This window comes from Hyla sarda, chromosome 4 (assembly GCF_029499605.1).
Source record: "Hyla sarda isolate aHylSar1 chromosome 4, aHylSar1.hap1, whole genome shotgun sequence".
Taxonomy (NCBI): domain Eukaryota; kingdom Metazoa; phylum Chordata; class Amphibia; order Anura; family Hylidae; genus Hyla; species Hyla sarda.
Window position 1 is genome coordinate 188,198,739 of NC_079192.1, and position 72,089 is coordinate 188,270,827.

The window sequence follows — 72,089 nt, forward strand, 5'->3', positions numbered from 1 at the left end:
CGCCGTTTTGTAACTTTTGGGGGCTTCCGTTTCTACGTAGTACATTTTTCGGTAAAAATGACACCTTATCTTTATTCTGTAGGTCCATACGATTAAAATGATACCCTTCTTATATAGGTTTGATTTTGTCGTACTTCTGGAAAAAATCACAACTACATGCAGGAAAATTAATACGTTTAAAATTGTCATCTTCTGACCCCTATAACTTTTTTATTTTTCTGTGTATGGGGTGGTATGAGGGCTAATTTTTTGCACGGTGATCTGAAGTTTTGCATTGATAGGACTTATTGATCGCTTTTTATTCATTTTTAAATGATATAAAAAGTGACCAAAAATGCACTATTTTGGACTTTGGAATTTTTTTGCGCGCACGCCATTGACGGAGCGGTTAAATTAATGATATATTTTTATAATTCGGACATTTCCGCACGCGGTGATACCATATATGTTTATTTTTATTTTTATTTACACTGTGTTTTTTTTTTTTATGGGAAAAGGGGGGGTGATTCAAACGTTTAATAGGGGAGGGGTTAAATGATATTCATTCACTTTTTTTTTGCAGTGTTATAGGTCCCATAGGGACCTATAACACTGCACACACTGATCTTTATCATTGATCACTGGTTTCTCATAGGAAACCAGTGATCGATAATTCTGCCGCATGACTGCTCATGCCTGGATCTCAGGCACTGAGCAGTCATTCGGCGATCGGACAGCGAGGAGGCAGGTAGGGGCCCTCCCACTGTCCTGTAAGCTGTTCGGGATGCCGCGATTTCGCCGCGGCTATCCCGAACAGCCCACTGAGTTAACCGGCATGGTTTCACTTTCACTTAAGGACCAAGGACGTACGTGTACGTCCTTGGTCCTGCTCCCGTGATATAACGCGGGGTTACACCGTAACCCCGCATCATATCACGGCGGACCCGGCGTCATAGTGAAACCGGGACCCGCTGCTAATAGCGCTAAGAGCTGAACCGCGCGGCTAAAGGGTTAATAGTGCGCGGCGCCGCGATCGGCGCTGTGCGCTATTAGCGGCGGGTCCCGGTTTCACTATGACGCCGGGTCCGCCGTGATATGATGCGGGGCTACCGTGTAACCCCGCATTATATCACGGAAGCAGGACCAAGGACGTACAGGTACGTCCTTGGTCCTTAACGGGTTAAAGGCAGAGCCCCTCCACAGACGAGAGGCCCTGCCAGCACCCAGCCTCTCGTACTCCAGAGAACGCACCTTCACCAGGTCACCGAGAATGTTCCTAACCACCTCACCCACAGGGAGGATTTTACGCTGCGTCGACATTAAACACCGTGCATTCCACGTGTAGTACCTGATCACTGAGCTGACTAGGAATAAAGTGCACCGGTCCCAGCCTCCAAGGTTTCTGAATGCCCCATAGACCCATTCCGCATAGGAGAGACTGGCCAGCCTAGGACAACCAACGGAAGCGCCCACCCTGGTGTAAACCTCTGTGTTAAAGGGACAATGAAGAAGAAAATGCTCCATGCTTTCCAGCATGCCCCCACACTCTTCGTGGGGACATCCCCGGTCCTCAGAGCTCCTGCACTTCAGATTGTCCCTCACACACAGTTTCCCATGGAAGCAGTGCCAAGTCCAGTCCCAAAACTTCAAGGGGATCCTGATAGAATTCAAAAGCTCTAAACCCACCTCCAGATCCCGACTTGGGCAGTCCTTGAGCGCCAATGGCCTCTGGAAATGAGAAGACAGGACCCTCTTGTCAAGGAATTTCCTCAACAGAGTCCCAATCTCCCACATCCCCAGACCCCACCGACGAATAACCAGGGTAGCATAAGCCAGGAGATGTCCGTGCGGTGTGTGAAGATCCTTCACTTGCCCTCCTGTCTCCCATTCCTGGAAGAAAGGTCGAAACCATCCCCTACAGGAGGATACCCATGGAGGCGCCCTCTCTGACCAAAGGTTTGCTATATTGGTCTTAAGAAAGGTATTCACTAAGAACACCACAGGGTTGACCATACACAACCCCCCTAGTCTCCTCGTATGGTAAGTAACCTCCCTCTTCACTAGGTTCAGTCTATTCCCCCATAACATTTGGAAGAACACACTGTAGACCAGGGTCCAAAGAGGTTCTGGCAACATGCATACACTGCCGAGATATATCAACAAAGGGAGCAGGAATGTTTTGATCAGGTTAACCCTTTCCCGGAGGGTCAAAAACCAACCCTACCACTGATCCACCCTCTGAGCGGCGGTCTTAAGCCTGCTGTCCCAGTTTTGTTTGGGTTATCCCCTTGACCAAATTTGATGCAGAGGACTTTTGCGGATTCCTGGGGCTCTGGAAGGGCGTCCGGGAGATCAAAATCAGGATCTCCCCCTCCCAGCCAGAGACTCTCACACTTATCCTGATTAATCTTGGACCCGGATGCCTCTGAGTAGCGGTCCACCTCTGACATGACCCATCTGCCCTCCTCTTGTGAGGAGACAAACACGGTAACATCATCAGCGTACGCTACCGCCCTCAGAGCCGAATCCGGCACCGCCAGGTCCATTCTCACCCCCGCCAACGGTCCACAATCAATCCTCCTAAGGAAAGGATCGATTGCAAACACGTACAGCAAAGGGCTCAAAGGACAACCCTGACGGACACCAGACACAACCTCAAAAGAGCGGCCAATCCAACCATTCACAAGCGGGAAACTCTCTGCCCCTACATACAAGGTCTTAAGCCAATCAACAAACCCCCCTGGCAGGCCATATCTCAGAAGGACAGACCAGAGGTACTCATGATTAACCCGATCAAACGCTTTTGCCTGATCCAAGGACAGCAAGTACCCCTTCCAGTGGCCAGCCCTACTCTGCTCCACAGCCTCCCGGACACTGAGCACATCACCAAATGTACAGCGGCACGGAACAGAGCAATGCTGAGCCCCCGAGAGGAGCCGGGGTGCAAACTCCACTAGCTGGTTAAACAGCACTTTTGCCAGAATCTTTCTGTCTGCAATGAGAAGCGATATGGGACGCCAATTCTCAAAGCGGGACAGGTCTTTACCCTTTGACAGGATGATCAGCGCTGACCTCCTCATTGACTCTGGCAGAGAGCCCGAGGATAGACACTCATTAAAAACCTGACTTCCTCTTCCCGGATCATCTCTGTCAAAACATCAAGAGAGGGGTCTACTCCTGGTTCAGGGACGGTTTCAGCCAAGAAAGCTGACACCTTATCTCGATCTAGATCCTTCCTTCCCAAGAGGTGCGAGTAAAAGGATCTGATGACCTCCAGGATCCCTGATCTGGACCTTTTCAAGGATCCCGTACTATCAATCAGTCCTGGGACTATTTTACTATTCACTGACATCTTGCAGTTTCTGTAAGGGTCGGGCGAGCGGTACTTCCCGTAATCCCTCTCAAAAACCAAAGATGCGTGTCTGTCGTACTGGCACTTCATCAGTAAGGACTTCACTCTGGAGATATCGTCACGACTACCTCCAGTCGAGACAAGGTTCTCAAGTTTCTTCCTCAGGCCCTGGTACAAGCGGTACCTGTTTAGGCTTCTGAGGCCCGAGAGCTGGCGGAAGAATCTCGCAACCCTTTTCTTGAAGATCTCCCACCACTCTGACTTACTGCTACAAAGGCCCAGCAATGGTACCTGGCTCTGAAGAAAATCCTCAAAGGACTGTTTATCTCCGCTTCTTCCAAGAGAGACTAATTCAGCTTCCAATAGCCTCTGCCCATCCGGGGGGTCTCTGTGACATTCAGAGAAAACAAAATTAAACAGTGGTCGGAGAACTCCACCTCAACAACAGACACTGCTGAAGAGACGGCCTCCTCCTTTAAATAAAACCTGTCTATCCTAGACCTACAACTACCCCTATGATAGGTGAATCCCGCTTGGCCTGGGATGTGCTGGATGTGGACCTTCTCCAGGCGAGCCTCACTCGCTATGCTATTAAGGGCGATGCTATCATAAGTCAGCTTGTCTCTGGAACCTCCCCTGTCTTGGGGCCTCGTGACAGCATTGAAGTCCCCTCCAAAGACCACCTGCCGACTTAAAGAGACACTTCCGGTCCCACTTAGACTGTGGGCCGTAGATGTTAATAAGGCAAAGTTCTTGTCCCTTCATGAGGACATCTAAGATCCGGCACCTCCCCATTTCTAACTCGATAACCCGTCGGCATTCTACCGCTGCGGTAAAAAGGACCGCCCCTCCGCTATACGGCTCGGCCCCAAGAGACCAGTAGGAGGGCCCATTCCTCCACTCTCTTTTAGCCTTGTAGATAGATGACATATCTGTAAGCCTGGTCTTCAGCAAAAATAAAATATCAGCATTAATGTCACGACTCGACTTACAGGTTGTGGATCCACTGTGTTAGCGAGGGATTGGCGTGGACCGTGCCGGTGGAACGGTTCTAAGTGGCTACTGGTGTTCACCAGAGCCCGCCGCAAAGCGGGATGGTCTTGCTGCGGCGGTAGCAACCAGGTCGTATCCACTAGCAACGGCTCAACCTCGCTGACTGCTGAGAAGGCGTGGGACAGAAGGACTAGGCAGAGGCAAGGTCAGACATAGCAGAAGGTCGGGGCAGGCGGCAAGGTTCGTAGTCAATAAGGATAGCAGGAGATCAGGTAACACAGGCTTGGACAACACTAAACGCTTTCACTGGCACAAGGCAACAAGATCTGGCCAGGGAGTGCAGGGGAAGTGATGTGATATAGCCAGGGAGCAGGTGGAAGCTAATTAAGCTAATTGGGCCAGGCACCAATCATTGGTGCACTGGCCCTTTAAGTCTCAGAGAGCTGGCGCGCGCGAGCCCTAGAGAGCGGAGCCGCGCGCGCCAGCTTATGACAGCCGGGGACCGGGACGGGTAAGTGACTTGGGATGCGATTCGCGAGCGGGCGCGTCCCGCTATGCGAATCGCATCCCCGCCGGCAATGTCAGTGCAGCGCTCCCGGTCAGCTGCAGGGTGAGAGACGCCGTGAGCGCTCCGGGGAGGAGCAGGGACCCGGAGCGCTCAGCGTAACAGCGCCCCCCCCCCCCTTAGGTCTCCCCCTTTTTTTGTCCGGCAACTGCTTTAATTGGGACGAGGACACCGGGAGTGAATGTAGGGTTTCCTCAAAGGCAGGCAGTACACCAGGAGTGGGAATGGGGAGGGAGGGCAGAGGGTGAAGCTTGGTACGGGGCAGGGTGTCACCAGGACGGGGGCCATGAGGAGGCAAGGCACAGTCCAGATAAGCCTTGGGGGGACTAGGTGTAGGAGGAGGCACTGAGGCTTGCCTGACGGGACTGGGAGGAGGGGAGAGGCATTTCTTGTGGCAAGCAGAGTCCCAGTTCATGATCTCCCCGGTGGTCCAGTCAAGGGTGGGAGAATGAAGCTGGAGCCATGGCAGACCGAGGAGGACCTAAGAGGTGCAGTTGGGAAGGACGAAAAATTCTATCATTTCGTGATGGGGTCGAATGCACATTAAGAGGGGTTTTGTGTGGTAACGCACGGTGCAATCCAATCTAACTCCGTTGACCGCGGAAATGTAGAGTGGCTTAACGAGACTGGTCACCGGGATGCAGAATTTATTCACCAAAGAATCCAGAATAAAATTCCCAGAGGCACCAGAGTCCAAGCAGGCCACGGCTGAGAGGGAGGAGTTGGCAGAAGGAGAAATCCGCACGGGCACCGTGAGACGTGGAGAAGCAGACTTCGAACCAAGAGACCCCACACCCACGTGAGCTGGTTGCGTGCGTGCGTTTCCTAGACGTGGAGGACGAATAGGGCAATCCACCAAGAAATGCTCGGTACTGGCACAGTACAGACAAAGATTTTCTTCCCTACGGCGATTCCTCTCTTCCTGGGTCAGGCGAGACCGATCCACTTGCATGGCCTCCTCGGCGGGAGGCCCAGGCGTAGATTGCAAAGGATACTGTGGGAGAGGTGCCCAGAGATCTAAGTCTTTTTCCTGGCGGAGCTCCTGATGTCTCTCAGAAAAACGCATGTCAATGCGGGTGGCCAAATGGATAAGTTCTTGCAGGTTAGCAGGAATCTCTTGTGCGGCCAGCACATCCTTGATGTTACTGGATAGGCCTTTTTTAAAGGTCGCGCAGAGAGCCTCGTTATTCCAAGATAATTCGGAAGCGAGAGTACGAAATTGGATGGCGTACTCGCCTACTGAAGAATTACCCTGGACCAGGTTCAGCAGGGCAGTCTTGGCAGAAGAAGCTCGGGCTGGTTCCTCGAAGACACTACGGACTTCAGCGAAGAAGGACTGGACTGTGGCTGTGGCAGGATCATTGCGGTCCCAGAGTGGTGTGGCCCAAGACAAGGCCTTTCCTGAAAGAAGGCTCACTACGAACGCCACCTTAGACCGTTCTGTAGGAAACAGGTCCGACAACATCTCCATATGCAGGGAACATTGAGACAAAAATCCACGGCAGAGTCTAGAGTCCCCATCAAATTTGTCCGGCAGGGACAAGCGGAGGCTAGGAGCGGCTACTCGCTGCGGAGGAGGTGCAGGAGCTGGCGGAGGAGATGGTTGCTGCTGTAGCAGAGGCAGAAGTTGCTGTAACGTGGCGGTCAACTGCGACAGCTGCTGTCCTTGTTGGGCAATTTGCTGCGATTGCTGAGCGACCACCGTGGTAAGGTCAGCGAGACTTGGCAGCGGCACCTCAGCGGGATCCATGGCCGGATCTACTGTCACGACTCGACTTACAGGTTGTGGATCCACTGTGTCAGCGAGGGATTGGCGTGGACCATGCCGGTGGACCGGTTCTAAGTGGCTACTGGTGTTCACCAGAGCCCGCCGCAAAGCGGGATGGTCTTGCTGCGGCGGTAGCAACCAGGTCGTATCCACTAGCAACGGCTCAACCTCGCTGACTGCTGAGAAGGCGTGGGACAGAAGGACTAGGCAGAGGCAAGGTCAGACGTAGCAGAAGGTCGGGGCAGGCGGCAAGGTTCGTAGTCAATAAGGATAGCAGGAGATCAGGTAACACAGGCTTGGACAACACTAAACACTTTAACTGGCACAAGGCAACAAGATCCGGCCAGGGAGTGCAGGGGAAGTGATGTGATATAGCCAGGGAGCAGGTGGAAGCTAATTAAGCTAATTGGGCCAGGCACCAATCATTGGTGCACTGGCCCTTTAAGTCTCAGAGAGCTGGCGCGCGCGCGCCCTAGAGAGCGGAGCCGCGTGCGCCAGCACATGACAGCCGGGGACCGGGATGGGTAAGTGACTTGGGATGCGATTCGCGAGCGGGCGCGTCCTGCTATGCGAATCGCACCCCCGCCGGCAATGTCAGTGCAGCGCTCCCGGTCAGCGGGTCTGACCGGGGCGCTGCAGGGAGAGAGACACCGTGAGCGCTCCGGGGAGGAGCAGGGACCCGGAGCGCTTGGCGTAACAATTAATATGGGCAAAAAAATCATAGGCCGCAAATCGAGCCGTATCTGACTTAATGCTGGCGACATTAATGGATGCCAGCGTCAACGGAGAGGGTGCCGCCATCAAGGGTGATTGAGTTAAACAGCTTCCTTTTTCCCACCCCCCTTCTCACCCTCCACATCAGAAGAACTCTTCACCCTCTTTAGAGAAACAGAAGTGTCCATCTCACCAAACGTCGTTTTACTTTCCTCGTCTCCGGACTCTAGGCCAGTCCCTTCCCCCGAAGACATAACCTCCTCAGGAGAAGAGGACTCGGCGTCCCCTGGAAACCCCTCCGCCACCTCCCCCTCATCCTCCCCTTCCGAAGAAGAGGAGGAGATGTCCCGGAGGGGTTGGAATCGATTGGAAAGGCCAAACAGATGGGAGTCAGTTTTGCCTTCCTTTGGCACCTGGACCAGGGTGGGAGAAGATCTTAAATCTCCCTTTTTTCTACTTGTACCCCGCTTTGGTGTCTCCTTCTGCTATCCCCCATCATCCTCCTCCACGCTATCTGAGGAGATGGCAACTTCCTCATTCTGGATCCTCCTGACCTCCTCATTCAACTCGCCATCCCTCGGGGTCTCAGCAGTGTGAGACTGGTGCTCGAATCTTCGCATATGCGGAAATTTGCATATGCAAATTTTCGTATTTGCGAATTTTCGCTTATGCTAATTTTTGCATATGTTAATTTTCGCATTTGCGAATTTCCGCTTATGCTAATTTTCGTATATGCTAATTTTCGCATATACGAATCTTCGCATATGCGAAAATAAAACGTGAATATTACGAATATGCGAATTTAGCGAATATATGACGAATATTCGTCCATATATTCGCGAAATATCGCGAATTCGAATATGGCCTATGCCGCTCAACACTAACAGAATGAGAGGTCGTCCCGGTGACCCGGGCTTTCCCCATCACCCTATCCCTTTGGCGTTTATAAAGACGTCTTAGTTGGGCTAGTGTCTTTCTCTTGCTGTTCCTTACTGACCCCTCAGTTCCTCCACCCCTGCTAGCCCCCTTCCCAGCAGATTCCGGCTCGTGATCTTCACCAGCTGGGGACAAGACTGCATTAGCGAAAGAACGAGGACAACGACTGAATGGGTGACCTAAGTCACCACACAGGTGACACCTAATCTCCGCACAAGATGCGGCCGGATGGCCTACACCCCCACACAAGGCACATTTCTGCACCGTACAGTTTGCACTGAAGTGTGTGGGGTCACCACATCTGTGACAGAGCTTCGGCCGACCCCAGTAGAAAATCTGGATACTTTCCCTACCGAGAAAGGCAGAGGATGGAATATGGGTAACTGTATTTCCTGAACGCTTAAGTTTTACCAAAAACGTCCAGGCTCCTGACCAGATGCCAAACTCGTCCCTGTTCTTCTGCGGGACCCCCATTGCCTCGCCATACCGTCCTAACCAGGTGATGATGTCAACACAAGAGAATGATTCGTTACGGGTCAAAACGGTCACTCTCTTGATTTCGTTTTGACGAGGCAATGCCTGTACGGTAAAGTCTCGCCAGCCGGGCTCATTCTTTACCAATTCATAATTCGACCAGAAAAGCTCAAGCCCCTCTGGCTGAACAAAACTGATATAGAATTCAGGAGTACCGTAGGGATGTATCAAGGCGAAGATATCGACTGCCTTGAAGCCCATCTTTTGCAAGAGCTCAACCACTTTGGTCCTTGAAGGACACATATCTTCGCCCTGCCACCGAAGACAAACCACATTCCTACGGTTACTACCTGCCCCGGCTGTTGGAAGGGACCACACAGTATCGCCCCCTCTTTTCTCTCGGAAGGCAGAGAGACCGTGTCTCTCTATCCAGAAAGACAGATCAAATACTCTACCCTCTACATTAATCGACCTTTCCTCCTTTTTCAGAGCTTCCAGGAGACGTCATTGCAATAAACCATCCCTAGAGTCAGGAGACGAGGAAAGTATTCTACTTCCCCCAGCAGTGACATTGGCATAACTCCTATGGTCTGTCACCACTGGGGGGGGCAACCGGACCAGACCCCACACCACTGCCAATGACAACATCCCCACCACCCCCAATGACAACATTAGCACTTCCCCCAACAACATTGTTTCCAATAACATCATCTGTAGTCCCATCACCACCACCCCCAATTACAGCAATAGCAAAATCACCTTCTCCAATAACATTAACCTCCAACCTTTCCCCAGTCATACACCCCGCACCCCCATTTACCTTCTCATTCACTCTAGCTGGACCAGAAATAGCAAATCCGGGAAACGAGGATGATGATGATAATGATGATGATGTTTTTCCCCATTTTGCCTCAGCATCACGGGGCACTGGGGCTGGGACAACCTCCGCTGGCCCTTTAAGGGACCGGGCAGCATGCTTACCCAGTCTAGAGGAGGCCCCAGCCCTGTTCTTATTAGTGCCCTCCGCCTCATCAGCATCATCTCCAGTCTTTTCATGGCGCCGCTGATCAATGAAATCAGCAGCACCAATGCAAAATAAACATTTTTCTTTACTTTTAGGAGCGTCTGTTATGCCCTTTGTTACCTCCGGCACTGAGTCACCCCCCTCTCCCACAAGGGAGCGAACGACAGCACCGGAGTCTGCCTCTCTGCCCACCGCTGGGCCGCCCTCACTGTACGGCCTTTCGGCCGATGTCTTCTCTGCTCCATCCCTGCTACTGCAAACAGGCATGGAGCTCTGCGCCCTTTTAGTATCTGTACTCTCCCCACACCTTTGCACCGAGTCCACCACAGAACACGGGCTTGGCTGGGTAACGGGGCTTGCACAATGAGCTGACCCTGCGGCTTACTCAGGATTTACAGGGAGGGGGGTGTAGATGTAACTTACCACTTTTTCTGCTTTGGCTTGGTCTTCTTTTTCTTCCTATCCCCAGGTGCCTCATCTGGGAGCTCATCTCCAAACACCAGATTCTGAGGACACACTGGGGATTCTAGCATGCGGATCTGGGCCATTAGCACCCCTCCCTGGTAGCTGCTGTCACTGTCTTCCCCTGAGTCGGCAGGTGATAATGCTGGCTGCTGTGTAGGGGGCCCACTGTACGGGACCTGCTGCTGTTGCCGAAGGCCACCAGGTGGATCTGGCTGTAGTTCTTCCTCCATCTCCTCCACATCATCCACCTGGCTCTCAGGTTGCAGCCCCATCAACCTTTTATTTTTATCTTCTGTCACCCTAAAGCGCTCCTCATTTTCCAATTTTTCTTTAAATGGCCCACTCTTCTCCAGTAATTCTGCTCTCCTCTCCTCCAAAACTTGCATGTCAGCCATAAGTCTTTTTATCTCTGACTGGATCTCTGTTTTTTTCCGTTTAGGAGTAATCTTGGCCTTGGCACGGGCACACCGCAGTTCCTCTTGGAGCCTCCTGATGGCCTTACAGGCGTCTTCATACTCACAGAGGTGACTTTTTACCCGGGAGGTATAGGTGGAAATAGACTCCCGGGTCCTCAGCACTCCCCAGCCTTCCTCACTGAGGTCGGCTTCACCTCCGTGAGTACTCTGCCTTCTTCCGGACTAACCCAGCTTTCCACTGGCAGCACCCAGCTTTCCCAAGGAGGATCCCACCTTTGAGGATTTTCTTCAGAGTCAGGTACCTTTACTGGACCTTTGTAGTAGTAAGTCAGAGTGGTGGGAGATATTCAAGAAGCGGGTTGCGGGGTTCTTCCGCCAGCTCTCGAGCCTCAGGTCCCTGAATAGGTACCGCCTGTATCAGGGTCTGAGGAGGAAACTCAAGCTCCTTGTCTCGACTGGAGGTAGCCGGGAGGATATCTCCAGAGTGAAGTCCTTGCTCTTTGGTTTTTGAGAGAGATTACGGGAGGTACCGCTCGCCCGACCCTTACAGGAACTGTAAGATGTCAGTGAGTAGTAAAGTGGTGTCAGGACTGATTGATAGTACGGGATCTCTGAATCGGTCCAGATCGGGGATCCTGGAGGTTGTCAGATCCTTCTACTCGCACCTCTTGGGGAGGAAGGATCTAGATCGAGACAGGATGTCGGCTTTCCTGGCTGAAACTATTCCTGAGCCAGGGGTAGACACCTCTCTTGATGTTTTGGCAGAAGAAATCGGGGAAGAGGAAGTGAGACTGGCGATCGAGGTGCTCGCCCCCAAGAAGTCGCCAGGTCCGGATGGCTTAACATCCGAGTGGTACAGGACCTTTAAGGAGTCTTTAGCTCCCCTCTTGACTGAGGTATTCAATGAGTGTCTCTCCTCGGGCACTCTGCCAAAGTCAATGAGGAGGTCAGCCCTGATTCTTCTGTCAAAGGGTAAAGATCCTAGCCGGATTGAGAATTGGAGGCCCATAGCTCTTCTCAATACGGACAGGAAGCTTCTGGCTAAGATACTGTTTAATCGGTTGGTGAAGTTTGCACCCCGGCTCCTTTCGGGGGCCCAGCACTGCTCTGTTCCAGGCCGAAGCACCTTAAGTGCTGTCCTCAGTGTCAGGGAGGCAGTGGAGTGGAGTAGTGCGGGTCTCTGGAAGGGGTACATGCTGTCCTTGGATCAGGCCAAAGCATTTGATCGGGTGAACCACGAGTACCTCTGGTCCGTCCTACTGAGATATGGCTTACCGAGTACTTTTGTGAATTGGCTTGTCACCTAATATGCAGGGGCAGAGAGTTTCCCGCTGGTGAACGGGTGGTCTGGCCGCTCTTTTGTGGTGGGATCCGGAGTCCGTCAGGGTTGTCCTTTGAGCCCGCTGTTATACGTGTTCACAATCGATCCCTTTGTCCGGAGGGTAGATTGTTGGCCGTTGACGGGAGTCGGGATGACTCTGGCGGAGCCGGATGTCGCCCAGAGAGTGGTGGCGTACGCTGATGATGTCACTATTTTCGTCTCCTCACGGGAGGAGGTCGATGTGGTGATGTCAGAGGTGGACCGCTACTCGGAGGCATGCGGGTCCAAGATCAACCGGGATAAGTGTGAAAGTCTCTGGCTGGGAGGGGGGATCCCACATTTGATCTCCCGGACACCCTTCCAGGGCTCAAAGAGTCAGCAAAAATTCTGGGCATCACATTCGGCCAGGATGATTATCCCACCAAAAATTGGGATGGTAAGCTCCAGGATGCCACTCAGAAGGTGAACCAGTGGAAGGGTTGGTCTATGACCCTCAGGGAAAGGGTACACCTGATCAAATCGTACCTGCTCCCCTTGTTTATCTATCTGGGCAGTGTATGTATTTTACCAGAGGCTTACTACACTAGGGTCTACAGCCTGTTTTACCAACTGTTATGGGGGAACAGGTTGAACCTAGTCAAGAGGGAGGTTACGTACCGCACAAGGAGACTAGGGGGTTTATCTATGGTAAACCCCGTGGTGTTCTTAACGAACACCTTCTTGAAAGCCAACATTGCAAACCTCTGGAAAGAGAGGGCTCCTCCGTGGGTACTCTCCTGCAGGGAATGGTTTCGGCCTTTCTTCCAGGAATGGGAGACAGGAGGGCAAGTGAAGGACCTCCGTACGCCCCATGGATATCTTCCAGCTTACGCTACCCCGACTCTGAAGGCAATACGTCGGTGGGGTCTGGGAGTGTGGGAGATCAGGACCCAGTCAAGGCGTCTCCTTGACAAACGGGTTCTGTTGACCCAGTTCCAGAAGCCTCTGGCGCTCAGGGACTGCCCAGGTCGGGATCTGAGAGTGGGGTTGTATCTTTTTAACATGAAAAGGATCCCCCAGAAGTTTTGGGACTTGGCCTGGTGCTGCTTTCAGGGAAAGCTATGTGTAAGGGACAATTTGAAGTGCAGGAGATCTGATGGCCGGGGATGTCCCCGAGAAGAGTGCGGGGACACGCTGGAAAGCATGGACCACTTCCTGCTTCATTGTCCCTTTAACATAGGGGTCTACAACAGGGTGGGCTCTTCCATCAGCTGGAGTCAACTTGCCGGCCTTGCCTATCCGGAGTGGGCTTATGGGGCATTCAGGAACCTGGGTGGCCAAGATCGGGGCACTTTATTCTTAGTCAGTTTAGTGGTTAGGTACTACACGTGGAACGCACGGTGCTTAGTGTCGACCCAACAGAAAATCCTCTCCGAGGTGGAGGTCTGACCGGTGACCTCGGGAAGATCAGGTCTTTGGAGTATGGCAGTCTTGGTACCAGTAGGGATTCTCTCCTGTGGAGAGGTTTCTCATTTCATGTGCCCTAGGTACTAAACCTTTTGGGCAGAGTACCTTTTATTTTGGTTAGGGGCAGTGTTATAGGGGTATAGATAGGGTGAGGGCAGGGTCAGATTTATTGTAGGGATAGAATTAGGGAGAAGTGTAGGGGGAGTTAGGGAAAGAGTATAAAATGATTTATGTATCAGGTCTGCCATCCTTCTCCCTGGTGGTGGGCTGATGCATGTGCACATTAGCTTTTTGTTTTGTTTTCAGTTGACATGGTATGAAGGGCTTGCAGGCAACCAAACTTGGGCCTAAAGGGGTTGTGGTTAAGAGTGTATAAGTTTGTATATAAGTTGGTTGGGAGGAGTGTTAGGGGGGGAGGGTGTATTTGTGGGTTGTGTTTTTGTGGTGTTTTGGGGACCTGACATGGGTCAGTTAAGGACTGGACTTTGAGAACTGTATGGACGGTATGGACTCTGACCCATGTACAGGAGGGGTGGTGTGGGTGAGGGGACAGTTTTAGTGTAGGTGGTTTCTGTTGTTTTCTGTAGTGTATTTATTTTATTTTTGAATATTTTCTGTGATTTTTTGTATATATTGTGTTTTGTATTTATATTGTTTTATATTGTATAGTGTATAGTGGCAGTCGGGCCAGTAGTAAAGTGGTGTCATATGTGTTTATGTGTATGTTTATTGTATGTGTATGTACATGTGTATGTGTGTATATATATATATATATATATATATATATATATATATGTATATATATATATATATATATATATATATATGTATATATATATATATATATATATATATATATATATGTGTATGTATATGTGTATGTATATGTATATGTGTATGTGTATGTTTTTGTATATGCATGTATACATGTTTGTGTATTCATTAATTTTATTTTATTTATTTTTCACCTTGAGGGGGCCGCTCCCCTCCGGTGTCTCTGCTCTCCTCGCCTCCGGCTTCGCGGTCTCGTTTTTCGACGGTGTTATCCTTCTCTTCGGTTCTGGCTTGCTCTTTTTGTGTCCAGCCGGATTCTGGGCCGTGCTATGATCCTCTCTGGCCGTCCTCGGCTCCTTGCCGCGCTGGGCGTGCTTTGCGGGCCTTGCAGCAGTGCGGGGGCGGTGCGTGGGGCTGGGTTCTTTTGGCCCTCTCTCCGGCCGCATCTCCGCGCTGCTTTTCTTTGCCCTTCTTTCACCTGTGGATCTCTGGCTGGGAGGCAGAGCTTTATTTTCTAGCGAGTTTTGCTGAGCAATTTTTTATTTATTTATTTATTTATTTATTTTTTTTTTTTTCCCCTGAGTAAGGATCATTTTTATTTTTATAGCCAAGTCGTGCTGAATTTTATGTTTATATATATATATATATATATATATATATATATATATATATATATATTTTTTTTTTTTTTATATAAGCCAAGTTGGGCTATTTTTATGTAAATTTTATTTATTTATTTATTTTTTTTGGTATGCCTGTTTGGTGTGAGTTATTTTGGTATGGGGGAAAAAGTGTATTTTAGTAAATTTGGGCTGGCCGGTTAGGCAGAGTTTGTTTTTGTAATTTTATTTTTGTTATGTTTGTTATAGCTTGTTAAGCTTGTTTTTGTTTTATGTTTTGTATTGGATGTGTTTTGTATTTTTATAATAAAAAGAGTTACAGGATATAACTCAGGATCAGTGCAGGATAAGTAATGTATGTACACAGGGACCTCACCAGCAGAATAGTGAGTACAGCTCTGGAGTATAATACAGGATGTAAATTAGGATCAGTACAGGATAAGTTATGTAATGTATGTACACAGTGATCTTACCAGCAGAATAGTGAGTACAGCTCTGGAGTATAATACAGGATATAACTCAGGATCCGTACAGGATAAGTAATGTAATGTATGCACACAGTGACCCCACCAGCAGAATAGTGAGTACAGGTCTGCAGTATAATACAGGATATAACTCAGGATCAATACAGGATAAGTAATGTAATATGTGTACACAGTGACCTCACCAGCAGAATAGTGAGTACAGCTGTAGGGTATAACACAGGATATAACTCAGGATCAGTACAGGATAAGTAATGTAATGTATGTACACAGTGACCTCATCAGCAGAATAGTGAGTGCAGCTCTGGAGTATAATACAGGATATAACTCAGGTTCAGTACAGGATAAGTAATGTAATGTATGTACACAGTGACCTCACCAGCAGAATAGTGAGTACAGCTCTGGAGTATAATACAGGATATAACTCAGCATCAGTACAGTATATGTATGGGGGGAGGGGATTATCAGATTATACATGTGAGGGGAGGATAATAATGATTATTATAATCCTCCCCTCACATATATGTAACATCTCCCCCTCACATGTATAATCTGATAATCCCCTCCTCACATTGATTATCCCTTCACATATAATCTGATTATGATATTATATATGTGAGGGGATTATCAATGTGAGGAGGGGATTATCAGATTATACATGTGAGGGGGAGATGTTACATATATGTGAGGGGAGGATTATAATAATCATTATTATCCTCCCCTCACATGCATAATTTCCTCCCTTCTTACATTATAAAATAACCCCCCCCCCACCCCCACACTATATAATAAATCCCCCCCCAGCCCCACACACACACTATATAATAAATACCCCCTCACATAATATAATAAATCCCCCCACCCCCACACTATATAATAAATCCCCCCCACCCCCCACACACACACTATATAATAAATACCCCCAACACACACACACACACACTATTCAATAAGTACCCCCAACACACACACACACACTATATAATAAATACCCCCCCCCCCCACACACACACACACACATTATACATACTCACATATCCGGCAGTGGGTCCCCTGCTGCGGCCTGGATCCTGGAAGCGGCCTTGTGGGGACTGAGAGGAGGAGCGGGAGACTCTCTTTGCTCCGCTTCTCTCTATGATGCCGCCCGTGACGTCGCACGTCACATGACCATCTCCCAGACAGCCATTGCGGTACTGGCTGCCTGGGGATGAGTGACGGCGGCAGCGGTGAACATAAAAAGGTAGCGTGCGGCGCAAACCCCCCCCCTCGGGCCCCCTCCCTCCCCCCGGGCTCCCTCCATCTAACATTTTGGACGGGCCCCTGACGCCTGGCCCACCAGCATTTATCAGGGCCCATGGGGCAAAAGGGGCGAGCTGCTTTTGGTGGGCCCCCAGGAATTACAGGGCCTGGGGCAGCTGCCCCTTTTGCCCCGCGTTAAAGACGGGCCAGGGCACACAATTCTTTCCTGGGGCCGGGGTTAAGGGGCCCCAGCCTAGACGGCCCCCCCCCCCCGCACGCGGGGGCTGCGGGGGCACCCGCTACGCCACTGAAGCCAGGAACACCAAGCACTGACACCCCAACGCACGCTTCGCGTATGGGCTTCGTAAGGGGGCGTGTCCTAATCCCCTAAAGAGGTAGGTATAAAAGGGCTGATGTGCCCAATCGGAAACCGCACATCATATTAATGGGCAGAGTCGATTGCAGGTTGAAGGCAGCATCAACATACGATGCTTTTGTATGTCGGGGCCATCACATAGACGGCTATCCGGCAGCGCAGACTGCTTCAGCTGCTGCTGGATAGCCGTTTAATGTGCCCCGTGTGCTCCGGTGAGTGTCACTCACCTGTCCCCAGCATTCCGGACCATCCTCTTCAGGTTCCGCTGCATCGCCGTCGCTCTCCTTCGTCGTCATCACGTCGCTACACACACCGTACTGTCATTGAATAGGAGCTGCGTGCGCAATGACGTGATGACGGCGATGGAGAGCGACGATCTAGGGCAGCGGTGATGGTCCAGAGTGGCGGGGACACGTGAGTGTAACATTCTATATTACTATTGCATGGATCCCTCAACATACGATGGATTCAAGAAACGATGGTTCATTTGGAACAAATTAGTATCGTATGTTGAGGGATCACTGTATAAATATATCACCATATTTGTGGGAGGGGCAACTCATTCATACCACACTCATAGGCAGCAGTCGGGGTCATCCTCAATTATGTCTAATGTGCCACTGGTGTATTAGGCTTCACACCTGTTGTGGGAGGGGCTACTGTCTCTACTTAAAGCACTCAGGTCATCTCCTACACTGACGTCATCACGGCTTGCGTTCCTGTTGGCACGAGCTCTAATTCAGCTACTCGGCAGCATTCAGGAGCAGGTGTAACCGAAAGCATTCAGGAGCAAGCGGAGTCCACGAGAAGGACGGAGCTTGTGAACATCAGCGGGCAGCATGCAGCACCGCTCCGGCAGGTTATATCTTCCAGCTGTAGGGAGTGATGGCAGGGATGCCACATTAACTAGGGGCTTTGGCTGTCATGGTTACATGCAGTGGGCTTTAGGTTATTAGCTAGCTGGGTTGATGGCTGGTATAGCTGTATTCCTTTGGCTTCGGCTGTCCGGGCATGCTGGGAGTTGTGGTTTTGCAACAGCTGGAGGCACACCAGTTGGGAAACATTGGCCTAGGCTTTTAATCAGCTAATAGAGAGCTCCTACAGGCGGGGCGGGGGGTTGGGGGGTCATCTGCTGGCGGAGGTTTGGTCCTACAACACGTGATGGAAATGATGGCTGGTCAGGGCACTGGAGACTTGCCTACATCTCACGCCCACATGGGCCCTGTGGGGGCTGAACTGGAGGAGTAGGAGGAGGGGCACAGTGGAGCAAAGTTTAGGTTTTGCGAAATGGGCAGTTTTTCTAGTTATCTGACAGGAGAGGAGGAGCAGGAGCAGCCAGAGGAGCTAGAGGGTTATGAGGAAGGTGAGACAGAGTACCCAGACACACTGTGGTAGTATGCAGTGGAGATGGAGTCAGGGAGTCCCTCCGAATCTCTTGAACAAATGGAACTATGCATGATCACTTGCTTGCATAGTGACCACCAAATTGTCACCATTTGGCAGTGGGATGACTTCTGGCTCTCCACCTTATTAGACCCTTGCTACAGCCACAACATGGGGAGCCTTTTTTGTTCACCCACTGAGAGGGAGGACAAACTGACCTACTACAGAGACATCCTACGTAGTCATTTGGCCGATGCCTCTCGTCGCCATTGTCCATCCTCTCACAGGTCTGACTCGGGGGGCCCTCTGTGCTCACATTCCACTGCCATTGCTGCTGGGGAGGGGTGGGGTGGCAGGAGCAGTACCAGCTCCATCAGCAGAAGCCTGAGTCTACAGTTGCTGATGAGTACCTTCCTTCACCTGTATAGTGAAGCAACTCATCAGCAGCAGGTAGACCTGGAGCAGAACATGAACCAGCAGGTGGTGGCATACCTTGACATGCCCATGCCAACACACCTTGAAGATCCGCTGGACTTTTGGGCTGCAACTTGAAGAGTTTGCCCTGGAAAAGCTGTCCTGCCCAGCCAATAGTGTGCCATCAGAGCGGTTGTTTAGTGAGGTGGGGGCCATAGTCACCCCAAGGAAAACTCATCTGTCCATGAAAAATGTGGAGAGACTGAGCTTTGTGAAGTTGAATCAGGCATAAATCAGACAGGATTTCCACCCACCAATGCCTGATGCATCAGAGTAGATTGACCATGGTGCCACACCAACACTTCACAAATATGTATAGTGCCAAACAGATTTAAGGCGCTGCTCCCCAGTTACTAACATTCCTCTATATCAGACCTTTTTCACCCACCTTCGTCACAGGGTACTGGTATTGCCACCCACCGCACCACTCTGTCACCTCGTCACTTTCAGGACTCCTGATGCTGCTGCTGCCACCTCCAGGCTGTCTCATTCTGCCACCATATGGTCTCCACACACTTTCGCCAACTCCAGGCTGTGCCATTCAGCCACTATATGTTCTACTCATGATGCCGTCAACTCCAGGCTGTGCCATTCAGCCACTATATGTTCTACTCAGGCTGCCACCAACTCCAGGCTGTGCCATTCAGCCACTATATGTTCCACTCATGCTACCGCCAACTCCAGGCTGTGCCATTCAGCCACTATATGTTCAACTCATGCTGCTGCTAACCCCAGGCTGTGCCATTCAGGGTGGGCCTGGGACATTATCTAAACATTTTTATGGTAGCTCTAGCTACCATAAATCTTCAATTTAAATTTTAAAATTCATCTTTAAATCTTAGGGATTGTGAGGCCCTATGGTCTCCTCATGCTGCCGCTAGCTGCAGGTTGTGTCATTCAGCCACTATATGGTTTACTGATTTTGCTGGGCCTGGGACATTACCTGCAAATTTTTACAGTAGTATTAGCTACCGTAAATCTTCAATTAAAATGTTAAAATTCATCTTTTAATCTTAGGGATTGTGAAGCCCTATGGTCTCCTCATGCTGCCGCGAGCTGCAGGCTGTAATTCAGCCACTATATGGTCTCCTCTCGTTGCTGCCAATTCCAGTCTGTGTCATTCTGCCAGATTTTGGTCTCCTCATGCTGCTGCCACCTTTAGGCTCTTTCATTGTGCCGCCATGTGACTCCTTGTTAGTTTGGGTTTTGTGGTCATACAGTATTAGTTCAAAGTAAACACTGGGACATTAAATTTGGGAATCTAATATAAATCTTAAATTTAAATTAAAAAAAAATTGATATATTCTTTTCAAGACTGAGGCCCTATGGTCATCGCCGTCATATTACCTGTGGAATTATCACAAGAATTCAATGCAACATCTTGGAGCGATAACAACCATAACTGATTAAATGAAACATTCGCACTTTCACAGTCAGGGGGTGCTGAGAGGCAGGGGCTGGAACAGGTGGTATCTCGCCTGGTGGATTTTAAGATACAAGTACGAGCTTTGTCACTGCAGCCACTTCTAGCTTTATACGCTCACTTATCTAATGACACAGAAGCTGCAAGTTGCTGGTACTGCAGTCCCTCCCTTTTCAATTGGACACTCAGAGTATGGGGGTGTGCTGAGAGTCAGGAGCTGGAACAGATGGTAGCTCACCTCGCAGCACACCGCCAGCTCAATGCTCCCCAGATTGAGTAATCAAAAATTTGTAATAAATTCCAATTCAATTAAATTAAAATTACATAAAAAATCTGCCACATCCAGACGCTCTGCGGCAGTGATTCTAATAGCGATGTCTGTACTCTGCATGTCATACTGAATAACAGTATTATTTTACTAACACAGCACACTACCTATGCGTGTTAGGACAAGGCAAAGTGTTCTACACCCCTATTGAGGCTCTCTGTAGGCCAGAATTAGCCATTTTTAATAGTGATTTGCCGCAAATAAATTCGGACCAAACTAAATTTTTTCGGGAAATTCAGCAAATTGGCCGAATCGAATTTTTCAAAAAATTTGCTCATCTCTACTTGATATGCTTGCCAGGAGCTTGCAAAAGTGATCAGGCTTAAAATAATATTTCCTACAGACACAAACATAGACGCAAACTCGATCTCAAGAATCTATATTGCTAGCAAAGTGTACATAAAATACTCTTAGCTAATGCTTCAAAAAGTTTTAATCTAATGTAAAATTATAAAGAAACACAGAATATTGTCGGCAGAAAAAATCTACACGGTTCATTTAGTTTTCCCCTATAGAAATATAGAAGTATACAGTACTGTGCAAAAGGTTTAGGCAGGTATGCAAGAATGTTGCAAAGTAAGAATTCTTTCCAAAACAGAATTGTTAATATGTTATTTTTATCAGTCATTAAAATGTAGTGAATGAACAGAAGATAAATCTAAACCTAACCATCATTAGTTGTGGCCATCCTTTACAAAACTCTATCATGTCCTCTAGGTACACTCGTACAAAGTCAGGGATATTTGTAGGGAATGTTTAGGATCGTAGATGCAGTTGTCAGCCAAAAACCCTAGTGCAGCAGATCAAAAACAATGCTTTTGTTTGTTTGTTTGTTTTTTGTTTAGTTTTTTTTTTTGCAGTGTTTTATATTGGTCTACAAGCCAAGTAATTTTTCTAAACTCACCTTGGCAGGCGCTTTTGGATGCAGTCGTCACTAATTTATCATATACGATTGTTCGCAATTTTACACAGCAAATCATGAAAAAGAACAACAGCTGTAGAAACCTACTTTGCAACATATTCTTCACTAGTACAGCAATAGGTAATGAAATAATAATATCAAAGTTTACATTGTATGGTGCTCAAAAAACTCTTGTCCAAATGTGTCTGCTGTCAATTCATTGCTCTAAATTTTCCCAGTTTTGTTTTACTTTACTGTTTATTGATAGCAACATCTGTCAATCCTTTTGTGTTCCAAACATCCAATAAAAGAATACATATTAAAGAAACAAGAAATGTGAGCTCATGGTGGAAAATGGAAATTTCTAAGGGAGTCTACTGGTCTTTATTGTAGGTATTCGATGAATTGGATGGGGTGCGGGGGGGGGGGGTTATACCATTGTACGGTGAGAATACAAATGATATTAAATGCATTAAGAATACCTCCTTAACTAAAAACTCCATCTCTCTGTCTGTTTAGTTTTGTTTCTTTCATTGTCTGCTTAGGACTGGGACAACATCAACTTATACCTGTGAACTCCAACTTTCCGAACCTACATCCCCTTCTGAGAACGTACCTTTTTCACATAATGTTGCTCCCTATGTACAATATTAGTCAAGCTAGAAAGAGAAGTAGAATGAAGACCATGTCATTAGGATTGCTCAGTTGGGGTTTTGGGGCTATTGGCTTAAAAAATACACGTTAAACTGTGGTTAAAATGTTCTTGGCACTATTAACATAAGCACAACATAGTCTCTGGACACCACAGCCACTTCTAATGTGAAAATGGGGTTCTGAAGTGATTTTGTCCGTTTGTAGTTGTGCATTATTTATCACATATCATGTGACTATATGATCAATTATGTGCACAGCCGCCGAAAAAAAACTGCAACAAGAGTAACTTGAAAAATTACATTTAAAACAACTTCAGTGATAAATCTCCCCCATCATAACTACTCCTCTTCAAAATCAGAAGCTGTTCAGCTGTGCCATCAGCTCAAAACTGGCAGAAGCCAAAGGGACCAAGCTACACCCATTTATTGTTCAGAGGAGTCTGCCCAGAAGTGGTCTTGGAAGAATTATGAATGGAAACAAGGTCAACCTTTGAACTGGTGAACTGGGCAAAATATTGGAACTAGGGTACTGAAAAAATGGCGGCAGGTGCTCTGGACTGACAAGTCAAAATTTTAAATGTTTGGTTGTAACAGTTTGTTCACCTGTGCAGCAAGACCACAACCCAAAACTTACAGACAAAATTAATAAGAACAATCTTCAGTGTAAAGAAGAACAAGGGGTACTGGAAGGATGATATAGTTCCCCCACATTAGGTGCAGTACAGTTCCCCCACATTTGGTGCAGTATAGTTCTATTCAGCAAGTCTGTTAAAAAAAATGCTTTCCTTTTTTTTCAAACAACTCCATCGTCCACCATTTAAGGGACAACAGTAAATAATAGAACTAAGAACATCATTCTAAAGCATTAACCAAATGGAAAAGGAAATTACTAGATGTTGCAACTGCTGAAAAGAAGTGCCCACTCCAAAAACCAATGACCCTAACACACCTGTCTACACTGTCTACATCCATGTCTCTTATCCTCAAACAAGTACAGAAAACCTGAAGCGTTCTGATCCATGGCAGATATAGCTGGCAAACTGCCAATAAGAATATACTGTACACTAGAAATTATTTATTCTTCTGTTGTTATACTTTATTCTTAGGGTCCTTGCACACTGCAGAATTCAGCTTGCAGCAGCCTCCGGCAGGATCGCCATTTGGTAGCCTTGTTGGCATGAATCCCCATCCCATTCACTGTAATGCAGTTCATGTTGGATTCCAACAAAATAATTAACATGTTCATCCTTCCAGCGAAAGTCTTCTGCCTTGGAATTTCCACAAAAATTTCCAAAGTGTGAGCTCAGAGCAGCATAATCCCATTGAAACCAATGAGAGACTGGTGCAAGCAGAATTCTGCTCTGAATGATTCCAGGCAGAATTTCTGCAATGTGTATGGGGCCTTATTGTTTTCTGTTGTCTACCACATTCTTTTGCCAATATTTGCTTTTGTTTGCACACAAAACCTAAGGACTAGCAAGTAAAAAGATTGAAATAATGACAAAATAGGTTACTATAGCCATAGCATATGATAGGCTGTTTACTGTGGCTTACAAAAATAAGTGGTGCCATTTCCTATAAAAACCACTGTCTGCCATTGTCACGATGCCGGCTGGCAGGTAGTGGATCCTCTGTGCCAGAGAGGGATTGGCGAGGACCGCGCTAGTGGACCGGTTCTAAGTCACTACTGGTTTTCACCAGAGCCCGCCGCAAAGCGGGATGGTCTTGCTGCGGCGGTAGTGACCAGGTCGTATCCACTAGCAACGGGTCACCTCTCTGACTGCTGATGATAGGCGAGGTACAAGGGAGTAGACAGAAGCAAGGTCGGACGTAGCAGAAGGTCGGGGGCAGGCGGCAAGGTTCGTAGTCAGGGTGGATAGCAGAAGTTCTGGTACACAGGCTTTAGACACACAAAACGCTTTCACTAGGCACAAGGGCAACAAGATCCGGCAAGGGAGTGCATGGGAGGAGGTTAGATATAGTCAGGGATCAGGTGGAAGCCAATTAAGCTAATTGGGCCAGGCACCAATCATTGGTGCACTGGCCCTTTAAGTCTCAGGGAGCTGGCGCGCGCGCGCCCTAGAGAGCGGAGCCGCGCGCGCCAGCACATGACAGCAGGGGACGGGAACGGGTAAGTGACCTGGGATGCGATTCGCGAGCGGGCGCGTCCCGCTGTGCGAATCGCATCCCCAGCGGCCATGACAGTGCAGCGCTCCCGGTCAGCGGGACCGACCGGGGCGCTGCAGGGAGAAAGACGCCGTGAGCGCTCCGGGGAGGAGCGGGGACCCGGAGCGCTAGGCGTAACAGCCATCCAGCACATATTGTTTTCATGTAAGTCTGTGGTGTTTTGCTTGCCGTATCCCAAATTTACATAACCATTGCTAACTCATCATTATGCCTCAAACATTAACTGTATACTGTTCTCGACCTGCATGTGTATTTAGACCCAGAAATGGGAAACGTCATTTGCCCTTCTATTTAGCATATAGGTTTATAGTGCGAATGAGCAGAAAAAGATCAGTATAGAACCAATCAGAATCTTCATCCTTGTCCAAGATCATTACTTACATACTTGGTTCTATGAAAATGATGAAAATACTCAGTATGTGTGTATATATATATATATATATATATATATATATATATATATATATACCATACAATGCATATATATTTATCATACAATGCATAATTCTAATCCATTCAATCTGAAAACACTGCTTATTTTACTATACCACATGTCTGATGCTGGTGAAAAAAACCTCACAATGTCATTGTTCACATTATCTAGAATTCCAAATGAATTTACTGTTGGGTTCTTCCATTTTCATAACAGTGCAAATCAGAAATTCAATGGCTGGGGGAAAAAAGTGTTCTAAAATGGGGAAATTCCATCTGCACAAATGCCCGATAGAAGCAAGCATCTTGTTCTTTTTGCCTTTATTCCTGACAGCTAGCTGCTAAGCATTTTCTATTTTTAGCTCTATAGCACTGTTCCTATACAGTGATAGACTATGGTCTGGAAAAAGGAAAGGCATTATGCTTTATCTTTACTATGTAGATGCATAGATAGATAGATCTCCTGTTGATAGATAGATAGATAGATAGATAGATAGATAGATAAAAAGGCAGATATAGGATTCGCTTTGTTCTGAGAATAGCCTGCACAGAAAAGATAAAGCAGTTCCTGGCAGGGAAGTGGAAGAAGGGGGCGTTAAAATCAGAGTTTAATGCTGAGCTTCAGATAGATCCTTCACTGGCAGAATTAATGTGCTGCTATATATAGAAGCCTAGTGTTCCTAGGGGGAAACTTAATGATGCAATGACGTCACTGCAGGTCAGCTCCAGACTGGTGGAAGTCAGTTGCATGCATCTGGCTGCAGAATATTAGCAGGATGGGAAGGTACAGGGAGGGAATCACAGCCTGTACACCTAGGAACAAGCAGCTTTGCTATGCCATGCCCTGCAGCAACATCCAGACCAACAGATTCTCCTCAACTATGCATGTATTAGTCATACAGTTTATTATCTATTTGGATGCAAGAGCTAGCAAATGAGGACGAAAGCTTAAGGGGGGTGGGATCCCATTTACAAACACATCAATGACATCCTTGTTTCCTGCACTGGACGGATCTTTTAATATAAGGTATGTGAGATTTGTTACTATTGAATGCATTTGTCACCATCTAGTTAGTATGTATTATGTTGCTGGTCCGTTAGAGGATTCTGTGATCTGGCCCTTCTCAGTTATTTCGGAACTTGACATGTATGTCAACCCTGGCTTTAAAGAAAGCTTGTGCTTATTTCCTAGTCCTATCAGTTTGGTAATCGAATGTTGTTTATCATAAAGAATAGATACAAATCGGAATATATCAGAACTGGTTGAATGTGTTTCAACATGACCTGTTGTTTTTAACACTCCAGTATTCCACCAGTTGCAACAACAACAGCGGCAATATAAAAAAGCAAACATCACAAGGGCTTTTAACCTCCCATCTCCCATGAATTGACACAAAACAGACTTCAGATTGCTTCCAAAGGGATGGTTCTCTTTGATAAATCTGAAGCTTTTCATAAAAGCTCCCATCACATTTTAGAAATCTGCTACCGGCCATAATGAAAAAACATACAGTCAAAATAGCTGCAAGTAAACCTCATATGTTGGTTTTAGATGTGTTCACTAGAAAACCAGCAGAGCGGAAAACAAACTGGTGAATTTTTATTCCTCTTGAATTAAATACGACATAAAAAATAACAATATAATGCAATACTTTTATATTAGGTGCATCACTGGAGCAGTCAGTGTCCTTCTATATACATTTTTTTTTTCTATGAAAGTGACTCCGACATAAAAAATCTGCTTTAGTACCATGCCCATCTGTTTAGGTTCTATGACGAAACTTTAAGTCTCATATTCTGCACATTTAATATATGAAGTTCTGTTTTTCCCAGACAGTACTGTAATGAATGAACAGCTGGGCTTCCCACCTCATGCCTGGCTCTACAGACCCTGGACAGTTCTCTCAGCTATTTATGTGGTGCTAATGGTAAATGATGACATAGTTATTACCCTGATGGAAAATTGTCTTTTTAAGCTTTGCAAAAAAAATAAGTTGAAAACAATCTGTTTGCTGTAAGATGTCTCGTGCAGCAGTTAATGTGCTTCATATCCTACTGGGTACAATTCACATTATATCCGGGATCATATGTTCATATTTTTCTAGCAATTAGACATTGAGTTGTCTTAAGCTTTTACAATAAACCAGTTTTAACAAAGATTTTGCCTACATGTTTGGCACAGTCTCGTCACTCACATTCTTCAACATGGTCTACAATGTGGACTCAGATATTAATCCTGAAATATTTTTATTGATTTTTATTTTGGGATGTTTTGGAAATGTTTTGAAAGTCTTTTTGTTGCCACTATTACTAGATTGTCCCCAAGTGTTCATTAGATCAAACCCTCAATTTTCTTTTTGCCTGTTAATTTATTCTTGTTGTGTTCTCAGAGGTACCAGTGCAGCGTCACCAAACATCTCCAAGTGTGGAGCGGTATGGACTTATAGGAAGGAATCCTTACTAGTCCTTACAAGTCAGGACTAAAACAATACTATAAGATGCAATTATAGTCATTTAGAACATGTCAGTGTTATTTCTTAATACCAGGCCAAAATGAGGTATGGGCCAAAAACATCCATTTTAAATAGTGTTTACCAGGACAGAAAGGTAACAGGAAATGATGGTTGGTGTTCGCATAAGTAGAGAATGAAGCATATTTAAGCCCCCAGTAAAACTTATTATAATAAATGTATTTAAACATTGGACAGTGTCAATACCAAGGAAGAGTTTTCCAATGAAAAGTAGAGGTAAGTTGTTAGACCCCATTGACAAATCTCTTAAAGAGTATTACTGGCTTATCTAAATAAAAATTACAATAGAAACTGTTGGTGACAGGCACAGTTTTGGGTACACAAGAGTTCATAAAACAGTTGAAGGAAAAAGTATTTGAAACCTTCAGAAGTATCTGGACTTCAGTCACAATATTTGACAAACACAATTCAAACTAATAAAACACAAACAGTTCTAACGTTTTTGTCTTTTGTTGAGAACATCAAGTAAACATCCACAGTGCAAGGAGGAAACTGAATGAATCTCTGTATTATTCACTTTTCCAAGAGCTATCTGGTAAAAAGTGTTAGGGTATGTCAGGGCACGTTCAAACTGCGGAATTCCTGCAGAATCACGCGAGCGGAATCCCGCAAGTTGAATTCCGCGCAGTGAACAGTACCATCAGTGTGAATGGGTATTCCACGAGATCTGTTCACACTGCAAAATTTCAGCAGCGCACAATTCCGCCGCTGAAATTGATCCGCGCAAAGAAAGAACATGATCATTCTTTGCGCGGAATTCCGCAAGTACTGCAGTGCCCCACAGTCCTACCACCAAAGTATTTTCGGCCGATGCAATCTGCAGTGTGAACATACCCTGAGGAATTTAAGAGGAATTCACAAGGAATTATTTTGGTCAGGAAATTCTGAATTCTGTTTCAATTCCGCTTGAAATGGATTTCATCAGGAAAACAAAAAATCCCATTGACTTCAATGGGCTTTTACTCGAAGATTCCGCCTGAAGAACGAACATGTTCTATGTTCAGGCGGAACAAAATTCAACGTCAGAATTCTGCAAGCATAAATTCCTCAGTGTGAACAGGGCAGCAGAAAGTCCATTAAAGTAAATGGAACTCTTATTGTAATATGATTTGGAGCAGAATAAGCGAGCAGAATTACTCGAGTAATTTCCTCTCCAATTCCTCAGTGTGAACATACCCTTAGGGTTAAAGATATAGTGGGAGATTTATCAAAACCTGTCCAGAGGAAAAGTTACTGATTTGCCCATAGTAACCAATCGGATCACTTCTTTCATTTTTCAGAGGCCTTTTCAAACATGAAAGAAGCAATCTGATTGGTTGCTATGGGCAACTCAGCAACTTTTTCTCTGGACAGGTTTTGATAAATCTCCCCAATGTGTCATTAGAAAATGACCTATTCTTTAAATCAGGTTTTTATGTTAACCATTTACTTTTTCAAATGTTTCCATTTTACTATCTACTGTCTATATTTTATAATCTTGAAATCTTGCAGTTTACATTCAGTCCACTAAACCTAAAACTAAGCTAAGACTTCATGATCTGTATAGATTACTTCTCACAGGCAAGATTACAGTGAAAGGTGACACCAGTGTATAGATAACAGAGGTACACACAATAGCTGCTCCCTGTAGAATGACCTCTGAAAAGGTCACAGATTATGTCCAGTAATGTCTCCAATTCATCTGAATGGGACAGATCCTGTCCACTGCCACTTATGTTCATGGAACCTGCCATAAAGCATATAATTAAATACTATTAAAAACAGCTCTGGGAAGGTGGCATCCCCTATAATAATGTATAAAAAAAATTAGAATAAGAAAATAGAAACAGATAAAAAGAAAAAGAAAATATTTCAGTATCTTTCTTTAATCAGTAAAATAGTTTTAGGTGTTACATTCACTTTAAGTACTGTATATGAGATAGGAGAAGACTTCAGAGGCAAACAGGATCAACCAGCGCTGTCCGGAATAGTAGAAGCGGAGCCACGGGTACTTCAGATGAGTAGCTTTACTGTATAAAACAGCGCATGCGCAGCTCCATCAGGCATCAACTACATGCTGGTAAAAGGAAAGTCAGCTCACATCCCACAAAACCTCTCCGCATGGATCCATACTGGCTGGGTACTTGTGTAGAAAGGAAGAAGAGGACTGATCCAGCCTTCAGCTAAAATATCCAGCTTTATTGTATTCCTTTAACTCCTTAACGACGCAGGACGTAAATGTACGTCCTGGTGCGGTGGTACTTAATGCACCAGGAAGTACATTTACATCCTAAATATGACTGCAAGCATCGGAGCGATGCTTGGGTCATGCGTGGCAGGTCCCGGCTGCTGACAGCAGCCAGGGATCCACTGGGAATGTCCGCCATTAACCCCTCAGATGCGGTGATCAATCCCGTGGAGATCCGATCATCCAGAATGGCAGACGGAGGTCACCTCACCTCCCTCCGCTGCCTTCCACGGGTCTTCTGCTCTGTTCTGAGATCAAGAAGACCAGAGCTGAAGATGACCGATAACACTGAGCAGTGTTATGCCCTATGCATAGCACTAAACAGTACTAGCAATCAAATGATTGCTATAAATAGTCCCCCATGGAGACAGTTAAAGTGTAAAATTAAAAGTTTAAAAGAAAAGTTAAAAAAATTAGAAAAATCCCCTCCCCCAATAAAAATGTAAATTGTCCCATTTTCCCCATTCCCCCCCCAAAAAGTGTAAAAAAAAATGTCATAAACATATTTGGTCTCACCGCGTGTGTAAATATCGGAACTATTAAAATACAATGTTAATGATACCGTACGGTGAACGGTGTGAATGAAAAAAAAAAAAAGGTCCCAAATTGCTGCTTTTTTATAACATTTTATTCCCCGAAAAATTTATAAAAAATTATCAATAAAAAGTACAGATCACGGCACAAATAATTAGCCCTCACCGCCGGAAATACGGAAAAATGAAAAAGTTATAGGTCTTCAAAATAGAGGGATTTTAAACGTACTAATTTGGTTTAAACGTTTGCGAATTTTTTTAAAGTAATACAGTAATAGTATAGAACAACAGTAATAGAAAAGCATATAATCATGGGTATCATTTCAATCATATTGACCCAAAGAATAAAGAGCAAATGTCATTTTTACTGTAAATTGTACGGCGTGAAAACAAAACCTTCCAAAATTTGCCAAATATCGTTTGTCTTTTTAATTTCCCCACACAAACAGTATTTTTTTGGGTTGTGCCATACATTTTATGGTAAGGTGAGTGATGGCATTACAACGGAGAACTGGTCGCGCAAAGAACAAGCCCTCATACTAGCCTGTGGATGAAAATATAAAAGAGGTTTTTTTAAGGCAACGAGGAAAAAACTAAAATGTAAATGAAAATGTCCTTAAGGCCAAAATGGGCTGAGCCCTTAAGGAGTTAAAAGCAGAATTCACACCATAGTGCACAAAGCATGACCATCTGGACACGTTTCGAGTGGATCACCACTCTTTATCACAGACTGCAGAGTTCACAATTCACCTCCCTTAAATCAGGGAAAGGGAAGAGGAGGAGTACATACATCATTTTCTCACAAGTGTAGGTTAAAAAGCAATTAAGAAGAACACAATGACTTGGAAATAGGGCCGTACCCAAACACATGCAATGTGAACAAGACCGTATCTGTGTGGGCGAGGCATGATAACAGGAATTATATGTACAGGTAATCTGAAACTTCACCGGCACTTCAATCTGTTCACATACGCATTCACAGAGGACACAGACAGATAAGCGGATAATGTAACACAGTAAATGCCTAGAACTCCTATAATGCAACAAAGCAATAAACAATGTATGGCAATCCAATGTTACATGCACTAAACTAGGTAAATAGTATTACTCATAGTGTAACAGCAATTCTTGTCTGATATTGAGACTTGCAGGGGTGCATGTATCTAGCAAAAATTGCCAATATGCTTCCCTGTTTTGAAGTTTTTTGTGCAAGTCTCCACCTCTTTTACTTGGACAGATTGTTCTATGGCACATGTCTTGAAAAAGCTTTTTGAACAGTTATGTTTTTCAATAAAATGCAGAGAGGCACCTGACTTGGAACGAGTGGTGTTTTCATCTATGTCATAGAGATGCTCCATAATACGCGTTTTAATTTTTCTTTTGGGGCATCCGATATACTTCAAGTTACAACTGGTGCACTCTGTGACATACACAATATTGGTACTACAGCAATTAAGATGCTATTTGATGGGAAATTCCCTCGTACTTTGTGTGTTTTTAAAGCTCTTGGTCACATAGACATACTGGCATGTTTTACAAATATTTTTGCCGCAACAGTAGAAGCCGCTGTAATGTGACCAAGTGGGGTAGGGTGGATGGTTAACATGCCGGGAGAAAGTTGATCTGCTAATGTAGGTGCTCACTGCTCACTTGAAGACTACAGAGCATCCTGCCAACAATATCTGTGATAATGTAGGAACTTCTTTTAAAATATGAAGATGTTTGTAAATTATATTTTTGACAACCAGTTTAATCTCAAATTTAAATTCCATTCGTCACCTAAGGAGATTTCATTTTTAGATCTTAATATTACAGCAGACTATCATCATCAAAGCCAAACTGCCACATATAGAAAACTGTTATCTTGCAACACTGTTCTGAGAGCCAATAGTAATCACCCGATCCATACAATCAAAGCCATCCCAGCAGGTGAACTCACACGCCTGAAACGGAACAGCAGTAGGGAAGCCATCTACCAACAGCACAAACATGGGTGGATAAATAGAGTAAAGGACAGGGGTTACACAAACAAGATTATTGACAACAGAGCTGAAAAAATAATGTCTCATAAGGATCGCATATCATTACTGTCTAGCACAACCAGTGAAAGAAATAACGGTATGTTTTACCCACAAAAAACAGTATTGGCCCTCTTGTATTCTCCCTCCTCTAAGAAGGATAAACATATAATTTACAAACATCTTAATATTTTAAAAGAAGATCCTACATTGTCACAGATATTGTCAGCAGGAAACTCTATAGTCTCCAGGTAAGCACTAGTGTTGCTCGCGAATATTCGCAAAGCGAATTTTAGTCGCGAATTTCGCATGTTCGCGAATATAGCACAATATATTCGTAATTACGAATATTCATTTATTTATTTTTATTTTTTTTCACAGTACACAGTGATCACCCCTCTCTGCTTCCAGCTTGTGTGGTGTAAAGAAGGCTCTAATACTACTGTATGAGACTGGCGTGCGAATTTTCGCATATGCGAACATTTGCATATGCTAATTTCCGCATATGCGAATTTTCGGTTATGCTAATTTTTTATATGCTAATTTTTGCATATGTAAATTTTCGTATACGCGAATTTTCGCATATGCGAAAATAAAACGAGAATATTACGGATATGCGAATAGTCGCGAATATATGACGAATATTCTTCCATATATTCGCGAATATTCGCGAATTCGAATATGGCCTATGCCGCTCAACACTAGTGAGCACCTACATCAACTTTCTCCCGGCATGTTAACCATCCACCCTACTAGCACTTGGTTACATTACAGCGGCTTCTACTGTTGCCGAAAAAATATTTGTGAAACATGCCAGTATGTCTATGTGACCAAGAGCTTTAAAAACACACAAAGTACGAGGGAATTTCCCATCAAATAGCATCTTAATTGCTATAGTACCAATATTGTGTATGTCACAGAGTGCACCAGTTGTAACTTGAAGTATATCGGATGCACCAAAAGAAAAATGAAAACACGTATTATGGAGCATCTCTATGACATAGATGAAAATATCACTCGTTCCAAGTCAGGTGCCTCTCTGCATTTTATTGAAAAACATAAGTGTTCAAAAAGCTTTTTCAAGACATATGCCATAGAACAATCTGTCCAAGTAAAAGAAGTGGAGACTTGCGCAAAAAACTTCAAAACAGGGAAGCATATTGGCAATTGATGCAAGATACATGTGCCCCTGCAGGTCTCAATATCAGACAAGAATTGCTGGTACACTATGAGTAATACTATTTACCTAGTTTAGTGCATGTAACATTGGATTGCCATACATTGTTTATTGCTTTGTTGCATTATCTGAGTTCTAGGCATTTACTGTGTTACATTATCCGCTTATCTGTCTGTGTCCTCTGTGAATGCATATGTGAACAGATTGAAGTGCCTGCGAAGTTTCAGATTACCTGTACAGATAATTCCTGCTATCATGCCTCGCCCACACAAATATGGTCTTGTTCACATTGCATGTGTTTGGGTACGGCCCTATTTCCAAGTCATTGTGTTCTTCTTAATTGCTTTTTAACCTACACTTGTGAGAAAATGATGTATGTACTCCTCCTCTTTCCTTTCCCTAATTTAAGGGAGGTGAATTTTCAACTCTGCAGTCTGTGATAAAGAGCGGTGATCTGCTCGAAACGCGTCCAGATGGTCATGTTTTGTGCACTATGGTGTGAATTCTACTTTTAAAGGAATACAATAAAGCTGGATATTTTACCTGAACGCTGGATTAATTCTCTTCTTTCCTATCAACTATGTGCTTCCCATTACTATGTGCTTCCCATTGTTGTGTATGTTACACAACCAAATGTGGAAGAGGCCATTTCCCCCCTCCTCCCTGTGGGATTGCTTGGAGTCCTGCACATGAATGTGCCTTCTCCCTTCTCTAATTTCAGCTTTAAGTATATGAGATTGGAAGTCTAGGTTTCACAGATGGTACACCTATTAAAGAAAGACACACTGACAATTCTGTTCTTCTCAAGAAAGATTGGTTAGTGTGAACCATGCATTGATGCAAACAACTTCCAGCAGACAAGTTAGGCTGAGTTCACCTATGTCCCGCATAGGTGTACTGAGCCTAGATCTCGACACAATTGATTAGAAGTTGTCATCAGTTGTATGGCATCCGGCATCCATTGTTACTGGACGGCGGAAAGGGGAACACAGCAAGCTGCATTCCCCTGTGCATTGTCTTCCGGCGTGTCTAACCATCCGGTGTCAAAATTGAGACACTGGATGATTTGTGAATGGGATCAGTTCTAGTATCAGTTTCCCTACGGTGCACGCTGGAGGGAAACTATGCCGGATGCCTAATATATGTGAACCCAGCCTTATAGAGATGCATGGAGCTGAAAAAAAGATATACTAAGGACCTAGATATACATCAATACATGGCTAGACAAGTTGGAAAATGGAGGACTGTTTTTACTCTACTACCTAGGAGTGTTTATCCTATTAAAATCATTCTGAACAATTTTGAAAGAAATACAAAAGGACTCAAGGGTAACAGCATAAAAAACCTAAAGAAGATTCTACAAACTGCAAAAGCCACTGTTCCTCTGTTTATGTGTCCACTATTAGAAAAACACTGAATAGGAACGTTGCTTATGGAAATACACCAGAAAGGGAGTTGTAGCTGTCAAAAAAACATTGTAGCTTATGTAAAATTTACACAAGACCATCTGGATGTTCTGAGGTTTTCTGGTAAAATTTTGGACAGATGAGACAGAAGTGGATTTTTCAGCACATATGCACACCACTGCATGGTGAAGAGAATATTATTGGATTTGCTGCCTCAGGGCTTGTACATTAAAATAATCCAAAATTCATGCTCAATAGCCAATCTTTTTTTCCAGCTGAGCTGCATAAAATATTGGGTGGATGTGCTTTCTGTCAAAGAGGAATCTACAGGTTATTAAATTCAAATGTTCACTTACTTTTCTCCCTGCACTGTGGATGTTTATTCAGTGTGCTCAGTAAAGTCATGAACAATATAACTGTGCATTTTTTGTTTAGTTAGATTGTATTTTCTATCATTGTGATTTAGATAGCAGTCACACTACATTTTATTAGTGCTTTCTGCACACATGCAAGTAATTTCTCATGGCTCACTTACTTTTTCTGAGATGTTAATTAGCTATGTAATGTTTAACAATAATTAAAGGTGTATCCTACCTTATAGTATGCAGTACTGCATGGTTTTGTAAGATTAACCATTAAGAGTGGTAACAAGAGCATATATGTGCTGTATACTGTTATTGAGCCCTTGATGCATATATATTTTCATTCTTCATTCTCTACATTTCAGAGTGCGGGGCCAGAGCTTGGCTGTTTGCCAGTAGTATACACATACATGGACTTCCTTTCCCCTTCTTCTCTTGTCAAACCACCTACTATTCTCTACTATCCCATGGCATAGTGCTGGCAAAAGTGCACTAAAATGAGCATGATGTTGGGGAAAAGTACTGATGCACTATGTTTGCAAGGTGCTATGTGAGCAGAAAAGGCAATAAACAGAAGCAGCAGGATTACAGCAAGGAAAGGGTTACACTAAGCTGCTACTACTGCTGACAAGATAAAGTCTGGGGAAAATAAGTAGCACTGTAGTCATTCAGCAGAAGGTACTCGGGTATTTATTAAATGGTGGTGAGAGATAAGAAGAAAGCCTTTACTTACCTTTAAGGAACAGTGTAAATCATCTTGAGAAGGCAAAAATGGCTCAGCTTGCAGGTACTCAGCCCAGGCTTTCTTAGTCTCTCTCTCCTGCACATAGGAGATGCTAAATCCTATCCCCACTTACTGTAATTTGTCCTGATCTAACTTTTACTATATATGGTTTTCCAATAACACAGAATCATATATCAAATATGTTAGGAATCACATTGACTATCAAATTGAGAAAAGTTATTAGAAATGAAGTGACCATTTAAAGGGGAACTCTGGTACTGAACATCTTATCCCCTATTCACAGGATCTGACCACTGGGACCGCAATCTCCTATCTGGCACCTCAGCTTTCTCCATGCATGGAGCGACCTCTGCTTCATGCTTGAGTTAATGTCGACCACTACACTAAGCAGTGGCTGGCACGCCCCTATATGTATCTCTATAGGAGAGCTGGAAATACACTAGAGCAGGCATAGGCAACCTTCAGCACTACAGATGTTTTGGACTACATCTCCCATGATACTTTTGCAGCAGTTTGGCTGTAAGAGCATCATGGGAGATGTAGTCCAAAACATCTGCAGTGCCGAAGGTTGCTTATACCTGCACTAGAGAGTTGGGGTGCTGGGCAGGAGATCGCAGGGGTCCCACCGGTCGCAATCCTTGCAATAAGACAATTATTCCATATCCTGTGGATATGGGATAAGATGTTATGTATAAGAGTTCCCCTTTATTCTAGGAATTTAGGTATCTGGGAATAGGTAAACAGAGTTTTCTCACGGCCAAAAATGTGTGGAATGTCAGCCCAAAAACAGGTGCACACTGAGATGGTGCACTGAGTCCATTTGGAAGTGCAAAATGGAGTGATGGGGATCCGGCATTTTCAGGATTGGGCAGTATATAGAAGCGGAGACAGGTGTGATTGCAGACAAGGCAAAATGTGGACATAGGCGTTGCACCTCAGCATAAAGCAACGTAACAGAACAGAAAAGATCCCAAAGCGAGATTGCACTCACCATCCACAAACTTTATTCAGCAGAGTGTAGGCATGGACAAGAGGAGGCAGGGGCACACCAGGACAGGTTGGCAAGTCGTTTCATGCTGGCTTGCGCTTCTTCTGGCCGGAGTGTGTCACTCCAGCCAGAAGAAGTGCAAACCAGTGCGAAACAACTTGCCAACTTGTCCCGGTGTGCCCCTGCCTCTGCTTGTCCATGCCTACACTCTGCTGAATAAAGTTTGTGGAAGGTGAGTGCAATCTCGCTTTGGATTCTTTTCTGTTCCATTTGGAAGTGCACCATCTTCACAGACATCAATGCATTTCCAAGTAGAATCTGTAGAAACATTGAACCGGTTCAATGTTTCTGCGGACGCCAGAATTGGGATTTCCGCAGCAGAAACATCTGCAGCGGAGATTCCTCCATGGGCACAGTACAGCAGAAATCCATTGCTGCAGCAGAATTGCCGAGCAGACTGGAAAACCAAATGCAAGTGAGCCCATAAATATTCTTTTTGTATCAAACGGGGGTTTAGTTTTAGTTTGCTACTGAAAGTATGGAATAGATACATTTAATAATAATTCAATATATTATTATATACTACTTTTGGTCTGGATTGTGCATTAGCATGAATCTAGTGTACCAACATTAAAAAAAATTCTGCCTGTATTTTGGTGACCAGGGAGTAAGGATAATGCTTCTTTTTTTTAATTTAAAACAAGATCCACAGTTATTAGTATTTTATTAGACATTTCTACTGTATTTATTAGACCATAGGAAAGCATATACAGTACCTTGTATGGACCAGGACTAAATAGCATATCTAATAATTTATACTATATTAAACAGTGACAAACAGGGAATTTATCTCTGTAGGTGCCCATCATGTACTGGAAGTCTAAGAGCAGTTGTAATACATGGTATTTTTTACCATCTCAGTGGTCATTTACTACTTATAATGCATGAAATGGCGTTAATAAAGCATTCAAGTCATATCCTTACCAGCATGTACAGTAAAATGTGAACTTTTATTGCTGAGCATTAAATTTGGCGGATGCTGCATACAGTAGATTAAATATAAGTAGGATCCCTAAAACGGTGTGTAATATGTAATTGCATATTTAGTCCTTTAGGGTAAATTCACGCATCATAAAATTTAATGATGTATTTTATTTTACACGCGCATTTTTGTCCGTAATCGGCAAAAAAGAGTTGACAATTTTTTTGCCTTTTTTTTTCACTGAATGGGAACAAAGATGCATGTGTAAAATAAAATGTCACAACATGTTATGATGTTTGAACTTACGCTCAAAGCAAATGCAAGCTTAGAACATAAAAAGTTGAAACTTTTTTAATAAATGCATTATTGTAAAGCACAGAACGATATATACCGACCACAACAGATGTAAAGCAGAAATAGCTCACACACTTTAATATATAAGGTTATTCATATTAATCTACATAAAGTGAGGGAGATACGAAGAATTCACACCGACATAGACAAATTTTTGACGCTAGTGCGCATAGTTCGACAAGTGGGCAGAGCTTAGTGTAAAGTGGGTGGGAAATGGGTGTGATCTGCAGAAACACCGGATTTACCAGTGTAAGTTTTAGCCGAAATCTACACTATCTTGGAGTTAGCGTTAATTTCAAAGCGTCAGACAAGGGCAGCTGCTGAAGTCCCTTAATTATTTAAGAGTACTAGTGGGCATATATAAAATTGATCTTGATTTGGTGCTTCTCCCAAACATAGGGTGTTTATTAACCCCTTAACGACCACGGACGTAAATGTACGTCCTGGTTTGGCGGTACTTCGCGGTACATTTACGTCCCGTGTATGACCTCGAGCATCTTACATGACAGGTCCCAGCTGCTATCAGCAGCCGGGGACCTGCCGGTAATGGCGGACATCCGCGATCGCCATTAACCCCTCAGATGCCGTGATCTGTACAGATCATGGCATCTGCGGCAATGCGCATGATAAAATAGATGATTGGATCGCCCGCAGCACTGCCGCGGGGATCCGATCATCTGTAATGGTGGATGGAGGTCCCCTCACCTGCCTCCGTCCATCTCCCAGCGTTTTCTGCTCTGGTCTGAGATCGAGCAGACCAGAGAAGAAGATAGCCGATAATACTGATCAGTGCTATGCCCTATGCATAGCACTGAACAGTATTAGCAATCAAATTATTGCTATAGATAGTCCCCTATGGGGACATAAAAAGTGTAAAAAAAAAAAAATCCCCTCCCCAATAAAAATGAAAATTGTTAGTTTTTCCCATTTTACCCCCAAAAAGCGTAATTTTTTTAAATAAACATATTTGGTATTACCGCTTGCATCTATCAAAATATAATGCTAATGATCCCGTATGGTGAATGGCGTAAACGTAAAAAGTAAAAAAAAAAGTCCAAAATGCTGCTTTTTTGTCACATTTTATTAAAAAAAATAATAAAAAATTATATAAAAGTTTTATAAATGCAAATGTGGTATAGATAAAAAGTACAGACTACGGCACAAAAAATGAGTCCCCATAATGCCCTATATACGGAAAAATGGAAAAGTTATAGGTGGTCAAAATAGGGCGATTTTAGATTACTGATTTTGGACAAAAAGTTTTACATTTTTTTTAAGCGGTACAAAAATATAAAAGTATCTAGCCATGGGTATCATTTTAATCGTACTGACCCATAGAATAAAGAAGACATGTCATTTTTACCGTAAATTGTACAGTGTGAAAACGAAACCCTCCAAAATGTGCAAAGTTTCATTTAAATGTCCTCTCTAAAAAAATATTTGTTTTAGTTCACCGTACATTTTATGGTAAAATGAGGTTTCATTACAAAGTACAATTGGTCTCGCCAAAAACAAGCCCTTATTTGGGTCTGTAGATGGATTTTAGAAGGCAAGGAGGAAAAAAAGAAAATGCAAAAATAAAATAGGCCTGGTCCTTAAGGTGAAAATGGGCTTGGTCATTAAGGGGTTAATATGACACAATAAATATAAAAGACATAAAGTATATTGCAGTATTGGCATTTCATAATGCATTTCTAGTTTGAACCCTTCCTCGGGGTTCATTGTACTTATGGAAGGGTTCAGTTTGAACCAGAAACGTGCTGTAAAATGCCAATACTGCCAATAGTTGTCTGTTATATTTATTGGACCACCATAATAAACACCCAATGTTTTAGTGAAGCACCAGATCAAGATCCTCCTTATAAGCATCCAGTGATTTTTTTCATGTTTACCGACCCCATCAGGAGTTCAGGCAGATCTAAGGTGGCTTATCCTATTGTCATATCTACTTGCCTATACAAATGTTCTCCGTAAACGTCGATCTCTGGTAAGCGCAATCATTGATATCGATATATATATATTCTCTTTTTAATAAATCATGCAAGTCGAAAGCCTACAGGATTTTACTTTAGACTCCCTCATAGTAAATTCCCCCAATTGTCTTTACTGCACTACCTGTATCTCCAAAGAGGAAACATGATTGTTTTCTTTGAATTTGGGAGGTCTCCTCTACTGTAAAGAGCAAAATTCATCCTTTTAATAAAAGCATAAAAGAGATGCCAACTGTACCTCTCCTCATACTTCACAGAATAAAACCTAAAGTGATCATAAAAAATGAATAGGCAGAAGAGGCACAAGTATACAAAAAATTTTGAAGGAACTTAATAAATAGTTGTGGTTAAGCATTTTTATACATTAGATACTGTTACGCCTAGCGCTCCGGGTCCCCGCTCCTCCCCGGAGCGCTCACGGCGCCTTTCTCCCTGCAGCTCCCCGGTCAGCGCTGACCGGGAGCGCTGCCCTGTCATGGCCGTTGGGGATGCGATTCGCACAGCGGGACGCGCCCGCTCGCGAATCGCATCCCAGGTCACTTACCCGTTCCCGTCTCCTGCGGTCGTGTGCTGGCGCGCGCGGCTCCGCTCTCTAGGGCGCGCGCGCGCCAGCTCCCTGAGACTTAAAGGGCCAGTGCACCAATGATTGGTGCCTGGCCCAATTAGCTTAATTGGTTCCCATCTGTTTCCTGGCTATATCTAGTCTCCTCCCTTGCACTTCCTTGCCGGATCTTGTTGCCCTAGAGCCTAGTGAAAGCGTTTTTGTGTGTTTAAACCCTGTGTACCAGAACCTTGCTATCTCCCCTGACTACGAACCTTGCCGCCTGCCCCCGACCTTCTGCTACGTCCGACTTTGCTTCTGCCTACTCCCTTGTACCGCGCCTATCTTCAGCAGCCAGAGAGGTGAGCCGTTGCTAGTGGATACGACCTGGTCACTACCGCCGCAGCAAGACCATCCCGCTTTGCGGCGGGCTCTGGTGAAAACCAGTAGTGGCTTAGAACCGGTCCACTAGCACGGTCCACGCCAATCCCTCTCTGGCACAGAGGGTCCACTACCTGCCAGCCGGCATCGTGACAGTAGATCCGGCCATGGATCCCGCTGAAGTTCCTCTGCCTGTTGTCGCCGACCTCCCCACACTGGTCGCCCAGCAAGCCCGACAGATTGCCCAACAAGATCACCAGCTGTCGTACTTGACCACCATGACTCAGCAACTCCAGTCGCAGCTACAGCAGATTCAGTCTCAGCTACAGCAGCAGCAACCATCTCCTGCACCTCTTCCGCAGCGAGTGGCCACTCCTAGCCTCCGTCTGTCTTTGCCGGACAAATTTAATGGGGACTCTAAGTTTTGCCGTGGCTTTCTTTCCCAATGTTCCCTGCATCTGGAGATGATGTCGGATCAGTTTCCTACTGAAAGGTCTAAGGTGGCTTTCGTAGTCAGCCTTCTGTCTGGAAAAGCCCTGTCATGGGCCACACCGCTCTGGGACCGTGATGACCCCGTCACTGCCTCTGTACACTCCTTCTTCTCGGAAATTCGAAGTGTCTTTGAGGAACCTGCCCGAGCCTCTTCTGCTGAGACTGCCCTGCTGAACCTGGTCCAGGGTAATTCCTCCGTTGGCGAGTACGCCATACAATTCCGTACTCTTGCTTCTGAACTTTCCTGGAATAATGAGGCCCTCTGCGCGACCTTTAAAAAAGGCCTATCCAGCAACATTAAAGATGTTCTGGCCGCACGAGAGACTCCTGCTAGCCTGCATGAACTCATTCATCTAGCCACTCGCATTGACATGCGTTTTTCTGAGAGGCATCAAGAGCTCCGCCAGGAAAAAGACTTAGATCTCTGGACACCTCTCCCACAGTCTCCATTGCAATCTGCGCCCAGGCCTCCCGCCGAGGAGGCCATGCAAGTGGATCGGTCTCGCCTGACCCTGGAAGAGAGGAATCGCCGTAAGGAAGAGAATCTTTGTTTGTACTGTGCCAGTACTGAACATTTTCTGGTGGATTGCCCAATCCGTCCTCCACGTCTGGGAAACGCACGCTCACACTCAGCTCTCGTGGGTGTGGCGTCTCTTGATGCCAAGTCGGCTTCTCCACGTCTCACGGTACCTGTTCGGATTTCCACTTCAGCCAGCTCTCCCCTCTCAGCCGTGGCCTGTCTGGACTCTGGAGCTTCTGGGAATTTTATTCGGGAGTCCTTTGTGAATAAATTCCATATTCCGGTGACCCGTCTTGTCAAGCCACTCCGCATCTCCGCGGTCAACGGAGCCAGGTTGGACTGTACCATACGTTTCCGCACGGAGCCCCTTCTTATGAGCATCGGATCTCATCACGAGAGGATTGAACTTTTGGTCCTCCCCAATTGCACCTCGGAAATTCTCCTTGGACTTCCCTGGCTTCAACTTCATTCCCCAACCCTGGATTGGTCCACTGGGGAGATCAAGAGTTGGGGGTCCTCTTGTGCCAAGAACTGTCTAAAACCGGTTCCCAGTAACCCTTGCCGTAACTCTGTGGTTCCTCCTGTATCCGGTCCTCCTAAGGTCATTAAGGACTCTGCCTGCCACAGGAAATGCCCCTCCCCCCCTCCCAGGCAAGCTTCTGTGTCCCCTCATGGCCCTCGTCCTGGTGTCACACTGCCCCGTGCCAGGTCTCGCCCTCTGCCCTCTCTCCCCATTCCTACTCCTGCGGTTCTGCCTGCCGTTGAGGAATCCCTCCTTCCTTTCCCGGTGTCCTCATCCCAGGGGAGGCAGTTACCCGATAAAGAGAAGGGGAGACCTAAGGGGGGGGGTACTGTTACGCCTAGCGCTCCGGGTCCCCGCTCCTCCCCGGAGCGCTCACGGCGCCTTTCTCCCTGCAGCTCCCCGGTCAGCGCTGACCGGGAGCGCTGCCCTGTCATGGCCGTTGGGGATGCGATTCGCACAGCGGGACGCGCCCGCTCGCGAATCGCATCCCAGGTCACTTACCCGTTCCCGTCTCCTGCGGTCGTGTGCTGGCGCGCGCGGCTCCGCTCTCTAGGGCGCGCGCGCGCCAGCTCCCTGAGACTTAAAGGGCCAGTGCACCAATGATTGGTGCCTGGCCCAATTAGCTTAATTGGTTCCCATCTGTTTCCTGGCTATATCTAGTCTCCTCCCTTGCACTTCCTTGCCGGATCTTGTTGCCCTAGAGCCTAGTGAAAGCGTTTTTGTGTGTTTAAACCCTGTGTACCAGAACCTTGCTATCTCCCCTGACTACGAACCTTGCCGCCTGCCCCCGACCTTCTGCTACGTCCGACTTTGCTTCTGCCTACTCCCTTGTACCGCGCCTATCTTCAGCAGCCAGAGAGGTGAGCCGTTGCTAGTGGATACGACCTGGTCACTACCGCCGCAGCAAGACCATCCCGCTTTGCGGCGGGCTCTGGTGAAAACCAGTAGTGGCTTAGAACCGGTCCACTAGCACGGTCCACGCCAATCCCTCTCTGGCACAGAGGGTCCACTACCTGCCAGCCGGCATCGTGACAGATACTATGCAGATCTGTGTATCTCTGTGATACCAGGCAACAAAGCAATCCAGTGTTGTCTGATCCTGTAGCCATATCCTCCTCTGTCCCCTATTTCTTGATAATCTACTAAATATATATATATATATATATATATATATATATATATATATATATATATATATACATATATATATATCAGGAAGAATTCCAGTGCAGCAGCCTCAATGGTATTGGCTTCAATGGTATTCTGCTGCATGGTGCATATTGCATAATTTTAATTCCTGACTCCCCCAAAAGACTGAAGATGTTAATTCTTTTGGCTGAATTTTGCACAGATTGCATTGCTGCCAGTGGTAACAGTGCATGTCTATGCGGTCCTAGTGCCGATGGATATTAGCGGGCTAGCTGCAGAAGAAATCTCTGCCTGGAATATCTCTAGGCGAAGATTCCATTGTGTAAATGGACCCTAAGATGTCTTATGTGTTGATGTGGTGTTTTACGCTATACTTTACAACAGGCATATTAAAGGATCAATGTTTTGTCCATGAGGAAACCTAGAAACATTGTAACAGCATCAGGGTTTTCTGATATCTTTACAAGCCATCATTTTTGTCCTATACAGTATATGGATGGTGAATTTTAGGGGTCTATTTGCTTAAAGGGGTACTCCGCCCCTAGACATCTTATCCCCTATCCAATCAGATCAGATAAGATGTCTGATCGCAGGGGTCCTGCCGCTGGTGACCCCCCGATCTCTGCTGCGGCACCCCAGACATCGGGTGCACGGAGAGATCTTCACTCCGTGCCGGATGACTGGTGATGCGGGGCGGAAGCTTGTGACATCACTGCCACACCCCCTTAATGCAAGTCTATGGGAGGGAGCTTGATGGCAGTCACGCCCCCTCCCATAGACTTGCATTGAGGGGGCGCGGCCATGACATCAAAAGCCCCCGACGCTACACCCGACACTCTAAACAAACGACGGGTGCAGCAGGGAGATTGCAGGGGGACCCCGTGGCGGGACCCCCGCAATCAGACATCTTATCCCCTATCCTTTGGATAGGGGATAAGATGTCTAGGGGCGGAGTACCCTTTTAAAGCATAATAAAGGATATGCTAACATCAGTAAAGCGCCATACACCATAGCCTTCCATGCTATTCTGACTCACAAATAAAACATAAAAGAAAGTCCCAGATAGACTACATTAGGTCCATGCACCCACAGGGGCACACTGCAGGTACACCATATGTTAGAACACCTCTTTGCTGGTTTTCTGACGTATGCATGCAGCATATGGTATTTTACTGATGTGAAGATACCTAGTGTTTATTTAGAATTTATTCACTAACCTGCTCTATAAGCTTCTGTAAACACCAGCCCAGAGAAATGGAATGATTTATCTCCAAGTGTTTCAGTTTTGCTATTTTATGGTTTGTCTTCTGGAATCAAATTCCTAGTATCCCCAGGCAAGACACATGCAAAATATAATTTTACTATCACAGTTTTAGGTGATAGAAGTATGCAAGGAAAAAAACAGAGCTACGTACTACAGCTAAGGGTACACAGTCTAATTTACCATCTGGTATTTTATTGTTTGACAATTGATGACAAATGTGTAAACAATGAACATACAGTAATTGTCCGCAAAAAGTTACTGGATGAACAGTCATTGCATTTGTCACCCGATATTCTTTATAAAAAATGTTTATTATTTTTAAATGTTGTCGCTCTTTATTATTCATGTTTTTTTAAAACATTCTATGGGGGTAGCCATTTTGGGGAAACACATTTTCTTTTGTTTATAGTTTGTATAGATAACTAAAAAATGTTACTAAAAGACTTTAGGGCTTGATGAAGTACAACCCCCATATCCAGACACCAGGTAGCGTAGAAGAAAAATGCAAAAAAGGTTTCTATGTATGTATAGTAAAGTTTTCTTATCCTGCCTATTACAATAGAAGGGTCATCGGTTATTACATCCCACTCAAATGGCTCTGCTCTCTCTGTCCCAGTATACACAGTAAAGCAGCAATATTTCAGCATTTTTTATATGGATAGTCATAGAGGAAATTAAAAACCTGACAAACAATATAAAATATGCCTAGAATACAAACCATATTTATGTCATTTAGCATTTTCTGACAATACTTTTTTCTTTAAAGTAAAGAAGAATGGAAAAGTTTTTGTTATTGTGAACAGAAACACGATTTATGGCATTGGACATACAAGTAACGGGATCTACTGTTTTGCCACTTTCCAAATGCCTCTTGGTAACAAGAACTGCAGTGAACATACTACATCACTTTAAATTGGCACCGGCTCTGGGCAACAATCCCTCGTATGTCTTCTTTTTGTATCTTTCTGTGCAACATAAAACATACATTTTTGTTTTGAAGATTTTGCACAGAATATCAGAAACAGAAATTTGTTAAACTTGAAATTGTTACTGCTACTTATTATTTAGGATCACACAGTTCAGTATCACATCTCTGCGACAAACATCTTGCTGATCTAGTATCATGAGAAGGGAGCTGGAGTATTTCACGGCTTATAAATGAACTTGTGGCCTAATAGTGTTACATGCTCTGGAGACCTGTGTAATATGCATCTAACTCTCTTGTGGGGTTACCATGCGCTCCAGCAGCCCCCAGCCTCTCTGACTTTCCTGCTGTAGAATAAGCCTGTAACCAAGTTTACAGGCCTAGTCTTCCCCTACAGAGACCAAGCTCACTCTTCACTAGCACCTCATGTGAATTATCCATCGTTTCTCCAATTAGCTTCAAACCTCATGAACACTGCCCAAAGCTCTTTCTATTTAACATGGTGGTACAACGCATTTGTGTCACCGTACAAATCTTCTTCTTTTTTCTAAGCCCTATGCCTATTATAAATAATTCTAGCCAAGTAAAGAGGCCTGCAGAGCTTCAGTCCACTGACGCCATGTTGTAGAAAAGGCTGAATGTGGGCCATGCTCATTTACTAGGATCTCATTATTTAATAAAGGGATATAACCCACTGGGAACAGGTAGGGGGTTGGGGGATTTCTATAACTCAGATATAGCTACATAATCCAGAAGACATCACTTGATATGTTTCAGAGCATCTTTTTGTAATTCCCCCTCTATCTAGATTGTTTACCTTTTCAATGTGCATAACTTAAAGGGGTATTCCGGCCAAATACATCTTATCCTCTATCAAGGATAGGGCATAAGATGTCTGATCACCCAGACATCAGTATCGGAAACCTCTTTGTTTCCAGGACTGAAGATGTGATGTAACTCAACGCCCCCTTGGGATGTCACGCCATACCCCCTCCATTCATGTCTATGAGAGGGAGCGTGATAGCATGGGGGGGCGTGGTGTGACATCACATCTTCAGTCCTGAAAACAAAGAGGTTTCCGAGACTGGAGACACGCGCTGCACGGAGATCGCGGGGGGTCCCCAGCGGTGGGCCCCCGGCGATCAGACATCTAATAAGATGTATTTGGCCTGAATACCCCTTTAAAAACTTGTAAGCCTGCAGTTATATATGGTAATAAGGCATTTTTAGACTCCCAAGACATATATGTGTGTGTGTGTTGAGTGTATTGAATCTTTTCTGAGGACTTTTGCTTGTAAATCCTACATATTATAGGGAGCAAACATTACAGTAGATTAAATATATGAATTATGCAGAATTACAATTTGCCAGTGACTTGGTATAGTCAATTCTAGAAGATTTAAGAGATGTTAAAAGGGTATTCCAGGAAAAAACTTTTTTTTCATATATCAACTGGCTCCAGAAAGTTTAACAGATTTGTAAATTACTTCTATTAAAAAATCTTAATCCTTTCAATACTTATGAGCTTCTGAGGTTAAGGTTGTTCTTTTCTAAGTGCTTTCTGATGATACGTGTCTCGGGAAACGCCCAGTTTAGAAGAGGTTTGCTATGGGGATATGCTTCCAAACTGGGCAGTTCCTGAGACACGTGTCATCAGAGAGAACTTAGACAGAAAAGAACAACCTTAACTTCAGAAGCTCATAAGTACTAAAAGGATTAAGATTTTTTAATAGAAGTAATTTACAAATCTGTTTAACTTTCTGGAGCCAGTTGATATATAAAAAAAAAGTTTTTTCCTGGATAACCCCTTTAATCTTTTTTTAAGGAGACATCTCTTTGCATAATCCTCGTGGTGGGATGTCACACCTATAGTTGTCTGTGGGTTGTATCCATATTCCATCACTATCACCACCATCACCAGTCTTACATTCCAAGGATTTAGTGGAATCATGCCTGCACAAATATCTGACTTCCAGTAAAAGAAAAATAATACTATCTGGTGCGTGCTTAGTTATTATTGAGATAACCAAAAGTTCAAAGAAAATTGATGGCCAGAAACCAAGCTCTATACAACAAAATGGAGTACACAGAAACCATTTTCTATCCATTACATTAATGGGAGCCTGGGTCATGGATGCCTTATGACTCCTTTTTAAAGTGACTATTGCTAGGGATAACTTTTTATTTTCCACTCTTCTTGTAATATAGTAATCTGTGAAAATACTGCAATTGGTTGCCATCTAAACAGCGCTTATTTATTTTTCTCTCTTTGCTTGTGACCTTCAGAACATGCTTTTTATTATACCATTCCATCTCCAGGGATATCTGTTTTCTGTACAGAGTTCAGCAGCTGAGAAGCCAAAGGCGAGATTTGACATGTAGGTAATGTGATCTTCACTGTTTGCTGTTTGATTGATTGGAACAAAAATGTGCTAAAAGATATATTCTGATTACAGTGAATGGTGATGACATCTTCAGACCGAGCAGCCGACAAGTGTGAAGAATGATTTTGTTATCTAGAACACTACGAAAAGTCTCATTCCTAGCACCCTGGATGACCCTTCTGTGCTGCTATTCTCCGTGTAATGATATAGGCATTTCTTATGGCCAAAGTACAGTGAATGAGTAAGGGAGATAAGATTATCCGGGCTTGTCTTTGATAAAACTAATGGCTACCACTGTAGTATTTATCCATCATGTAGGCAGGAGCACAAAATGTGACTGGATTCAAGGATAAGGACCAACACCTCCCATAGGATATTCTTTCTTTAATAGATTTAGCAGTATGTAGAAAATACAGTGCTACAATCCATCAGCTGGGAGCGGTAAATAAATATCGCACTATTCATGCAGGTCCTTCTTAGGATGAACTTGAGAATATTTATTGAAGCCTCTCCACACTAGACACCAGAAGTCCCCTTACATAAATACGTGATTTAAGGGAAGTCCATTTAAAACATTATTTTGGCAAAATATATGTTATATTACAGATTACATTGATGGAAATAAAGGTTTTATTCATGACTAATTAAAGACAATTTACAGTCCAAATATTCCAGGTACTGAAGATCTTTAGCACCAGATAAGAATTAAAGGGGTACTCCTGCAAAAAAAACATCTTATTCCCTATCCAAAAGATAGGGGATAAGATGTCTGATCATGGGGGACCCCTACAATCTCCGGCCCAGCCGCGGTGGCGTCTGGAACACGGAAGCTTGGAGCTTCCGTGTTTGTGATGTCACGCCCCCTCCATTCATGTCTATGGGAGGGGGTGTGACGGCTAGTACGTAGCTGTCATGCCTCCTCCCATAGACATGAATGAAGGGGGCATGGCAGCTGTAGTCACCAGTCATCCGAAACAGAGAAGAGTTTGCTCTGTGCACGGATAATCGGGGTGCTGCACTGGAGATCGCAGAGGTCCTGCCGCTGGGGACCCCCGCAATCTCCAGTGTGGCACCCCGTTCATCTGGATAGGGGATAAGATATTTTTTGCTGGAGTACCCCTTTAACACTAATGCATTAACTCTGTATGACAGGTTAGGGTTATTTTTGGGTGAGATTTTCCCTAAAAACAGAACCCAGAAGAAGAGACTTAAGATGCAGTAAAAAGTTTTGTGATTGTAATCGGGTTAATATATGATTCTACCATTATAAATGGAAGCCATGTTGTAGAATCGGCAGAATATGTGTCATGCTCATTTACTAGGAGGTCTTTAGATCTCAATATTAAATGGAAGGCCTTAACTCATTGGGTGCAGGTAGCGGAGTTGGGGAATTTCCTTCTACCCAGATATAGCTAACTGTATGGCTATAAGTGGCGTAACTTCTTTAGGGCACGTTCACACATACAGGATCTGCTGCATATTTTGTGCAGCTGATTTTGCTACCTATTAACTTCAATAGGTAGCAATATCAGCTGCAGAACATATGCAGCAAAAATATGCAGCAGATCCTGTACGTGTGAATGTACCCTTAATGATAGTGTTGGAACCTGAACTCATGGACAGCCGTGTCATCTCGGGATATTTGGATAGTTGTATTGCAAATATAATTGTAAAGTAAAATTATTTCATTCCATCTTACTTTTATAGTTGAGCATCTCTATCAGATATGAAGCATGAACCCACCTGCAGAAATCATACTCCTCTTGGTAAAGTGATGCAACTATTTAGGTTAGTTTAATATCACCCAGATGTGATTTTAAAGTTTGTTTACTGGAATTTGCATGAGATTGACAATTTGTGGCTCAATATGTGAAGTGGAACTTTCTCTCCCAGACAGATATGTATGTGAGGGGATCAGAGTATAGTCTAAAACTTCTGTAACAGTTTACAACAAAGTTGAAATAGCTGGACAAGGGTGAAAATTAGTGTGATCACTTAGACTCCTCTCCTCAGTTTATCCCCCATCAAATCAATTGAAACCAGAGGATTTACATCTTTAGGTAGGCCTTGTATCAGACCTACAACATCTCAATCCTATGAGAAGTGCTGCAGTAAGTTATTTAAAGGGGTATTCCAAGCAAAAACTTTTTTTATATATCAACTGGCTCCGGAAAGTTAAACAGATTTGTAAATTACTTCTATTAAAAAATCTCAATCCTTCCAATAGTTATTAGCTTCTGAAGTTGAGTTGTTGTTTTCTGTCTAACTGCTTTCTGATGACTCACGTCCCGGGAGCTGTGCAGTTCCTATGGGGAAATTTTCCCATCATGCACAGCTCCCGGGACGTGACATCATCATAGAGCAGTTAGACAGAAAACTTCAGAAGCTAATAACTATTGGAAGGATTAAGATTTTTTAATAGAAGTAATTTACAAATCTGCTTAACTTTCTGGAGCCAGTTGATATATATAAAAAAGTTTTTGCCTGGAATACCCCTTTAAGAACTCTTCTAGGGGCTTTAGTCTGACATAAAACATGATAAATCTAAGGGCATGTGACCTCTTTTAGACCTAAGAATGGCAGAGGGGGTAAAAAAAATAAATAAATAGGGGTACTAAAGGGCTAGGGAACAATGGGGGTAGGTTCACACTTATTAGGCTCTAAATCCTGTGGCATACACCATTCTGGGAAGATCAAAATGTCAACAGCACATCCCCACTAGACCCAATGTGCCGAATGTAGTCGAAAAGTAACTACATACGGCACATTTGTGAGTGTATAAGATTTTTTTCATCCTGGTATACCACAGAGTTTTGAGCGTAATAAGTGTGAACCTTGCCATACTAAATCTGCATGTAGCCTTTAGCCATAACTGCTGCCATGCCCTGTTCTCTTACCCTTATTTATATTTATGTCTGTAACCATGACAGTAAAGTCTATAAGAAAACTAGGTTCCTTGGTCACTGAGATAGAAAGTCATGTAACGTTACTGACAGATGCAGATAAAAAAAAAATATCATTTGGAGCAGAAGAGGCATCACTCGCGGAAAAAAAAAATTTCATGGGTTTTATGGCCATATACTTAAAGGAGTAGTCCAGTGGTGATTCAGTGGTGAGCAACTTATCCCCTATCCTAAGGATAGGGGATAAGTTGCAGATCGCGGGGGGTCCGACCCCTGGGGCCCCCCGCGATCTCCTGTACGGAGCCCCGACAGCCCGCTGGAAGGGGGCGTGTCGACCTCCGCACGAGGCGGCAGCCGACACGCCCCCTCAATACAACTCTATGGCAGAGCCGAAGCGCTGCCTTCGGCAATCTCCGGCTCTGCCATAGAGATGTATTGAGGGGGCGTGTCGGCCGCCGCCTCGTGCGGGGGTCGACACCCGCTATCTCGGCGGAGAGCTGGGGCCCCGTACAGAGAGATCGCAGGGGGCCCCAGCGGTCGGACCCCCCGCGATCTCAAACTTATCCCCTATCCTTAGGATAGGGGATAAGTTTTTCACCACTGGACTACCCCTTTAATTCCACACAGACCTCCAACCTTGATAGAGTTGTAAAATAACTTACAGTTGTTACTAACTACCCTTCTTACTGTAGAGGAGCCAAGACTCTTGTCAAAATGACCATGCTTTATGAGTCTCCAGCTCAGTGAACACTTGCTGGGTCAGTGAGATGTATTTAGCAAGACCGGCCCAGAAATAGCTTTGTGGTGTCTGGGAGATCTGCATGGTGACACTGATATGCTTTATACCACCAACACAATGTTGGGAGAAGCATCAGAGTGATAGAGGTTTTACACCAATCAAGGAGAATGTGGATGGTTGATGTGACTGGTGTCAACTGGAGCGGTTGTTGGCAAAACTGTCCATAGCCTTTAAATTATACTTCTTTGAACACTACCTAGAAGTTTATTTTTATTATGTTAAATGATATTCGTTATTATACTGTTTTGTTTTTTTGCTTATGTATACATGCAAACCTAAAAGTGTTGGGCAAGTTTTTTTTTTTTTTATGTATATAGTAACAGGAATTCAATTTTTCTCTATTTTCTTTGCAGAAGCTATTTTTCTGTTCAAAAGAAGCCATTAATTAAGGAGCCATATTAAGCCATATTAAGGAGCCATAGTAAACTGGTATGATTTCTATGTTTGTGTGTGGTATGGTGTATCGGTGTCTGTGTGTGTGTTTCACGAGTAGTAGAGAAATTGTGAAATCTAAACTATTTGCTGAATATACTATATTCTATACTCTAGGAAAAATATAAATAGTTACATAGTTAATAAAGGGGTGCTCCGACCCTAGACATCTTATCCCCTATCCAAAAGATTAGATGTCTGATCGCGGGAGTCCTGCCACTGGGAACCCCTGTTATCTCTCCTGCATCACCCCCTGCTGCATGGAGCGAGCTTCGCTCCATGCCTGATGACAGGCGAGACAAGGGCCAGAGGATCGTGATATCACGGCCCCACCCCCTTGTGACATCACTCCACACCCCAACAATGCAAGTCTATGGGAGGGGGCGGAGTACCCCTTTAAGGTTGAAAACAGCCCAGCGTCCATCAAGTTTAACCTACAATCCTACGGTGTTAATCAAGAAAAAGGCAAAAAAAATAATTAATCCAGATTTTATATATGGCAATCAGAATAAATACTTGGATCAACATTCAGTCCCAATAAACTAGTATCTATAACTTGTAATATATTTTTACAGAAAAACATCCAGGCCCTTTTTAGCTTATTATGAGTCAGCCATCACAACATCATGCGGCAGAGATCCATAGTCTCACTGCTCTTACAGTAAAGAATCCCCATCTGTGATGATTGTGAAAGCTTCTTTTCTTCAAACGTAGAGGATGTCCCCTTGTCATGTTTACCGGCCTAGGTATAAAAAGATCACTAGAAAAATCTCTATACTGTCCATTCATATATTTGTACGTTGTGATCATATAAGAAGTCTTTTCTCCAAACTAAATAACCCCAAGCTTGATAACCTGTCTTGGTACTTTAATCCTCCCACACAATTAAATATCTTTGTCGCACTCCTCTGCACCCTCTCCAGTACAGCCATGTCCCTTTTATACTCAGGGGTCCGAAAATTGGACACAATACTCCATATGTGGTCTGACTAATGATTTGTACAGAGACAAAACTTTTTTCTTGTCATGGTCTCAATCCCTCTCTGGATGCATCCCATGACTTTATTAACTTTGGCAACAGCTGCCTGGACTGATCCCATTGAAATGTACACATGGGACTGACTGGACATTTACATATATCATAAACGTGTTAATCCACCCAAGATAACATGTTTATTCTAAAACCAGGATATAGAAAAAACTTCTACCTTAACCTAGGGCAATATTTACAGTGAATCTGTTAGCCCTTTTTCTTACTAAAAGCTGCAGACACGGTTGGATGGCTGGTAGGGTATAAAATCACACTGTAAATTTCCCGGAGCTGATAGTGGTTACTGAACTTATAAATTTGCCTTTTGATTTTGCAAACAAGTGTCAAGGAGGCAGAACCAATCAGCTTAAGTGCCACAGCCTGGTATATCTACTTGCTCACTCTCACATCCCAGCCCCTCCTTGACTGACTTACAGAGCTGCGCGGATAAGTGGTGAGAGCGTGCAAGGATGCGTGCCAGGCTTTAACACTTAAGCGTTTCAGCTCTAATTCCTTTACACTTGGCATAAAAATACAAAGACAAGTATTTAAGTTTGTATGAGAAAGAAAAGATGGGCACCGCAGCTATAACCTACGTGGGTGCAACAAGTTGCCAAAAGACTGGAGATAATGCTGAGAGAAGAAAGCTGGCAACCATAAGGTAATGCACACCAACACATTCAGATAAAGTAATAAATGTACTTTTATTAACAGAGACCAAAAAAGGGGAATACACACACACAGTTAAAAACACTTAAAAACATGTAGATATCCAGAGCATAGAATTGTAATCCTACCCACACCCCCTAATACCCCAACCCCCTAACTCATGCTCAATAGCATACAGAGGTGAAGACAGTCCCATATACATATAAACAGCGCCAAGACCTATGGTACAAAAACTGCATAAATATCCATTGCCAATAACCATGCATATATGAATTGTCTAGTGTAAAATTAGTAATAAATAATGAAAAATCCCCAAAGTTGTAATATGTATAAGTGACCAATGTGACTACAACAATAAAAATATAAATAATGGCACTATACTCTTACCAAAATGACCACCATTCAAAACATGCAATGAATATACTTGCTATAAAAAGTGTGAGAAGAAATTCAAAGGGGGATATTCTCAAAAAATACTGTAATTTCTGTTCTAGTGATATTATTCACACCCTTTTTCTCATCACATTTTCAAAGGTATTTTGTGCTGCTTTGAAAATATGTGAAAATTCATTTTTGTGCCACTTTAGTTTTTTTTCACGCCCAAAAATTTCATTTTGTTCGAGCCATATTGGATTTTTTGGGCCCAAATTTTCAAGATTGGCGCCAAAATTGCTGATTTCTCTGCCAAACTTTACATCCCAGAAAATTCTGGCAGAAACATCTCACTAAATATTCCATGGTTACTAGTGCCCAGACAAGCGATAACTGTATAAATAAAACATTTCTGAGCTTAAATGTGAGTGCAGATAATAGTTACTTAAATAACACATTTTCCCCCAAAAAAATAAGAAAAAAAAAACAAAAACAGTAAAACTACAACCATTTCTGTGATTTCTACACTATCAAAAAGCTGGTGTGAAATTTTTTTATGTAAACTGGACTCTTACCTCTTTGAAAATATCATATAAAGCAGACAATATACGAGGACACACCCACTTTTATAAAACTGACGTCAACAGTGTAAAGCGTGGCACAAAGCTCTTTAAAAATGTGGTCGATACTTTTTGCGTCAAAATTTCGGCGCAAAATACATTTTTTGGGGTGCAAAATTATTTGAGAATCTCCCCCAAAGTATATACTGCAGCTGAATAAGCTGTGAACCCAGGCTATTGCAATCAAAGATGACGGAATATAAGGACAACTTCACCAAGAGTCAGGGGGCAGCTCTCCCCACGCGTTCCGCCACCTGCTACGGCGGCTTCCTCAGGAAGCCGTAGTATTTAAGTTTGACAACCACCATCTCCAGGAAATGTACAGTTTGCTTTTAAACTCTATCAACTATCCAACAGTGCCAGCAGCTTAGTACCATTCACAATTTATTGGTGATTTTTATTGACTTTCATATATTTTTGAGGAAAGAATGCAAATAAATTGTATATTTTTTTCAATGTTTATTAAGCAATTAAGATAAAATTTTACTGTTAAAATGTTAATTTTATTCAACAAACTGGTAGCACTAAATATATGTAATTTTTTTTGCAGGGGGTTTTAATGTTTTAATTACTATTTGTAACAAAAAGTACATTTTCCATTAAGATTTTGTTGTATTAAACGTCATGAAGCATTATTAGTTTTTTATGCCCCACAGGGGAGTTTGAATCAGCAATGCTGACAAAGTGCTAATTATGCATGGCCCAATAAGCAAATACCAACTATTTATTTATTTATGTATTAAACTGAGTGTGTGCTTTCATTTAACTAAGTGCATAAAATGATGCACCGTGCTGCACAAAAGTGCACTTGGGTGTGATCTATTGCAAGTGCTCTCAAAAAGGAGACCAGAAGTTACTTTCAATGACCAGGGAGCAATGGAAACCCTTTAAGGCTGGGTTCACACTACGGTTTGTAATTACGGTTCCCGTATACGGCTGGTAGGAGGGGTGGGCGGGGCTTAATCGCGGCGCCCGCACTCAGCCGTATAGGGAACCGTAGTTAATGTATGTCTATGAGCCGACTGGAGTGAACAGCAGCCTCCGGTCGGCTGCTTTTTCGGCCATATGCGGTTTCCCAACCGCAGGCAAAAACGTGGTCGACCACGTTTTTGCCTGCGGTCGGGAAACCGCTTACGGCCGAAAAAGCAGCCGACCGGTGGCTGCAGTTCACTCCGGTCGGCTCATAGACATACATTAACTACGGTTCCCCTAATACGGCTGAGTGCGGGTGCCGCGATTAAGCCCCGCCCACCCCTCCTCCCAGCCGTATACGGGAACCGTAATGACAAACCGTAGTTTGAACCCAGCCTAACAAAGATTAGCTAGAGCCAATCTTGCTCCTGGCTTTTTACCTGAGCTGCCACCCCTGTGTCCACCAAAGAGGAGCCCCCTCCCTATGTTAAACATCTTAGATCCTGCAGTCACCCTTGACCACATTATCTAAGTAGTAAATTTGCCATGACCCTGGCATTTCCAGAAGGAGTCTGGTTGTTTATTACAGCTGTACTCCCGCCGTAATCGTATCAGTACCCAGGAGATTATTATGATAGATATATACATTGAAGGGTGTTAACTAGAACTTATTATGGGGTTAGAAGTTTTCTATTGCCTAAGGGTAGGGTCACACGTGCCATATTTTGCTGCATATTCGCTGATGCGTACTTTGCAAGCCTTTGACTTCAATGGGTAAGAAAATATGCAGCAGCAAATACACAACGAAATACATCACGTGACCCTACACTTATTGTAATTCTATTGAGTAACACTTCTAGCTACATAGACAGAATTAGCTAATAACAAGAAGCAAAACACTAGACTGAAATGGGAACTGTCATTAAAAAAATGTTTTGGTACAGAACCCCCTATGGTAAATAAAATATCCTTCTAATATACTTTGTTAAAAAAAAATTTAAGTTTTATATGTTTTATTTGTGTTTAAAAAAGCTGCCACTAGGTTTCTCCCTACTTGTCCAGAGCACATGCCCCCCCCCTCCCCTCCCCCCCATCTTTTGCACAGACTTTGGACTCCTGCTGGCCTGGCAGAAGTCCAAAAGCAGGAAATGCAGTCTGGAGTGCTGAGGGGGTGTGCGCAGCCTTAGCCAATCATAGCTCCTCTCACACACTGAACTGATCTGGGCAGTGTGTAGCAGAGTGAGGGAGGAAGTTTTCCCCTATATGGCTTTAGATGATGTTGTGCCTGTTAGGTAATGCCCCTTCCCACTCTGTGAATTGGACTGAGACTGAGCAGAAAATACAGAGTAATATCAGGGTAGAAAACTAACAAATAATAAAAATAAAGACAGGGGGTGGTTTATCATGATGGGGGCAGTGAACTGGGAGGATTTTAAAATTTAACAAGATCATGAGAGGAACTCTTTAAGGATGAAAGGGAACTCTTTAAGATGCAGTATCAATCCTAAGTACAATTTTTTTTTCAAGTAACAAAATATTGTCTTCACAGGTATGTGGATCAGACTCGAGCCCTTCTTTGCTTATTTCAGGCAATCTTTATCTCTCTCTTAAAGCTTTTTGCGGTCTGGGCTTGCTGTTCTTAATCAAAGTAGCCAGGAAGCCCTTATCCCAAAAAGAATTTGCGAGGGAGGACTTTCAACACAAGAGAATGATGTGTGCTGACAAGCTGACAACTACAAATGACAACCTTGGAACCATCAATGTTAATGGCGATGTTTATGTGAATATTTTGCCTCCGTCTTTACACGTGTTTTTTTTTCCATCTTAAATTATTCAATAAAAGTAATTGTAATAAATAAGTGAAGCAGTATTGTTGCACTGTAATGTGATGGAGGACAAGATGGTAGGCATGGGGTTGGGTGGTCATAACCCCACAAGATCAAACAGATCAAAATGTAGACAACACAGTTAGCAGTGGTTTGCTTCAACACAAGATAGTTTAATTAGTAAGTGGCAACTGGATTAAAGGGTCAAAAGTTTTTTTTTTAAATGTAAGTAATCCTTCAATGCTTAAAGGGGTACTCCGCCCCTAGACATCTTATCCCCTATCCAAAGGATAGGGGATAAGATGTTTGATCGTGGGGGTCCCGCCGCTGGGAACCCCTGCGATCTCTTCTGCAGCACCCCCTGTCATCTGCTGTAGGGAGCGAGCTTCACTCCGTGCCTGATGACTGGCGATGCAGGGGCTGGAGGATCATGATCATGTCACGGCCCCGCCCAAAGGCTTGCATTAAGGGGGTGGGGTGTGACATCACGAGGGGGCGGGCCGTGACTTCACGATCCTCCGGCCCTTGCATCGCCAGTCATCAGGCACATAGGGAAGCTCGATCCATGCACCAGATGACAGGGGGTTCTGCAGGAGAGATCGTGGGGTTCCCGGCAGCAGGACCCCTGCAATCAGACATCTTATCCCCTATCCTTTGGATAGGGGATAGGATGTCTAAGGGAGGAGTACCCCTTTAAAGTGTATACAGGAACAAACGCTTTATTTCACAGTGGCAGAGCACCTAAACACATCAGGCTCGCAGTTGTAGTTGTGGTACAGTACTTTAATACTCTCCCTGTCTCTCTCTAGATCTTACTCCTGCTGCATGGCTTGCACAACCTGATTTGTCACTAGTCATGGGGGAGGCTACAAGCCACTCCAGTCACTGCCTGTCCAGTACAGCTCCCAGTCACAACAGTCTGACCTTCTGAGGAGACAGGAGGTGACTACCTAACATTCCTATTAAACAATACAGGCAATCATAATAATGCCCTTTTATAGCAGAACTAACACAAAAGAAAATAAATAGCAGATCCACCTCAGTGTCTATGCCTACTACCCCGACCACACACTCCCCCTGCTTTGCTGATGACAGACCGAACCCGATGCAGATTCAGTAACTGGGCAAGGTGAGTATACTCTGTTTTCCCATTTTACACCCTTAGCAGGCTCTCAGTTACTTTTATGTAAATTGGAATGCCCCTTTAACCTTTCTGCAATAACAGGAATTAAAAAAATATACTACCGGCAGCAGCATTTCAATTTGTATTGAATTGTACTTAAAGAAAATCTTAAGAACCTGTAAATAATACTATAAACTGAGGACTTGAGAGGTTTGATCCTGCGACTTACATCACACTAACAATTCCACAGCCAGAAAAGAGCTAAATATATTTTGCTGTCACTCCAAGCCTAGGGCTACATGTAAGGTATTGGACAAGCATATGTATCCAGAGAGGCACTGGTCTGGCATCAGAGGTGAATTATTACTGACATTTAGACTTTATTTATACTGGGTACCCCTCATTCTAGCTTGAAGAAATATTAAACAATAAGAACTCTATAAGGAAATTGGAATGAAGTAACATTTTCAGCCATGAGAATAACGTTGGTAGATTGCTTACAGGGGTTATTATTTAAAGATATTTATTAGCTAGCCACTAGAGTTAAGTTGACTTTTTAAAGTTCCGTTTATCGGGCTTGCCAAACTTTCCAAAAAAGTTTGATTTGCGGCAAACAGGTTCTTCATGAAAGAGCAATGAAATACTCAAAACACGTGAATTACACTGCCGAAGAGCTCTAAAGCCCTGTAAAACACTGCTAGGGTCACCTAGGAATGTATTCAGGTAGTTTTAAATTGGTTTTAGGGCTAAGTTAATATCATAGTTATGTTGAAATGCAGTAACTCATGGTAACAGCTTGTTTAACCCCTTCAGGACCAGGCCAGTTTTGGTCTTAAGGACCAAGATAAATTTTTCAAATCTGACCTGTCCCACTTTATGTTGTGATAACTTCTGGACACTTTAACTTATCAATATGATTTTGAGATCGTTTTTTTCGTGGCATACTGTACATAATGTTAGGGATGTCAATGTATTCTGCACTTTTGTGTGAAAAATTCCAGGATAATTTAGCATTTTTCTGTATTCCAGATACTCTACTTGTAAGAAAAATAGTCATGCCATATAAATTAATTATTAATTTGCATTTACAATATGTCTACTTTATGTGGGCATCATTTGTTACATGTTCTTTTACTTTTTTAGGATGTTACAGGGCTTAGAAGCTTGGCAGCAATTTTCAAAATGATATAGAAAAAGAACCACCTATAAATCATTATGAAAACTGCACCGCTTATCGTAATCAAAATTACATTTGGGAAGTTTATTAACCCTTTAGGTGTTTTACAGAAATTGAAGCAAAGTGGAAGTGTTTTTTTTTTATTTTTATTTTTGCAAATATGCCATTTTGCTCCATTTTTCTGTAACATAGTGGGTGCTGATAGAGAAATGCCACTCAATATTTATTCCCCTAATTCTGACATATTTAGAAATATCCTATATGTGGCCCTTGTGCACTACATGACTCACACACACAGGCCTCAGATATGACTGAGCACTGTGTGAATTTTTTGTCTATCAGATGCAAAGGCCTTTGGGTTCCAAAATATTTTTGAGAGACAAATTAATGTCTTCATTGGTACCATTTTGAGGTACATGTCGCTTTATAGTCCATTTTTTATGAGGTGGTACCAATAAAAAAAAACGGTTCTGCCATTGTTTTTTATTAATTTTTTACTGCCATTCTTCCTGCATTATAAATGACATGTTATTTTTAGGGCAGCTCCACTCCTGACAGTTGCGGCAGGTGCCCAGTGACAAGCAATCCTCCACTGCTGATCACCACTGCTGCATCATGATCGGGAATGGACCGCAAAAATGGACGTATATATACATCCTTTTGAGGGAAGGGGATAAAAAAAAACACTATGTGCTAGTGGATTTTATATGCTTAGTATCCCATTTCATTGGCAAATGCCTGTAGGTGTTAAAATGCACATGGAGGTATTGAATGATGCAATGGCTTTTTCCAAGCTTTCCAAAAAGGGGTAGTGTTGGCAGAGGGAGTGGATTGTTGACTCAGTAGCAAACAGAGAGTAGACCCACAATTGCCAGGCGTTTGCTGCTGGAAAGTCATGACAAGCTGACTGTGTAGCTTCCTCCTATAAAAAATACAATTTAGCCTACTTCTCAAAAGGTAAAAAAAATTATGCCAAGGGTCTAAGAGTGTAGCTTTCCAGTATTCATCTTTTTCCTTCATGCACCAATATGCCAGTGCACAAGCAGGAAAGCATTGCACACACCATCCATGCCAGCTTTTCCAAGGCCCCAGCTTGTTTTGCCTTTATTCCATACTGACAAGGTTGGTCATCATGGTCCTCGTCATCATCATCATCAGTCACCTTGTGTAGGTTCCTTATCCCTTTGAGAGATTCCATCTATAAATCCTCCTCATCAGGTCCCACTTTTCATCATCCTCATCTAACATTTCCCCTTAAAAAATAGCACCTATGCTGCTGCCAGTCATATGTGAACCTTCCTCCATACCTCCTTCCTCAATCATCAATGTGAGAGTTTGATCCAGAAAGATTATCAGCAGTAAAGCATCAATAATTCCGCTGTTGTCCTTTCTGACAAATTACGTTGCCTCTTCAACAGGCTTGAGCACATGACAGGTGTCTCTGATTAGCTGCCAATGCCTCAGCTGAAAGTCACACTGGCTCCAAAAACATCTGTCTGCTGCATTAGGAAGCCTGTCACTGCTTTGCGCTGCTGGTACAGACAGTCTAACATGTGAAATGTTAAGTTCCCCTGTGTTAGAATGTCTTGAATGAGGCTGTAGGTGTCACGTCTGGGCAGGGAAAGAGTGCAGCCCTGAACTCATCTGCAGCCTCTGTCACTGCCTACTTATGTACCCGCCCTTGGCAGTGGGTCCGTAACCACAGTACTGGTCCTATGTAAGTGATGGCAGTCACAGTCAACACAATAAACTACAAAACACAGACACAGGTCGGGAACAGTCAGGAGGCACACAAACTAACAGAAAACAACCTAAACACACACACACACACACACACTAATACGTAGTTGACGAGCTGAGTCCAAGCCAAGAGGGAGCAAAGTACAATAACAGAGTTACAAAGGGAAGTCAAAAAGCCAAGCCAAGAGTCACAGAAAATCAGAATAAACAGTAGAGTAAGAGGTTGCTAGGTCAGTTCAAGAACTATCACAAGCAGGGAATGACTGGAAAAGGCCTCCTTATATATGCGTAAGCTGAAATCAGGAGGATTCTAATTGGCTCAGAAATCTGAACGACACCCAGGAGCACAGAGGCATCCTCCCAGCAACCAAAATAAACAAAAGGGCTAGAAACCATTAACCCTACGGGTTCTGGCAGAACCAGTCACCACAGTAGGTCAAGAAAGGCATATTTAAAAGCAAAGGAATAACTAAACTAAATGCAAATGCTCCTGCTCATAGCCAGCACATCAATGTGATCACCAAGAAAAGTTTGACACCAAGATTTAGTACATGTGCCATACAGGTATAGTGTTTCAAGCCACCAAGACCCAGGGCAGCCATGATGTTTGTGCCATTATTGGGGACCATGTTTCTCAATGTCAGATTACGAGTAGAGAGCCAGTGTGAAACTTCCTGTTGCAGACAGGGCAGCAACTTCTCTGTGTGGCTTTTCTCACCCAGTTTTAGCAGATGTAATACAGCATGGCAGTGCTTGCGTTTGCACCTATGAAAGGAGAGGGGAGGAGGGTAAACTATGTCCTGGTCCAAACACAGTAACTAATCGCTAGAATAAGAATGTGTGCATGGTGTAGTGATTAGTAACTGTGCTGGGACCAGGGCATAATCAGACGTGCACACCTCCCGACAACAGACATTGGTAGCAACAGAGAGCCCCTTGTAAGCTATATATAAAAGTATGTGACCCAAAAAATGTTTTTTCAATAAAATTACTTGGCAAAATTAGAAAATTTTATTAAAAGAAATGTAAAAATAAAAATCTCCAGAGTATTTATGATCAACTCGTCACCATTTATTTAAAGAGAAACATTTCTATCTGTAATATCATGCACAATTCTACACTCTACAGCTCAGATTCAAACATTATTGCATATTCCAAAGGCATAAATGTAAGTTTCTAAGCCACAATGTAAATTCTGTAACAGGACATTACTACTTTATATGCAGCCTTTGTACTCGTATCCTCTGTTGTGGCAGATGAACCTCAGGCACCCATGTGTCACTACACATTTTATACCACATATAATTATACCTTAGAATTATGCTACAGCACATAAATAATTCTTAGATATATGTCACAGAGCAAATAAAATGCACATAAGAATATCCTATCACAACATTAATAAACACAGTAATGTAATAGTATAGTAATAATAAAGACAGGTAGTACAGTAATAATAAAGACAGGTAGTACAGTAGTAATACAGACAGAAGGAACAGCAATAATAAATACCTGTCACCTTACAGGTATAAAACACAGTGATATACAAGTGATAAACATAGCCTTGTCACAATCCAGGGATAATAAACACACGGATGTGACAGTAAAGGCTATGGACACTTTTGACATAGAAAGAATATGTTAGTGGTCACCTTGCATCAAAATATATAACTCTAAGTCTCTTTTAGGTCGCAATCTTCATTTGTTTATACATTTTTAAGATTTCCTGGTGCAGTTTGCAGCTAGCTCCTAGTTTCAGGCTTTTCTCATCTAGATTTGTCCCTTTGTGTAAGACATGCTGGATCTGAGACCGGTGTGTCCATGATGCTGTGGGCCTTCACTAGAGTTCATGTATCAGCACGGCTTAATCTCACTACTTCTTCACCTTTCTACATCCAGGCCTCATGAATGAAGAAGGGTGAAGAAGTAGAGAAATTAAGCTATGCTGATACATGAAAGCTAGTGAAGATTGCAGCATCATGGAAAGGACACAACTAAAGCCTGAAACTAGAAGCAGGTTGCAAACTGCATTACTGAGTCTGAAAATAAATGACAGACTCTATCTTAGTGGGGCTCTATCTCTTTGAATTAAAACACAGCCTAAATTATTTGCCCCTCTCCCCATTCATACTTTTTAATTGTGCTTTCTGTCCTATCTACATAGTCATATAGTATAGCCTGCGTTATTTGCCCACCCAGAAACTGATCTGTCATATAAAATCTCCATCCCCTCTCTGCTGCTATCCCTAGTGATGTCACACAGTGATGTCACAATACATAATGATGTATTGATAATGGTGATGATGTAATAGAGTAAATAAACAAAGTGAAGTTTCAGATAATAAACAGTTATATCACAGTGTTAAGTTGAAGATTCATGCAAACAGTGATGTCACTGTATGGGAATAATGTGCACAGCAATATCACAGAACAAGGGAAATGTCACATAGCAGGGATAAAAAAAACATTGATTTCACAGCTGAAAACAGAACCACAGTGATGTGACAGCACAAGATTAGAAACACTGACATTCAGGTCTAGATGGATGGGGCTGTAACCTGCACAGTTATACCCCTGGTAGCCCTATGGCCCTATTCATCCTGAGTTTTTGGTCCAGGAATATAAAGGTGGAGATTAGCGTTGATACAGGGGTCAGTGGAGCAGTAGGAGAGAGGGTACGGGTATAATAATATACACTTCTATACATTGAGGATCTGTGGAAACCTTGGCGACAACAAAATTTGCATTGTAAATACTGCCATTTAAACATGTCACCTTTAGAAAATCAGCACGTGGTGAAGCAAGATAACTCATGAAGGCCATACACAGCTGTACTGAATATTAAAAGACTTTAGATAAGAGGAGCACTATGGAATGTAAATAGACACTAACCTTGCAGCAAAATTCTCAGGAGATATAGCCAGCAGTTTGCTCCCTAATTTCCAGTCCCTCAGCTAATAAGTGGAAACATGTGGGGACACTATAGGGTGTGCACCGGGGTCCAGGAGCCTGAGGGGCCCAAAAGGTCAGTCTTTCCTCTTTAAGGAGACCAGTTCCTTCAATCTGTGAAGGTCATCGGAATACCTATCTAAATAACAATCAGGGCCGGCCTTAGGGTTGTACGAGCTGTGCGGCCGCACAAGGCGCCATAGCAACAGGGGCGGCGGGCGGCCGACACAGCTCGCTGTGTAACAGGCCGGCCGAAGAGGGGGAGAAGCCAAAGGCATGCACACGGGGCCCTAGTCAATCCGGGAGGGGGGGGCGGGATCCGCGGCTGCCATTAAGCAGCCCGCAGGGGCCCCAGTCACATTCTGGACATCCATGTGTCCCGAAAGATCTTTTCGGGACACAAGGATGTCTCGTTACCTCTCTGCGGCGCCCCCCCCCCCCTGCGTTAACTTTAAAAACGCAGGGGCCACCGGGAGATAGGGCACGTAGGGACGTCACTGACATCCCGTGCGTGTGCCCATAGCAACAGCAGATTGGAGCAACAAGGAAGAGGATGCGCGCGTGCATGGTACGTTACCTGTATGTTGTACGTTATCTTCAGTGTTCTGACCACCACTCCTCCGGTCCCAGGACCTACTGCTATGGTCTATAGGCCATAGCAGTAGATCGTGACCCCAGAGCGGTGGTCGGAACACTGAAGTGGGGCAGTACACAGACATACAGCCTCCAGCCATACACTGTATATGGCTGGAGGCTGTATGTCTGTGGGGGAACGTACTGCACCTAATGGGGGGAACTATACTGCCAACCTAATGTGGAGAGCTATACTGCACCTAATGTGAAAAACTATACTGCATCTAATGTGGGGTAACTATACCGCACCTAATGTGGGGAACTATATGGCACCTAATGTGGGGGAACTATACTGCACCTAATGTGGGGGAACTATACTGCACCTAATGTGGGGGACCGGTACTTCCCCTAATGTGGGGAGCTATACTGCACCTAATGTGGAAAGCTACACTGCACCTAATGTGGAGAACTATACTGCACCTAATGTGGAGAACTATACTGCACCTAATGTGGGGGAACTATACTGCACCTAATGTGGGGGAACTACATGGCACCTAATGTGGGGGAACTATACTGCACCTAATGTTGGGAACTATATGGCACCTAATGTGGGGAACTGTACGGCACCTAATGTGGAGATCTATTCAGCATCTAATGTGGGGGAACTATACTGCATCTGATGAAGGGGGACAGGGGACTGGTGAAGGGGGACAGGGGACTGGTGAAGGGGGACATGGGACTGATAAAGGGGGCAGGGGACTGATTAAATATTTTTTTTAAATATTTGTTACAAAGATTTTTTTCCTCTTTGTGTATGTTTATGGGGGGGGGGGAGGGGGGCGCCACAAGGTTAGCTCGCACAGGGCGCCTGAACATTTAAGGCCATCCCTGATAACAATCATTCAATAATTTACCTAGATGTGGGATTTAAATAGGTCATAACAAATACTCTGCTTGTCAAATAATACACGTATAATATTCCAAATATATGTAATATACACCATATGTCCTATATATAATAATTCCATAGCGTCTGAAAAAAAACAATCCCACACAATGTACTACCCTTTGAAAATAAGTACTCAATATAGTAGCTGCTGAAATATAATTGTCCTGTACAGTGCCCTCCGAAAGATAGGTGTCCCCCATAATGCTCCATGAAAAATAAATATCTTGCACATTGATCCCTGAAAGAAGTGCAATATATTGTGTCCTTAGAAATATAAGTGTTATGTATGAAACCTATGAAAAATAAGTGGCACACACAAGGTACGTGACCTAAAAGTTAATAGTGACCCTGAACATCAAGTGCCACCCCCAGCAAAAAATGCAATACTCCCCTGTCCTTGTTTCCACACTGTTCCCTAGTATCCAACTATACATGCAAGGTCTGACCTCTTGTGGCCAAGCCTGGCTCCTGCAGAATGATACAGACTATAATGTAATAATGTACTGTAATAATGTAATAAACACCACCTGTCTAATGGAGGGGCATGGAGACCAATGATGCAGATCCAGTTGGGAGTAGGCAGGTTGTCATTCCTCTTTTGTTTGTTTGGAAGAACCACCCTAAATTTCCCAATGGCTTGGTTACAGGTCAAATATATTAAAATCCACATCATTTTATGCCCAGGTGTTATTCTACTTAACAAGAAGACTTATACATAGAGAAGAAAGTGAATATGTATAGATGGCAAGTTACACTTGTTAACACTGCCAGTTATTGCCATAATGTCATTGTCTCTGTCCAATATAATGAGATTTAACACATTAACTTTGTAAATTAAGATAAAATCCCAGAAAACCATTGTAAATTATTTACAGGAGGCATATAAATGAATATATATTATTTGCTGATGGTTTAATGTTTAAGTCCTTCATTTTCCTGGTCACTTATACCTATTGGTCCATCATGGAGACTTGATTAGATGGGTCATCCACCCTATTGAGTGATCCATCTATCTCACTAGACAGCTTGCATTATCTTCTTCAAGGTAAACCAAGGATAAGCAAGACATAGGGTAAGAAGACTCAAGGTCAGCAGGAGTATTGTATAGGGCCACTATTCTTTAGAATTCAGTCAATTCCCAAGGATCCATATAAGAGCTGCTGAACTAATAACAGTGCATTGTATTGATTCTTGGTGTATGTTTAGTGATTAAACTAGCAATAGGTTTTCCATAGTTATCTCCCCAAGTGTATAAGCAGCTTATACCATTTTATAGAATATCTTTCTCTACATCCTTTCTAATATGCCAAAAAACAATGTACTATTGAGTTTTTACTTTGATACGTTTGTATCATTGACTCTAAGGTTATCATCTGAACTTGAGTTTTTTGTTTGTGAATTCTAAAGAGAGCAATTTAACTATTCAGTTCTTCGAAACACTCGTAGTATATCATGTCGTGATCTCTGAAAGACTTTTGGCTGCAAATATCAAACTGAACACAAGACGTCAGTATTTCATAGTAAATGTATATGATTTTCTTCTTCATAACGTACCATGGACAGGAATACATAGAATTGACCACTAGGGGGCTTATGCTTCACAAATTTGATGCTGTCGCCTTTTTCACGCTGAACCATGTGCAGGATTATAAATCTACAATATGTAGTCCGAGAAGGGAAATTCCCACAAAGGACTGAATAATACCGTATGGAGAACATTTACATGTGTTATATGATTCTGGATACATTGTATAAATAAATGGATTGATGTCACGTATGAAAGAGTGATATGAAGCCTATAAATATATATATAAATATATATATATATATATATACATACACACACACCAGGTTATGGGTCCAAAGGCAGAAAGCTATGTGAACAGCCAGAGGCGTAGATTGAGGCTTCTGGGCCCCAATGCAAAATCTGCAACAGGGTCCCATATGCCAGTTATAATACTGGTTTCTCAACCAGGCTTTGGGGCCCCCTTAGGCACAAGGGCCCTGGTGCAAGTACTACCTCTATAGCTACAAAGACTGTGTGAACAGAAAAATGTTGCAAACAATAGTGGGTGAACATAGCCTTATATAGATATCATTGTATATATACATTCAATAGGGAACCTGAATGCAAGTAGATGAATGTAGAAAATATATAGAAGAAAACACAAAAAGGGTAAATACATGATAAGAAATGTTACATTTGTTTGCTGCTAGTGTATTTAGTAGTGATGTATGTTAGTGTATACTGCTAGTGTACTTGGTCTAGCATAAAAAAAACTGAATTATAATAATGTGAAAATCATTTTTCCACAAAAGACTGTAAGGCTATGTTCACACATAGTATGTTGATCAATACTTTTAACCAAAGTGGAGTGGAACCGACAAAGAAAAACTATGATGGAAATAACTGCACCTTTTCTGTGTTGGTTCCACTCCTGGTTTTGGTTAAAAATCCTGAGCAAGATCGTGAGCAAAATACTATTTTCTCTTTCATTTTGTCCTAATCTGTATCTTATTTATAGGATATTGTTCCTTGTTTTGAACATTATGCCATATTTTAATACAGTAGTTACCAAACTGTGAATCCCCAGAGGTTGCAAAACTTTAACTCCCAGCATGCCTAAACAGGCTGTCCAGGCATGTTGGGAGTTGTAGTTTTGCAACATCTTTAGGTCCACATTTTGGACCCCGCTGTTCTAGTATTTCTCCATTTGATGTTACATGCACATGTGAGTGGAGGTGTTCTTCTACTTACTGAACCCCTTTCCAGTATAGAAATATCCAACTGTAAAGATATCTTTAGGCCATGAATTTGTATTAGAATAAGAACAATGGGGAGGATTTATCAAAACATGTCTAGAGGAAAGGTTGCTGAGTTGCCTATAGCAACCAATCAGATCGCTTCTTTCATTTCTGAAAAATCCTGGGAAAAATGAAAGAAGCAATCTGATTGGTTGCTATGGGCATCTCAGCCAGTTTTACTCTGGACAGGTTTTGATAAATCTTAAAATTTGTTCCTAACACAACCAGTTTTGGCAACATTTTCCCTGTACTTGGCTGTATCTGAGATCCCATAGATGCTTTTAGTGGCTTCAAGTATTTGCAAAGGCCCTGCATTCACCTGGGGACTAGAAGCTCATTACGATTATGGGGTCTCAATGGTCAGACCCCAACTGAACCGTTACTTACTGTATATGTGTCTAGGTGATAAGAAATAAACTTGTTATAACAATTTTTTTTGTTGTTGCTTGTTTTTTCGTTTGTTTAACCCCTTTGGGACCAAGCCCATTTTGACCTTAAGGGGGTACTCCAGTGGAAAACTTTTTTTTTAAATGAACTGGTGCTAGAAAGTTAAACAGATTTGTAAATTACTTCTATTTAAAAATCTTAATACTTTCAGTACTTTTAGCAGCTGTATGCTACAGAGGAAATTCTATTCTTTTTTAATTTATTTTTTGTCTTGTCCACAGTGCTCTCTGCTGACACCTCTGTCTGTGTCAGGAACTGTCCAGAGCAGTATTGGTTTGCTATGGGGATGTTTTCCTGATCTGGACAGTTCCTGATACAGGCATCAGGTGTCAGCAGAGAGCACTGTTGACAACACAAAAAAGAAATTAAAAAAGAAAAGAATTTCCTTTGTAGCATACAGCTGCTAATAAGTACTGGAAGGGTAAATATTTTTTGATAGAAGTTATTTACAAATGTGTTTAACTCTCTGGCACCAGTTGATTTAAAAAAAAAAAAAAAAATTCCGGAAGGACGGGGCCAGTTTTCGTTTTTGCACTTTCGTTTATTCCTCCTCTCCTGCTAAAAATCATAATGCTTTCAATTTTGCACCTACAGATCCATATAAGGGCTTGTTTTTGCATCACCAATTGTACTTTGTAATTACATCAATCATTTCATAACATAGCAGTGAAACAAAAAATTTTATTTATGAGGTGAAAAAAATATGCAATTTTTTAACTTTTGGGGGGCTTCCGTTTCTACACAGGGAACTTTTCATAAAATTTACACCTTATCTTCATTCTGTAGGTCCATACGGTTACAAGGATACCCAATTTATTATGAGATTTCCAAACTGTCATTAGTTTTTTTTTATACTATTATGCTCCAGCTCAATAATGTGATGCACCGGTTAGGTATTGTCTAACCTACCCCCACACCACCATACATTAAACCTTGAAAGAGGTCAGGAGCCCTTATTTTCTATCGAGAATATTTCTTTACGACCAACAATATTATATGGTAGTAACCACAGTCTAAAACCATTCAAAATAATAAATTAGGCTATAGAAACCTAAATGAGCACACATAGTAAATGTAAGCACGTACTTTGGGTATTCTGCCGGTAAGCCTGAGCATCTTTAGCACAGGAGTGAAATGATTTACATGTTTCCTTGCTGGAGGATGACTGGACCGCTTCCTGTAAATGTAACCCAGACATAATATGTGTTTGGTCTCTTCTCTCGTGACTGGGTCACTGATCAGTTCAGAACATGAATCATTTATATTTCTTCATCCATACCTGGCTGACCAGTTAGCTTGATAGATGTCAAGTTTAATAGACACAGATTATTCATGTCACTGTTTTCTTACTGATGTCTTCCACTGCATATACTGTCAATATCATTGCTCTTATAGAGCAAACACCCACTATTGGAAATTTCACATTTAAAAACCATTTAACCCTTCATGTTAGGCTCATTTTATGCTGGATCAATTGTACTTTGTAATTTTAACCATTCATTTTACCACAAAATCTACAGCGAAACAAAAAAAAAATATTTGTGCAGTGAAATAAAACATTTTTTTTTTTACCTGTTCAGGAGCTTCGTTTTTACACATTAAAACTGTCATGTTACCTTTATTCTGTGGGTCAGTATGGTTACGATACCAAATTTGTACTGGTTTTGCTTTAGTCCCTCAAGTTACAATATTAACCCCTTAAGGACCCAGCCATTTTACACCTTAGGATCCGGCCATTTTTTGAACATCTGACCACTGTCACTTTAAACATTAATAACTCTGGAATGCTTTTAGTTATCATTCTGATTCCGAGATTATTTTTTCGTGACATATTCTACTTTAACATAGTGGTAAAATTTTGTGGTAACTTGCATCCTTTCTTGGTGAAAAATCCCAAAATTTGATGAAAAATGTGATGAAAAATTTAGCATTTTTTAACTTTGAAGCTCTCTGCTTGTAAGGAAAATGGATATTCCAAATATGTTTTTATTTTATTCACATACACAATATGTCTACTTTATGTTTGAATCATAAAATTGACGTGTTTTTACTTTTGGAAGACACCAAAGGGCTTCAAAGTTCAGCAGCAATTTTCCAATTTTTACAAAATTTTCAAACTCACTATTTTTCAGAGACCAGTTCAGGTTTGAAGTGGATTTGAAGGGTCTTCATATTAGAAATACCCCATAAAAGACCCCATTATAAAAACTGCACCCCCCAAAGTATTCAAAATGGCATTCAGTCAGCATTTTAACCCTTTAGGTGTTTCACAGGAATAGCAGCAAAGTGAAGGACAAAATTCACAATCTTCATTTTTTACACTCGCATTTTCTTGTAGACCCAATTTTTTAATTTTTACAAGGGGTAAAAGGAGAAAATTTATACTTGTATTTGTAGCCCAATTTCTCCCAAGTAAGCACATACATCATATGTCTATGTAAAGTGTTCGGCGGGCGCAGTAGAGGGCTCAGAAGCGAAGGAGCGACAAGGGGATTTTGGAGAGTACGTTTTTCTGAAATGGTTTTTGGGGGGCATGTTGCATTTA

At 43.4% G+C, this 72,089-nt stretch overlaps 1 long non-coding RNA gene across 3 annotated transcripts; it reads left to right on the plus strand.

The window, feature by feature from the left end:
• Window positions 1–25,456: 25,456 nt before the first annotated feature.
• Window positions 25,457–57,997, plus strand: LOC130368825 (uncharacterized). Of its 3 annotated transcripts, XR_008892579.1 has the most exons (6): window positions 25,457–25,752; window positions 48,121–48,212; window positions 48,291–48,459; window positions 49,926–50,006; window positions 52,274–52,349; window positions 57,505–57,997. It is a non-coding gene; the product is annotated as an uncharacterized LOC130368825 (long non-coding RNA). The 3 variants fall into 3 exon arrangements; XR_008892578.1 differs by lacking the exons at window positions 49,926–50,006; window positions 52,274–52,349; window positions 57,505–57,997 and having other exon boundaries at window positions 48,291–48,887; XR_008892580.1 differs by lacking the exons at window positions 49,926–50,006; window positions 52,274–52,349; window positions 57,505–57,997 and having other exon boundaries at window positions 48,154–48,212; window positions 48,291–48,887.
• Window positions 57,998–72,089: the final 14,092 nt, after the last annotated feature.